This window comes from Thalassophryne amazonica, chromosome 7 (genome assembly GCF_902500255.1).
Source record: "Thalassophryne amazonica chromosome 7, fThaAma1.1, whole genome shotgun sequence".
NCBI classification, from domain to species: Eukaryota; Metazoa; Chordata; class Actinopteri; order Batrachoidiformes; family Batrachoididae; genus Thalassophryne; species Thalassophryne amazonica.
Genome location: NC_047109.1, coordinates 99,170,928 through 99,243,016, shown reverse-complemented (window position 1 = coordinate 99,243,016; position 72,089 = coordinate 99,170,928). Strand labels below are relative to the sequence as shown.

Sequence of the window (72,089 nt, the reverse complement as noted above, 5' to 3'; positions counted from 1 at the left end):
GACTGCCATGGTTCTTCGTACCGCTGGGTGCCAGGAGAATTTGGAACCGTGACAGAAGTCCAGAACTGCAGCCCTGGCTTCTGGTGGGACGTACATTTTGTTTTTCGGGCCAGTTCCCGGGTCCGGGTTCCGTGTCAGGGCCTCCCGGACAGTCTTCTCCACGTCCCAGGTGAGGGCGGCCACGGCAGTGGACTCGGGAATGATGGTTTCCGTCGGGTCTGACAGCTCCGTCCTGACCTCCTCTTCGTGCACCCGGGACAGGGCATCAGACCGTTGGTTCTTTGTCCCGGGGCAGTATGTGATCCGAAAGTCAAAACGCCCGAAGAACAGTGACCAGCAGGCTTGCCTGGGGTTCAGACGCTTGGCGGTCCGAATGTACTCCAGGTTCCGATGGTCTGTGAAAACCGTGAATGGCATCGAAGCTCCCTCCAACAGTTGTCTCCACTCCTCCAGAGCCTCCTTCACCGGAAGAAGTTCCCGGTTGCCAACGTCATAATTCCTTTCTGCCAGGGTCAACCTGCGGGAAAAATAGGCACAAGGATGGAGAACCTTATTGGACTCACTGCTCTGGGATAGCACGGCTCCTATCCCTGAGTCAGAGGCATCCACTTCAACTATAAATTGGCGTGTAGGATCGGGCTGCACCAGAACTGGTGCAGTCGAGAACCTACGTTTCAACTCCCTAAACACGGCTTCGCACCGATCTGACCAAGTGAAGGGGACTTTAGTGGAGGTCAGGGCTGTCAGGGGGCTAACTACCTGACTATAGCCCTTGATGAACCTCCGGTAAAAATGAGCAAAACCGAGGAACTGCTGCAATTTCCTACGGTTTGTAGGTTGGGGCCAATCTCTCACCGCCGCTACCTTGGCCGGATCAGGGGCGACGAAGTTGGAGGAGATGATAAACCCCAGGAAGGACAAAGAAGTGCGGTGGAACTCGCACTTCTCGCCCTTCACAAACAGCCGGTTCTCCAACAACTGCTGCAGGACCTGACGTACATGCGTAACATGAGTCTGAGGATCCGGAGAAAAGATGAGTATATCGTCCAGATATACGAAGACAAACCGATGCAGGAAGTCCCGCAAGACATCATTTACCAAAGCTTGGAACGTCGCGGGGGCGTTAGTGAGGCCGAACGGCATGACCAGGTACTCAAAGTGACCTAACGGGGTGTTAAACGTCGTCTTCCATTCGTCTGCCTTCCAGATCTGAACCAGGTGGTACGCATTCCTAAGATCCAGTTTTGTGAATATTTGGGCTCCATGCAAGGGCGTGAACACTGAATCTAACAGGGGCAGAGGGTATCGGTTGCGAACCGTGATCTCGTTCAGCCCCCTGTAATCAATGCATGGACGGAGTCCGCCGTCTTTCTTGCCCACAAAAAAGAAACCAGCACCCATCGGGGAGGTGGAGTTCCGGATCAGCCCGGCAGCTAATGAGTCCTGGATGTAGGTACTCAACGCCCGGGATCAAATCAACTGCACAATCGTACGGATGGTGCGGGGGAAGGGGGAGCGCCAGATCTTTGCTGAAAACGTCAGCAAGATCATGGTACTCACTTGGCACTGCCGTCAGATTGGGGGAGACTTTAACCTCCTCACTAGCTGTCACACCAGGCGGAACCGAGGATCCGAGACACTCCCGGTGGCAGGTTTCGCTCCACTGAGCCACAACCCCAGACGGCCAATCAATCCGGGGATTGTGTTTTATCATCCAAGGATAACCCAAAATCACCCGGGAGGTGGAAGGTGTTACATAGAACATGATCTCCTCCCTGTGATTACCAGACACCACCAATGTCACTGGCTGTGTCTGGTGTGTGATTAATGGAAGAAGGGTGCCATCTAGTGCCCATACCTTCAAAGGTGAAGGTAGAGCCACTAGAGGGAGCCCGACTTCCCTTGCCCATCTGCTGTCCAGCAGATTCCCTTCCGACCCCGTGTCTACCAGTGCTGGGGCGTGAAGGGTCAGATCCCCACTCAGGATCGTGACTGGGATGCGTGCAGATTTACGGGGCTTCCCCACGTGGGTATTATGACCCACCCTTAGCCCAGTCTCTAAGGACGAGTACTGCTGTTTTTACCATTTGGGGCAGTTTTTCTGCGTGTGCTCGGTTGAGCTGCAGTGAAAACACTCCCCACGGATCAGCCTCCTTTGTCTCTGATTTGATCGCCTTTTGGCCCTGCTCGTTTCCATAGCAATGTCAGCAGGGGGAGCTGTCGTCACGTGGAGTACCCTGGCTGTGGAGCGTGGGGAAGACGGCTCCCTTTTCGGACCCGGGAGGAAGAGGGACGGCTTGTGCCTCACCATGCCCTTCATCTCGCTCCCGTCGGTGTTCTGTTAATCGGTTGTCTAACCGTATAACTAGGTCAATAAGCCCGTCTAAATGTCGCGGCTCGTCCTTCGCCACCAGGTGCTCCTTAAGGACCAGAGACAGTCTGTTTATAAAGGCGGCACTGAGCGCAACAGCATTCCAGCCGGCTCGCGCTGCTGCGATGCGGAAGTCGACTGCATACTTCGCCGCGCTCCGACACCCCTGTCTTATCGACAGCAGCACACTTGAAGCGGTCTCGCCTCTATGACGGTGGTCGAACACCTGACTGAACTCCCTCACAAACCCAGCGTATGACGTTAGGAGCCGTGAATTCTGCTCCCAGAGCGCCGTAGCCCAGGCGCGTGCCTCTCCCCGAAGCAGATTTATTACGTAAGCCACCCGGCTAGCGTCTGACGCGTACATGACGGGACGCTGTGAAAAGACGAGCGAGCACTGCATTAAGAAGTCCGCGCACGTCTCGACACAACCTCCGTACGGCTCCGGAGGGCTTATGTATGCTTCAGGGGACGGTGGGGGGGTTCGTTGAACGACCAGCGGAATGTCTGTTTCAGGCCTCCGGTCAGCAGGGGGAGGTGCTGCAGCAGCGCCCTGGGCCTGCGCTTCCACCTTGGCGGTTGAGAGCCTCCATCCTCCGATTGAGGATCACACTCTGCTCAGTGACTAAGTCCAGCCAAGCATGTGAAAGCAGTTAAGATTTGCTGCAGCTCACCTAACACGCCTCCTGCTGACGCCTGTGCACCTCGCTCTTCCATTGGCTGTTCAAGCGATGGTTGACGCCCCTCGGGATCCAGGACGCTGGCCGAGAAATCCTGTTGTGACAGTGTAGGAACACGGACCCACAACAGGGGACGTTAAATGAACGGGCAATGGATAAGCCAACAGTAACAATTTAATGTTGTAGTGTACAACGAAACACAGACAATCACAGTTTAGGTACCACCGAATTACAGATTTGAGTGACGTGTGGGCAGGCTTGAGGATAGGAGATATCCGTCCTGAGCCGAGCGGGATCCCACACGGCCTTCACCGCCAATGGATCTGAAGAAGACCGGAGCCGCCAAGTCCTGGGTCCCCAGGTGGTCACCGTCTCCAGCTGTCAGACCTGGTACTGCTGGCAGAGAACAGAAAAACAGTATTGATGAGTGTGAGTTCGCACACTCAGTAATCCCACAATCTGTATTCTTTTGGGAGGGAGCACCTCCACCTCCAATCCACCACTCGTGCAGCTCCTGTCTAACCACTTATTGGTTGAAGTGTGAAGCGAAGCCGTCGCTGATCAAACTAAACGCCAATCCCTCAGATAAGGCAACACCACAGGAAAATGGCTGCAAATAAGTTCAGACTATAAGTCAGGGTTTAGTTCAGCAGAGAAAATTACCTCTTCTGATGGCTGATTTCTCAGCGGGGAGGTGGAGTTGCAGTCCGGCCTTTATGGTGGTGGTGATGTGATGTGGATGAGTGACAGCTGGTGCTGATAACGAGTGACAGCTGTCACTCCCGGTTGCTATGACGCTCTCATCATGCTTGAAGCCGCAGTTCAAGCAGGGCACCATCTGGTGGTGGTGGGCCAGCAGTACCTCCTCTTCAGTGGCCCACACAACAGCGAAGCTATGAATACCTATATACAGGAATCGCTTGCTGCCTGCTTGATTCATCCTTCATCTTCTCCCGCCGGGGCGGGGTTTTTCTTTGTAGAGAAAAAAGACAAATCACTCCATCCCTGTATTGATTACCGAGATCTTAACGACGTCACGGTAAAGAATCATTATCCTCTTCCGTTAATCTCGTCTGCATTTGAGCTATTAGAAGGAGCCAAGGTCTTTACCAAGCTGGATTTATGGAATGCTTATCATCTGGTTCGTATTCGTAAGGGGGATGAATGGAAGACAGCTTTTAATACACCTACCGGTCACTATGAGTATTTAGTGATGCCTTTTGGGACTCACCAATGCACCTGCAGTATTCAGAATCTCATAAATGACGCGGTTGTTCGAGTTCTTGAACAAGTGCATATTTGTTTATCTGGATGACATTCTTATTTTCTCCCCTGATCTAAGGGACACGAGCAGCATGTCTGCTCCGTTCTCCACAATTTGCTACAGAATAATCTTTATGTTAAAGCAGAAAATGTGAATTCCTCCGCTCCATCGTGTCATTTTTAGGCTTCGTAATTTCTGAAGGACAGATCCAGATGGATCCAGACAAAGTAGCGGCTGTCTGGGACTGGGTAGTTCCTAAGTTCAAAGATTCCTGGGGTTCGCCTATTTCTATCGCAAATTCATCCGCAACTTTAGTACGATTGCTGCTCCACTGCATAATGTAACCTCCTCACTTAAGTCTTTTGTATGGACACCAGAGTGTGATGAGGTGTTCAAGAACCTAAAGAATCATTTCACAATGGCCCCTGTGTTGCTCCTTCCTGACCCCGCCTGGCAGTTCGTGGTTGAAGTTGATGCATCTGATATTGGTATTGGGGCAGTTCTTTCTCAAACCAGGTCCGGGGATAACAAATTACATCCCTGCGCCTTTCTGTCAAAGAAACTCACTACACCTGAACAAAACTATGGCATTGGAGACCGCAAACTGCTGGTGGTCAAAGTGACCTTGGAGGAGTGGCGTCATTGGTTGGAGGGGGCACAGTTGCCATTTTTAGTCTGGACTGACCATAAAAATCTGGAATATCTACACACCGCTAAGAGATTTAATGCGCGTCAGGCTCAGTGGGCTATTTTCTTTAGCAGGTTCAATTTTGTCTTATCATATCATCCAGGGTCCAAGAATGGCAAGGCTGACGCGCTTTCACGTCTAGGAGAATCCTTGCTACCAATCACCTCAGCAGGTGATTTCATTAATGTTCAGGTGTTTCAGCAGGTGATTTCATTGACAACCAGGTGTTTATGTTCAAGGGAGAAGGCCCTCGTTGCCCACCCCTGCTCTAGGGACCAAACTGTGATCATGACTGTGGTTGACCGGTTATCAAAGATGGTCCATTTTGTGCCATTACCCAAACTTCCGTCTGACCACTGAAGCACTATTGTTACATGTCTTCAAATTGCATGGTTTGCCTCAGGATATTGTCTCTGACCGGGGTCCACAGTTTATTTTGCAATTCTGGAGGGAATTCTGCCGTCTACTCTGGGTCACATCAAGCCTTACTTCTGGTTATAATCCCCAAGCTAATGGGCAGACGGAACATCTGAATCAAGAATTAGAAAAAGGTTTAAGCATCCTATCCTTACAATTTCCTGCCTCCTGGTCCACTCAGTTACCTTGGATCGAATTAGCCTTTTCAACTGCCTGCCTATCTCCTCTTCCAGTTTTTCACCTTTCCACATTGTCTTTGGCCACCAACCTTCTTTGTTCTCCACCACAGATCTGCACTCTCCTGTACCTTCAGCTCTGGGGCTCATCATGCGGTGCCGACGGACCTGGGAGTGGGCCCGGAAGGCCCTACTACGGTCCTTCAAGAGCTAAAAAGAGGCAGCAGATCGCAAAATGGTCAGTGGCACCATCCTACGTGCCCGGACAATGAGTTTGGCTGTCTTCTCGTCATCTGCCGCTTCGTGGAGTGCCACGAAAGATGGCTCCCAGTTTCATTGGCCTGTTCCCTGTATCTAAGCTCATTAATCCTGTTTCTGTTCATCTCCATCTTACAAGGTCCATGAGGGTCCATCCTTCGTTACATGTTAGCCATCTGAAACCGTTCCGTATGAGTCCTTTGTGCCCTCCTGCCGGTCCCCCTCCCACCACCCGGTTCGTGGATGAGGTGCCTGTCTTCTCTGTGCGGCCCCTCCTGGCTTCCCGGTGGCGGGGGCATGGCTTCCAGTACTTAGTGGACTGGGAGGGTTATGGCCCCGAGGAGCGGTCTTGGATTTCCTCCCGGTTTATTTTGGACCCCGGTCTGGTTCGTGAGTTTCATACTTCTCACCCTTCTGCTCCTGGGCCATCGGGGGTCGGCCCTTGGGGGGTGGGGGAGGGGGGACTGTCAGGTTTTTGATCTTTTGGGTTGCTTTTGGGTTCTGTCTGTCTCTTGTTCTGTCTATTTGGTTGGTTGTCCTCTGTCCTGCTCTCCCTTGTCTTCTTCTCTGGGCTCTTGGTGGTGGGTGTTTTCTCTCTGTCTGGCCACACCCAGTTCTGGGAGCTTCTCCACACACCTGTTCTTGATTTGCAGTTAATCACCTGGGTGCTTTATAAGTCTCACAGTTTGCCTTTGTCCTTCGCCAGATCGATGTGCCTAGTGCCTCTTTCCAGCCTTGTTTGTATATTTTTGCCTTGCTCTGATTGCCTCTTTGTGTTTTTTGACTACCTGCTTATGTACCTCGACCACGCCTTTAGCCTGATGCTCTTGATCTTGTTGCTCTGTGTGGACTGCTTTTCCGTGTACCGACCTCAGCCTGAATATCAAGTAAATGATTTTACACCACAAAGCTGTGTTTCTGCATCCTGCATTTGCGTCCTGCCTATCCTGTCAACGAATCCTGATAAGTAGGATTTGGCACATATGAAGTCTTTGTCCAAAACTATCACAGAAGGTCAGTTTCATCAGGTCTGTGAAATATCAATTACAAACTAATGCAAAATCATCTCTCAAAAGCTCAATGGCCTGTCAAATAAACTTCAAGAGATCCAGTCTCAAGTATAAGAGATTTGGAACAGTTCGGTAGGGGATCAGCCCGATCACCCACACATGCACAGGATGAGAGCTCATGCTGACTCTCCATGGAATCCAACCTCCCAGCTGAAGTGCACCGTGTATCCTACCCATCTGAAGAGATCCATGCTTGATATTGCAACCACAGTCTTTTTCATGAAGAAAGCGTAGACATTCAGAGGTCACACACAACAAAGCAGTATGCAGGTATGGATATGAAAATCATATTTTATTTGATATCATACTTAATCACTGAACACTACTAAACTGCTCAATGCTTCAGAATGTTAGTGTGAACTACAAATTATTATAATAATATTCTTAGTATATAATCACTTATGTTTATTGTAATAATCTAAACATTTGCTAACTGTTCTTTCAGAGTTCTACAAAAGGTGCAGCTGATTTCAATGAAATCCTGACTAAAAGTGAAGAGCAGCAACAACTGCTGTACGAGGTGGTTGAGCACCACTGAAAACTAGTCCCAACAGATGCTACAAAGCAACAACTCATGTGAATTCAGTCTGTTACTGTTTGATTAGTCATGCATGTTTGAACTACAGACAATCCGAATCACCTCAGTTAACTGTTGTTCTCATATTATGACTGCACGCTAAGAGTAACTTTAAATTGTTTGATTCTTCAGCATTGAAACAGTTTTCCTATATTTTAGATATTAATGTACTACAAAATGGTTCTTTCATGTTATTTTTTCAATAATAGTCTGATTTGTTACATTATTAATGTTGTCACCTATACTGGTTCAATAAATAATAGGCCATTGGTTCTACAGTTTAATGTTAAATAAAAGTTTGTTTAAGTGGAAATAATGTTTAAGTTTGAATAAAAGTTTAAGTGGAACATATAATCGCTGTAATACTTGTGTAATAGTGTTAACAAAAATGGATCTATTTGTAGAAAGTGATATAATTAAATCAATAAATGTTCATCGTATTTTGGTTCTGATGCATTTTGTTCTTGATTATATTGACCAAAGGTTAAATTCAGTCAAATGGGAAAGGATAGAAATCTTTATGTAGTGTAACGACACTGGCGTTATTCTGGAGGAGACTCGCTGAAATTTCTAATTTGCAAAAAACAGTGGGGCCTTGGGAGACCACTTAGACATGATGGATTTTCATGAAATTTTAACAACATGTTTTCTTCACCATTTCTCCTAAAATGAAGGGGTGTGTGACTTGAAATTAAAAAAAAAAAAAAAAACTTTTTTTTCGGCCACCCTAATCGTGATACAGTGCTGTCACCATCCAAAAAGTGAAAAATACAGTGATAATAATTTTACATCATATTGTACACCCCTAAAACCCAGTAGTTTTGGATTTTTTTAAATCCTTTTGGTGGGGAGAGGATCCAAGTCTTAATTAGGGGGTCATACCACCTCTCCCCCAGTACCCCCTGTAATTCAAACCGTGCTGTCCACTTTCAGAGTAATTACAACCAAAATACAACCCCAATTCCAATGAAGTTGGGAAGTTGTGTAAAATGTAAATAAAAAAAGAATACAATGATTTGCAAATCCTCTTCAACATATAGTCAATTGAATACACCACAAAGACAAGATATTTAATGTTCACCTGATAAACTTGTTTTTGTGCAAATATTTGCTCATTTTGAAATGGATGCCTGCAACACATTTCAAAAATGTTGGCACAACACAGTGGTATGTTTACCACTGTGTTACATCACCTTTCCTTCTAGCAACACTCAATAAGCGTTTGGGAACTGAGGACACTAATTGTTGAAGCTTTATAGGTGGAATTCTTTCCGATTCTTGCTTGATGCACGACTTCAGTTGTTCAACAGTCCAGGGTCTCCGTTGTCATATTTTGCACTTCATAATGTCCCACACATTTTCAATGGGCGACAGATCTCTTTTACTATGAAGCCACGCTGTTGTAACACTTGCAGAATGTGGCTTGGCATTGTCTTGGTGAAATAAGCAGGGACGTCACCCTGAAAAAGACGTTGGTTGAATGGCAGCATGTGTTGCTCAGAAACCTGGATGTGCCTTTCAGCACTGATGGTGCCATCACAGATGTGTAAGTTGTCCATGCCAAGGGCACTAACATAGCCCCCATACCATCACAGATGCTGGCTTTTGAACTTTGTGCTGGTAACAATCTGGATGGTCTTTTTCCTCTTTTGCCTGGAGGACATGACATCCATGATTTCCAAAAATTTCAAATGTGGACTCATCAGACCACAGCACACTTTTCTACTTTGCGTCTGTCCATTTCAAATGAGCTTGGCCCCAGAGAAGGCGACGGGGTTTCTGGATGTTGTTGATGTATGGCTTTTGCTTTGCATGGTAGAATTTTAACTTGAGATGAGTTGCTAAGATGTAGCGACGAACTGTGTTAACTGACAATGGTTTTCTGAAGTGTTCCTGAGCCCACGCAGTAAGATCCTTTACACAATAATGTCAGTTTTAATGCAGTACCGCCTGAGGGATCGAAGGTCACGGGTATTCAATGTTGGTTTTCGGCCTTGCCGCTTACGTGAAGAAAGTTCTGCAGATTCTCTGAATCTTCTGATTATATTATGGACTGTAGATGATGGAATCCTTAAATTCCTTGAAACTGAACATTGAGAAACAATGACTACGTTTACATGCCCTTAATATTCGGGTTAAGGTCAATATTCTGGTTTCTGAATCATTAGGAATAACCCATTTACATGCTTAAGCAGACAGAGTTACTCTTGTATACATGGTCAGTGGTATCATTTAGAGTATCCCCATCTAAAACAGCGATGCATGTCTTCCACCGGTGCTTGATTTGGTCTGCTGTTCATGCAAATCTGGCTTCGTGTAATCCTGCTTCATATAAAACCCCTTGCTACACACTTTATACACTTTTCTCAAACAGGCATTAACATTTTCTCACTTTTCTCTCCTGTGTAAACACTTTATTTTTTCTTCTGGGCGAGAAGATTATAAATAGACACACGCAGAACACAATGTGCGTGCTGTCCCTTCGCTCACTGCCTCTGGGGGTACGGATGTGGGACCGCAAAGAATCCAAGTCATGGCCACAGAGCTCTGCGGCTGCAGTATACCGAGACCCTGCGGCGCTGTGGATTTTTTCCGCAAGAAATCTATCCTTGTGGGCTGCCTCCGCATCAAAACAGCGAGCGTAGTCTCTGGACCTGTTGCCACAGTTGGCGCAGCTCCACACAGCAGAGAGGGGGGCGGTGTGAGTGGCCCGCTGCGGCGTTTACCGAGCCCGCAGACTCAGTAAGCGCATCGGAGGCAGTGAGAGCAATCGCGGTGATGCCGACTGGCTCCGCGACCGGTGCTGCGACCGGGCCGCCTGATAAGGACGCAGAACACAATGCGCTGTTTACCTCTGCTTCTATGGTGTCCGGTGGGCTGTGCGCGCCGCATACAAGTAGTTGCCGTACTCAAAAGACCAAGATTCCTTACGGATAGGACATACGCAAAACACAAAATAATGTTTCTTTCTATGGAGATATCCCAATGCACGTTTATATGACCTGATATTCGGGTTAGAAAAGGGGTAACCCAGGGGTCTTATTCGGGTTTTTAAAAAACGGAATATGAGGATATTCTGGTTTTTGCGGGTGTCTACATGGCCGTGTCAACCGGGTATGGCTAATATTCCAGTTATGAAAGGGTTATGAAAGGGTTATTGGCTGCATGTAAACATAGTCACTGTTCTTAAACTGTTGGACTATTTTTTCAAGCAGTTGTTCACAAAGTGGTGATCCTCACCCCATCTTTGCTTGTGAACAGCTGAGCCTTTTGGGGATGCTCCTTTTATACCCAATCATGACACTCACCTGTTTCCAATTAACCTGTTCACCTGTGGAATGTTCCAAACAGGTGTTCTTTGAGCATTCATCAACTTTCCAAGTCTTTTGTTGCCCCTGTCCCAGCTTTTTTGAAATATGTTGCAGGCATCCATTTCAAAATGAGCAAATATTTGCACAAAAACGTCTATCAATTTGAACATTAAATATCTTGTCTTTGTGGTGTATTCAACTGAATATAGTTTGAAGAGGATTGTTGTGTGGGCCGCTGAAGAGGAGGTACTGCTGGCCCACCACCACAAGATGGCGCCCTGCTTGAAGTGTGGGCTTCAAGCACGAGAGGGCGTCGGAGCAACCAGGAGTGACAGCTGTCACTCATCATCCGTACCAGCTGTCACTCATCCACTACTCATCACCACCACCATAAAGGCCGGACTGCAACTCCACCTCCCCGCCGAGAAATCAGATACCATTCAGGTAATTTCTCTGCTGACTCAAACCGTTGAGTGATAATCTGAACTTCTTTTGCAGCCGTTATCCTGTGGTGTTCGTCCTTATCTGTGGGATTGGCGTTTGGTGTGAGAGCGACGGCTTTGCCTCACACCCCAAACCAGATAAGTGGTTTAAACAGTTGCTGCACGAGTGTGTGATTGGAGGTGGAGGTTCTCCCTCCTTTACTGAACACTGACTGGGGGATTACTGAGTGTGCGAACTCACACTCATCAGGACTGTCTCTGTTTTCTGCCAGCAGTACCGGGTCTGACTGCTGAAGACAGCGGCCACCTGGGGCGCAGGGCTTGGCGGCTCCGGTGTTCTTCAGCTCCGTTGGTGGTGGAAGCTGTGTGGGGATCCAGCTCTTCTCTCGCCAGGCGTCTTCTATCGTCAAGCCTGCCCACACGTCACCTGGTGTATGATTGACAGTCCACCATATTGTTATTGTCTGTACGTCGTTGTGCGATTCACAACATTAAATTGTTACTTTTGGCTTATCCATTGTCCGTTCATTACCGCCCCCTGTTGTGGGTCCGTGTCACGACACTTTCACAACAGGATTTCTCGGCCAGCGTCATGGATCCCGAGGGGCATCAACCATCACTTGAACAGCCAATGGAAGAGCGAGGTGCACAGGCGCCAGCAGGAGGCATGTTGGGTGAGCTGCAGCACATCTTAACCGCCTTTACCGCTCTGTTGGACTTAGTTACCGAGCAGAGCAGTGTTCTCAATCGTAGGATAGAGGCTCTCACCGCCCAGGTGGAAGCGCGTGCTCAGGGCGCTGCTGCAGCACCTCCTCCTGCTGACCGTGTGCCAGAAACAGACATTCCGCTGGTCGTTCAACGACCCCCCCCACCATCCCCTGAAGCATACATAAGCCCTCCGGAGCCGTACGGAGGCTGTGTGGAGATGTGCGCGGACTTCTTGATGCAGTGCTCGCTCGTCTTTTCACAGCGTCCCGTCATGTACGCGTCAGACGCTAGCTGGGTGGCTTACATTATAAATTTGCTTCGAGGAGAGGCACGCGCCTGGGCTACGGCGCTTTGGGAGCAGAATTCACGGCTCCTAACGGTTTATACTGAGTTTGTGAGGGAGTTCCGACAGGTGTTCGACCACCCTCATAGAGGCGAGACCGCTTCAAGTGTGCTGCTGTCGATACGGCAGGGGCGTCGGAGCGCAGCGAAGTATGCAGTCGACTTCCGCATCACGGCAGCGCAAGCCGGCTGGAATGCTGTTGCGCTCCGTGCCGCCTTTGTAAACGGACTGGTCTCTGGTCCTTAAGGAGCACCTGGTGGCGAAGGACGAGCCGCGGGATTTAGATGGGCTTATCGACCTGGTTATACGGTTAGACAACCGATTAATGGAACACCGACGGCAGCGAGACGAGGGGCGTGGTCAAGTACACGCCGTCCCTCTTCCTCCCGGGTCTGAAAGGGAGCCAACTTCCCCACGCTCCACTGCCAGGGCTCTCCACGTGACAACAGCTCCCCCTGCTGACGTTGCTATGGAGACGAGCAGGGCCAAAAAACGATCAGATCAGAGACAAAGGAGGCTGATCCGTGGAGAGTCTTTTCTCTGCAGCTCTACTGAGCACACACAGAGAGAATGCTCCAAACGGTCAAAACAGCAGCACTCGTCCTTAGAGACTGGGCTAAGGGTGGGTCACAACACCCACGTGGGGAAACCCAGACGATCTGCACGAATCCCAGTCATGATCCTGAGTGGGGATCTAACCCTTCACGCCCCAGCACTGGTGGACACGGGGTCGGAGGGGAATCTGCTGGATAGCAGATGGGCAAAGGAGGTTGGGCTCCCTCTAGTGGCCTTACCGTCACCATTGTCGGTGCGGGCACTAGATGGCACCCTTCTTCCACTAATCACACACCAGACTCAGCCAGTGACATTGGTGGTGTCTGGGAATCACAGGGAGGAGATTATGTTTTATGTAAGACCTTCTACCTCCAGAATGATTTTGGGTTTTCCATGGGTGTTAAAACACAATCCCTGGATTGATTGGCCGTCTGGGGTTGTGGTTCAGTGGAGCGAAACCTGCCACCGGGAGTGTTTAGGATCCTCGGTTCCACCCAGTGTGACAGCTAAGGAGGAGGTTTTAGTCCCCCCAATCTGGCGGCGGTGCCGGCTGAGTACCACGACCTTGCTGACGTCTTCAGCAAGGATCTGGCACTCATGCTGCCCCCGCACCGTCCGTACGATTGTGCCATTGATTTGATACCGGGCGCTGAGTACCCGTCCAGCAGGCTGTACAACCTCTCACGTCCGGAACGCGAATCAATGGAGACCTACATCCGGGACTCGTTAGCTGCCGGGTTGATCCGGAACTCCACCTCCCCGATGGGTGCTGGTTTCTTTTTTGTGGGCAAGAAGGACGGCGGACTCCGTCCATGCATTGATTACAGAGGGCTGAACGAGATCACGGTTCGCAACCGATACCCGTTACCTCTGTTGGATTCAGTGTTCACGCTCCTGCATGGAGCCCAAATTTTCACGAAATTGGATCTTAGGAATGCTTATCACCTGGTTCGGATCCGGGAGGGAGACGAGTGGAAGACGGCATTTAACACCCCGTTAGGTCACTTTGAGTACCTGGTCATGCCGTTCGGCCTCACCAATGCGCCCGCGACGTTCCAAGCATTGGTTAATGACGTCTTGCGGGACATCCTGCATCGGTTTGTCTTCATATATCTAGACGATATACTCATCTTTTCTCCGGATCCTGAGACCCATGTCAAGCATGTACGTCAGGTCCTACAGCGGTTGTTGGAGAACCGGCTGTTTGTGAAGGGCGAGAAGTGTGACTTCCACCGCACTTCTTTGTCCTTCTTGGGGTTCATCATCTCCTCCAACTCCGTCGCCCCTGATCCGGCCAAGGTTGCGCCGGTGAGAGATTGGCCCCAACCAACGAACCGTAGGAAACTACAACAGTTCCTCGGTTTTGCAAATTTCTACCGGAGGTTCATCAAGGGCTACAGTCAGGTAGTTAGCCCCCTGACAGCCCTGACCTCACAAAAGTCCCCTTCACCTGGTCGGATCGGTGCGAAGCCGCGTTTAGGGAGTTGAAATGCCGGTTCTCGACTGCACCGGTTCTGGTGCAGCCCGATCCCAAGCGCCAGTTTGTTGTTGAAGTGGATGCCTCTGACTCAGGGATAGGAGCCGTGCTATCCCAGAGCGGGGAGTCCGACAAGGTTCTCCATCCATGTGCCTACTTTTCCCGCAGGTTGACCCCAGCTGAACGGAACTATGACGTCGGCAATCGGGAACTTCTTGCGGTGAAGGAGGCTCTTGAGGAGTGGAGACACCTGTTGGAGGGAGCATCGGTACCATTTACGGTTTCACGGACCATCGGAACCTGGAGTACATCCGGACCGCGAAGCGTCTGAACCCCAGGCAAGCCCGCTGGCCTCAGTTCTCCTCCCAGGTCTGGCGGAGTTTCTGTAGGGAACTGGGGGCCACCGTCAGTCTCTCGTCTGGGTACCACCCCCAGACGAACGGGCAGGCAGAGCGGACTAACCAGGAACTGGAGCAGGCCCTCCGTTGCATGACCTCCGCGCACCCGACGGCCTGGAGTGACCATCTGGCCTGGATCGATTACGCTCATAACAGCCAAGTCTCGTCTGCCACCGGCCTCTCCCCATTTGAAGTGTGTTTGGGGTACCAGCCCCCATTGTTCCTGCTAGTGGAGGGAGAGGTCGGGGTGCCCTCGGTCCAGGCCCATCTGAGAAGGTGCCGTCGGGTGTGGCGTACCGTCCACTCTGCCCTGCTCAAAGCCCGGACGAGGGCCAAGAACCATGCAGACCGCCAGCGTGCCCCGGCCCCTGCGTATCAGCCTGGGCAGGAGGTTTGGCTTTCCACAAAGGACATTCCCCTGCAAGTGGAATCCCAAAAGTTGAAGGACAGATACATTGGACCTTTTCCCATCCTCAAAGTCCTCAGTCCAGCCGCAGTGATGCTGAAGCTGCCAGCTTCACTGCGGTTTTCCATGTGTCACACATCAAACCTCACCACGTTTCACCCCTCTGTACCCCCGGACCGGCGCCGCCTCCTGCCCGGATCATCGCCGCTGTTGTGCGCCGGCTCCTGGATGTCCGTCGGAAGGGCCGGGGGTTCCAGTATTTGGTGGACTGGGAGGGGTATGGACCCGAAGAACGCTCCTGGGTGAAGAGGAGCTTCATCCTGGACCCGGCCCTCCTGGCCAACTTCTACCGGCGGCACCCGGACAAGCCTGGTCGGGCGCCAGGAGGCGCCCGTTGAGGGGGGGGTCTTGTTGTGTGGGCCGCTGAAGAGGAGGTACTGCTGGCCCACCACCACAAGATGGCGCCCTGCTTGAAGTGCGGGCTTCAAGCACGAGAGGGCGTCGGAGCAACCAGGAGTGACAGCTGTCACTCATCATCCATACCAGCTGTCACTCATCCACTACTCATCACCACCACCATAAAGGCCGGACTGCAACTCCACCTCCCCGCCGAGAAATCAGATACCATTCAGGTAATTTCTCTGCTGACTCAAACCGTTGAGTGATGATCTGAACTTCTTTTGCAGCCGTTATCCTGTGGTGTTCGTCCTTATCTGTGGGATTGGCGTTTGGTGTGACAGCGACGGCTTCGCCTCACACCCCAAACCAGATAAGTGGTTTAAACAGGAGCTGCACGAGTGTGTGATTGGAGGTGGAGGTTCTCCCTCCTTTACTGAACACTGACTGTGGGATTATGTTATATGGCTGGGGGGGCCTGGCTGCCGGTTTGTTTCTGTCTTTTGGTTTTCCTCCCAGGTGGCGTGCGTTTGGGACTGAGTGGCTGTGTTGCTGAGGCTGTCAGGACCTCACCCTGATCACCTGCGACTCGTCAGGACTCACAGCTGTGGTGCATCTGGATGGATTGGAACATGTTGGCATTTAAGACTGGAGTGCACAGTGTGTATTGGCCAGAGACTCGACTTTGTGACCAGACGGGTGAGATCGTCGTCTTGGGAGCCATCTCATCAGCAGCGGATGCTGAGAACGTCCAGGTTTGATGCACAGTCTGTGAAAGAGGAGGGGGTGAGGTTTCACGCTCGTCAGCACACTTCCTGAGGTACGTTAGATTTTGTGACTAACAGTTATACAGTCAGTAAATGTGGTGTCCCTCACACCTTATCGTATTGAGCTGTTTGTTAGTCATGTATCAGCTTCCACTGCAGTGGAGTTTTGTGAACTGGATGTTCCATGCCTGCAGGTTGGGAAGCTGATCAGTAATCAAGCCAGGAAGTGTTTGCTGTTTGTACACCTTTAAGTGTTCTGTGTGTAGAGTGTGGACTCACATAATGGTTCCTTCTTTCACAGACTCGGTTGTTGCAGCCACCTGGGGGGTGTCGGCGGGGTCCTTGAGTCCGAAACAGCTTCTGGCTCCGGACCGTTAGCGCTGCTGGGAGCGCACCACGCCAGGCTGCACCTTTTTGTTATTATATTATCTTATATTATTAGCCTTTGTACCGTGCTCTGCTTATTTCATACTGGGTCCTTCAAACGCTGGTCGGTTCTCCGAGATGCGTCCGACACATAACAGATTACTGAGTGTGCGACCTCACACTCATCTGGACTGTCTCTGTTTTCTGCCAGCAGTACCGGGTCTGACTGCTGAAGACAGCGGCCACCTGGGGCGCAGGGCTTGGTGGCTCCGGTGTTCTTCAGCTCCGTTGGTGGTGTGGGGGGATCCAGCTCTTCTCTCGCCAGGCGTCTTCTATCGTCGAGCCTGCCCACACGTCACCTGGTGTATGATTGACAGTCCACCATATTGTTATTGTCTGTACGTTGTTGTGCGATTCACAACATTAAATTGTTACTTTTGGCTTATCCATTGTCCGTTCATTACCGCCCCCTGTTGTGGGTCCGTGTCACGACACTTTCACAACAAGGATTTGCAAATCATTGTATTCTGTTTTTATTTACGTGTCACACAACGTCCCAACTTCATTGGAATTGGGGTTGTTTGATAAATCTGTGCAGGAATTACATTTCTCTATATACAACCCCTGGCAATAATTATGGAATCACCGGCCTCGGAGGATGTTCATTCAGTTGTTTAATTTTGTAGAAAAAAAGCAGATCACAGACATGACACACAACTAAAGTCATTTCAAATGGCAACTTTCTGGCTTTAAGAAACACTATAAGAAATCAGGAAAAATAATTGTGGCAGTCAGTAACGGTTACTTTTTTAGACCAAGCAGAGGAAAAAAATATGGACTCACTCAATTCTGAGGAATAAATTATGGAATCACCCTGTAAATTTTCATACCCAAAACTAACACCTGCATCAAATCAGATCTGCTCGTTAGTCTGCATCTAAAAAGGAGTGATCACACCTTGGAGAGCTGTTGCACCAAGTGGACTGACATGAATCATGGCTCCAACACAAGAGATGTCAATTGAAACAAAGGAGAGGATTATCAAACTCTTAAAAGAGGGTAAATCATCATGCAATGTTGCAAAAGATGTTGGTTGTTCACAGTCAGCTGTGTCTAAACTCTGGACCAAATACAAACAACACGGGAAGGTTGTTAAAGGCAAACATACTGGTAGACCAAGGAAGACATCAAAGCGTCAAGACAGAAAACTTAAAGCAATATGTCTCAAAAATCGAAAATGCACAACAAAACAAATGAGGAACAAATGGGAAGAAACTGGAGTCAACGTCTGTGACCGAACTGTAAGAAACCGCCTAAAGGAAATGGGATTTACATACAGAAAAGCTAAACGAAAGCCATCATTAACACCTAAACAGAAAAAAACAAGGTTACAATGGGCTAAGGAAAAGCAATCGTGGACTGTGGATGACTGGATGAAAGTCATATTCAGTGATGAATCTCGAATCTTCATTGGGCAAGGTGATGATGCTGAAACTTTTGTTTTGTGCCATTTCAATGAGATTTATAAAGATGACTGCCTGAAGAGAACATGTAAATTTCCACAGTCATTGATGATATGGGGCTGCATGTCAGGTAAAGGCACTGGGGAGATGGCTGTCATTACATCATCAATAAATGCACAAGTTTACATTGATATTTTGGACACTTTTCTTATCCCATCAATTGAAAGGATGTTTGGGGATGATGAAATCATTTTTCAAGATGATAATGCATCTTGCCATAGAGCAAAAACTGTGAAAACATTCCTTGCAAAAAGACACATAGGGTCAATGTCATGGCCTGCAAATAGTCCGGATCTTAATCCAATTGAAAATCTTTGGTGGAAGTTGAAGAAAATGGTCCATGACAAAGCTCCAACCTGCAAAGCTGATCTGGCAACAGCAATCAGAGAAAGTTGGAGCCAGATTGATGAAGAGTACTGTTTGTCACTCATTAAGTCCATGCCTCAGAGACTGCAAGCTGTTATAAAAGCCAGAGGTGGTGCAACAAAATACTAGTGATGTGTTGGAGCGTTGTTTTTCATGATTCCATAATTTTTTCCTCAGAGTTGATTCCATATTTTTTCCCCTCTGCTTGGTCTAAAAAAGTAACCGTTACTGACTGCCAAAAATTTTTTTTTCCTGATTTCTTATAGTGTTTCTTAAAGCCAGAAAGTTGCCATTTGAAATGACTTTAGTTTTGTGTCATGTCTGTGATCTGCTTTTTTCCTACAAAATTAAACAACTGAATGAACATCCTCCGAGGCAGGTGATTCCATAATTTTTGTCAGGGGTTGTAATGTATGTGGTGCAGAACTGTATTTCCTAAACTGTGATGTGAATAATAAAATCTGCAGACCATCTGTATTATTATGCAATCCTGATTCCTGCAGCATGGTTACTTACTTCCGACTGATTCATTTGCCTATGTTCATTTTTAACATGCATAAACCACCATCAGAAACATTTTAATGCCAACACAGAGGACAGCAGTCTGACATAATGCACCAGTTATTACTATGGAGATACGCCATAAACTCTGGAAAGGAACAGTGATACTCCGGTTACACCTAAATGCCATGACGTGCTTTAAAAGTGTGCACTATAGTAGTTGTCCAAAATAAGATAATCTCGCACGATTTTACAGGTTCGAGGCTAATTGAGCTGATGTTGGAGGAGAAATGATGTACGAATTGCTGCCCCCTGGTGGGATGTAATTACTGTTTTTTCAGCTGTTGTGCTATTTAACAACGATAATGATGATGATGATTTATTTGTATAGCACCTTCAAAGAAAAACTGCTTCACATGATAAAATTAGAGAAACAAAAATACAATTAAAAACAAGTTTAAAAAATAAATGTAATAACTAAAAAACAGAAACATTACTTTGAAACAGACGATTAGGCTGATGGATTAAAACTAAATAAATAAATAATTCAGACATGAAAGACTGTAGGCAACTGAGAAAAAAAGCATAGATCTAAACTTAAAAAAAACCCCACAATTATTTGTGACTGCCTACTTTAATTTGAAAAAGTGTTCCTCAAAATCAAAAATGTTGCACAAAATCAAAAAGCCACCTGACATAACATTATAACAGAACTGCTTTCATGAGATCAAATAGCTGCTTTTGTGGATCCCCCCCGCCCCCCCAAAAAAGTCAGATTTTCTTAACACTCAACAACTTCCAATGAAAAGGAAGTTTGCTTAAAAGATTGCAAATGTCAACTTATTTTCTCATGAAAACATGAGAAGCAGAAGCAAACAACTTTATTTAATGACACTGCACTTTGTCTGAATGGATCCTAATTACAATGCTTCCTACATGTTTCATAAAATTGTAATACCCTTCTGTTAGTTATTATATTCAAGACTCAACAATATGTACATGTGGAAGTTTTGTCTGACCTTTAAGAGGTCTATGATTTGTGATCTAACCAACAAAGCCGCAGAACACCCACACAGAAAATACAGTTCCTTTGCACAGACTATAAAAAGGAAGTAAATCCATCTCAGAAAACCTTTTCTGCCCAGGTTCCAAACTACAGCAACATGGTAAGTTCGCTCTATAACATTATTAAACATATACTTTAAATGAAGCTCAGACTGATGTGACGATTAGTTAATTGCAGTAATGTGAGAATGCGCTTTAAAAAAAAAAAAAAACACCCATAATTTATAAGGGTTGTAACTCTAAAGTATTTTGTACCAATTTCTCTGGGAAGAAAGTATGGGGGAAAAACTTACATGAGGAATATAAATGAGAAGAAATGTAACTGAAAAACTTGTGTAACTTCTTTTCTTGAAAGTGCATGAATGTAACAGCAATCCATTTTGATTCCATTCAGGATGCTATTTAATAACTATATAATAAATTTGTAGATATTTAGTGCAGGTTTTCTGAGAGTGAATATTTAAAAGATCCCTGAAATCTAATAATATTAGATGTTTGCAGATCATTAAAAAAAAGAGTGGGACAGTGCAGACAGTGTGCATTGATAAAATAATGAATGAAGAATATTCTGATGTAGCTGGAGCACATTAATATGTAGCAGTAAAAAGGATACTGTCTGCTTCAGGTTTTTCACATAGTTCTGCACTCAGAATGATCAAAATAAAGCAAATTTCCAGTAAAATAGGCATTCATAAAGACTTCTCCACTTCAGGTATATCTATTTCATACTTGCATTTTCTAATTGATTGATTTTTGTAGTAGGTTTTACAGTGACATTGTTGAGATTCATTCAAAGAGGTATGAAATAATCTCTGTGTGGCACGATATGGGTAAAGCTGAAATAATTAATTCATCAATCTAACAGTTGATCAACAGTAAAACTTTTTGAATTCTATTGATGGATTCTGATAACAAAAAAAAAAAAAAAAAAAAAATCAGTAAGCCACTTCGGCTGCTCCCTTGTTTTCACTAGGGGTCACCACAGCACATGCAAAGTGGATCTGCATGTTGATTTGACACAAGTTTTACACTGGATGCAACTCTACATTACATGGAGAAAGGTGGCACGGGTGGGATTTGAACAGAGAACCTTTCGCACTGACACCAAGCACACTAACCACTTCGATTCTGATGATGCTGTTTATTTCATGTGTGCTGCATCAAATTATTTTACATTACTGAGCTTTATTGACTTCATTATTCTCAGTGGCACATCTGCAGTGACATTCTGTTAAAATAATTTAATCAAGGTACACTTTGATGTGTTCATTTCTGCTTAAACACTGTTTTTGTGATTTTGTTTCCTTTTTGTAAAGTGAAATAATGTATTTCCATTTCTTTGAAATGAAACCTTCACAGTGAAGCATATTCTGATAGGTAATATTGCAGCTATACTTAAAGTGAGTCAAGAATACATGCCTTGATCTCAAATTATATTAATTGAAATGCAAAGATTTCACAGCATAATAATATTGAGAGATGGAGATCAGAGTTTTCGAGGGTGAAGGTATCTCAGCAAAACTACACCCAGTTAAATCTTCAGTTCATGTGGTGAAGATGAAAGGCTCCATCATTTGATAGAAGGAAGACTGAGCACCTCAAGTTGAAAAAAGACAACATAAACATAACAAAATATTTATTTCTGTAACCCTCACTGGAAAAGTTGTGGAGTAAAATTTGTGGATTAAAGAAAACCTTTGTAACAATTTGCAAACAGAAATTCTAAAGTACATTTCCCTGGAGATACTCTCTAGATTTTGTCCGTAAATGTTACTTAGATATCATTAATGAATTCTACTTTGAAACTGTGTGATGACTAATAAAAACACATTTTTAAGTCTCCACCATCTTGCATCTACTGTATGAATGTAAATCAGATTTTTTTTTTAAAGTTGTTCATGAACTGGAGTTCGACATATAGAAATTAAAATTAGCTTCTCATTTATTTACCACCTGCAACATTAAAATGTTCACGTTAATGCATCAATAATTTTACAAGCAAAGGCGACCCCCAGTGGTCACCAGGATCCTGCAGTTAGCAAAAAGGCTTCACAAGCATCTTGATAGGCCTGTATATTTCTGTATTTTATTTTGCATGCTGAAAGACACCAACATAGCCCAAAATAAGATGTTCACCGGTCCTCACGTGCTTCTCTGAAGCCAAAATTTCAGATCTTTTCATTCTGTAAAACGTAGCCCATCATTAGCAATTGAGCTGTAATGACTCAGCATAAGCATTGCCGAATGGAAAGGAGGCGAATGCTGCAGAAAACTCATCACAGTGGTCGTTATAGCAGAATTCTTGTCATTTGCAGCAGCAGCAGACTGTAGGTACTGATGTGAGGCACTGTCATTTTTCAAAGGTAATGATGTAGACAATAATGTCCTTAATTTAAAGATACAACAGAGTTTTAGCATTTTGCACATCTTCATTATTAAAACAGATAACCTGGGCTCTGATGGCAGCTTAAAAAATTAACATTTTCTGAGGTTATAGATTAATTTCTCACTGTAATACCATACAAATCATTCACATTTTGCTGATTAATACCAGGAGACTCTCTGCACTTAAATCATCCATCTCTTGCTGTCTGCTTTCCCTCCTTGTTAAAGGAGACCTGCATTGAAAAAAATGCAGTCAGATTTTTTGAACAAAAAATGACATATTTACACATGAGATCCTTCTGAATGTAGTAAAGTAAATCTGCAAGCCCAGATCTGTCATTCAACGGAGAAATCTTCATTTGAAAATAACAAATTTACAGCTAAAATTTAGCCCTCCACAAATTGTCCCTCTCATCATGGACGCTGCCGAGACGTCATGGACAAGACCCTCTCTCAGCATGCATTGCGCCAATTGTAATTTGTGAATTTACGTCAGTTTGCATCTGCACCTTTTTCTTGTCTTATACGGAAGGATCTACTTTTTTAAAACTTCATATTGTCTTGCGGCACGTTTGGTGAGTACACATTTCTTTTATTTGTGCTTGAAAATTATTTTGGGGGACTTTTTCATACGCCCGTTTGACTGAGTGGTGTCGCATTGAAAATCTACTGTCTTTTGCCTGCGGTACCGTCACGGGGTACGGAGGCAGGACCCGCAAAGAATCCAAGTCATTAAAAAGTTATAAACCTCTCTCAGCGGCCACGGAGCTCTGCACCTCCGATTACCAAGACGTGCGGCGCTGCGGAAAGTCTGTCCTTGCAGCAACAGGTGTTACTGGCCGCTCGCATCAAAACAGCAAGCGTATTCTCTGGACTTGTGCCAAGTTGGCTGCACCTCCATTCAGTAGACAGGGACGTGGTGCCGGCTGCACAGCAGACACGGGGGCGATGTGAGTGGCCCGCTTCTGCGTTTACTAAGCACAACTCGGTAAGCACAGCGGAGGCAGAAAGCGAGGCGTCGGTGAAGAACGGCGCACGCTGTCGATGTCGTTGCTGATCTGAGCACACAGATCTGTATCTCACATTCATTGCAGTTTACTTTTGGATGTTGAAACCAGGACGTGTATAAGTAACATTACTAACATAAAATCAATTTCAATGCGGGATCAGACTGAAGGCGGGAGCGTGTCGTCTTGTCCCTGACATCATGGAAATGATACGGCTGTACAAACTGTTTTCACAGAGGGCTAAATTTTAGCTGCAAATTTGTCATTTTTAAATGAAGATTTCTCCGCTGAATTACAAATTTGGGCTTACAGATTTACTTTACTGCATTCACAAGGGTCTTATAAATACATAGCTATTTCTTTCTGAAATCTGACCACATTTATTTCAATGCAGGTCTGCTTTAAAGACAAAACAACATCTGGTTTGTCCTTGTCTCTGCGGTACAACGGCATTTTAGGGCCACACTGTTTTTTTTTGTTTGTTTGTTTGTTTTGTTTTTAGACTTCGAGAATAAAGTTGTAATATTACGAGAATAAAGTTGTAATATTGCGAGAAAAAAAACTCATAATCCGGAAAGAAAAAAGCGTGATTCCGGAAATGAAACCTTGACAGCGCACAAAACAGCCTACGTGACTCCTCTCTGTTGCGCCGCATCCACGTCAAACTTCTATAAAACGGTTTTGCTTGCTCATAAACCCAAGTTTGAGGCGCTGTTTAGTTAATTACTTATAAGGCTGTTTCCAAAAAAAAAGCCTTCTAAGGCTGCTTCCACATTATAGCGTTAGCCTACGTTAGCTGTGTTGATGTGTGTTGACAGGGAAACTTGTTTTTTCTCATAAAAATACGACTTTATTCTTATAAAATTCCGACTTTTTTCTCGTAATATTACGACTTTATTCTCGTAATATTATGATTTTTTTTCTCGTAAAATTATGACTTTATTCTTGAAATATTACATTTTATTCTCATAAAATTATGACTTTATTCTCAAAGCCATAAAATTCCGATTTTATTTTCGTAATATTATGACTTTATTCTCGAAGTCTAAAAAAAAATCAATTCAATGTGGCCCTAAAATGCCGTCGTACTGTGGTAAGGAACAAAAGTTTTTTTTTTTGTTTTGTTTGTATTTTGGGGGGGGGGTTTCTAAAGCAGGTGTGACCGATTGGTTTACAGTCTGCTACTCACAGCCAACATGAATGCAGCATAAGGCGAGATGCGCGTAATCGGTCATTTAAAAAAGTTTCTTATATACACACATTTACCTCCAGATACTTCTAGTGAAATTTTTGCCTGTTCAGTGGAGTTCACCAAAAATTGTGACAGTATTTGTGTTCTAAATGTTAGATAATATCTCCTTATTTTATGTTAGTTATCAAGTGTTTGTATTTGTTATCTGTATAAAAGTGTCTGGAACCTGGTTTAGTTTCAAAAAGAGTTAAGTTTCACTTCCATTATGCATGTGCAAGATTCAGTTACAGGGAGGGCTCCCCCTATTTGTGAGAGCCGTAACATATAGACTAAACCACACCCACTGTAACACCCACATGGTATAAAAGTGTTGCACGACTCATTTTCTGGGTCCCTTCACAAGATGGATGCTGTCTGTGGAGACCAAGGCCTGATTTTCAAAGTGACCTTCAGTAAATTCAAAATGAGGAATATATCGATGTGGTTCTTTGTAAGGGGCAGTAAAATACATAAAGAGCTGGGAGAAATTACATTAATCAGTACTCCACAGATTAAATTCGCTTATTGCCCCAAATGATTTACCCAAAAACATCTAAAAACAGAACCTGGTTTTAAAGTGTTGAACTTGCCCTTAAATGAGAGTTTTTGTGACAGTACTTTTGTGTGACAGTGATACATTCACGGCTCCTCTCCACAGCTCTTACTACCGGCGCTCCTCCTTGTGTTCCCCGCCGCCCCACTGATGGCTGGAGGAGCCACACCCACTTACAAACACCACAACCCGGAAACCGGTGAACTCCTCACGTGCGACAAATGTCCGCCTGGCACACATATGGCGGCACACTGCACTGCCACCACGTCCACAGTGTGCGTGCCATGTAGAAAGGACCACTTCACGGACCTGTGGAACTTCCTCCCTCGCTGTCTTTACTGCGACAACTTCTGCATCTACAACCTGGAGGTGGAAGCGGAGTGTTCGCCTGTTAGCAACCGGGTGTGTCGGTGCCAGGAGGGCTTCTACTGGACAGGGGACTTCTGTGTCCACCACACAGAGTGTGGACCTGGACACGGTGTCAGAACCAAAGGTATGAGAGGGGAATAAACTTGCATCACAACCTTGCAAGGTTGTACATTAAATTAATAGTTTTGCATAAAGTATGACAGATCACTCATTTAATTGCTCTTGTGATGTATTGTATGTACATTTTTATTTCACACTGATAAAGAAATTCATGAATTAAGAGCAAAACAATAACATAAATTTTAAATAATCGCTTAACCAGGGGGTCAACAAACCAGCTCCTGGAGGTCTTCCACCCTGTATGATTTACAGGTGTACCAGCTCTAACCACAGCTCTGATTAGTCCATTCTAGTGTTTCTGAGAGCTTAATTGGCTGAGCAGACCTGATAATTAGCGGTAGGTGGGGAAGGAAGCGTGAGAAAACATGCTGGACAGGTGATCTCCAAGAGCAGGATTGCTCACCCTGACGGTTCAGAAAGTGCATTACTGCCACTTAATAAGCTGAAGTGTGAAGAGCAGCTGGGAAGTAACAAAATATACATGTTTATATCATATTGATTTGTGCCATGGGATGGGAAAAAATGTACCTCAATTCAAAGAGAAAGTATACTGTTTTTCATATATATATATATATATATATATATATATATATATATATATATATATATATATATATATATATATATATATCTTGGTAAAATTCTGTTGTACCTGCATTAATGGCAAATGTCCACGAGGTGGAAATGTTGCTCCATTTCAAGAACCTTGAGTGCAGTTTGGCAGAGCATGTGAGACTCTTTAACCCACAATGCTTTTGTTGTTGTCTTTTAGGTACACCACAAATGAACACTGTGTGTGAAAAGTGTTCCAATGTCTCCTTTTCACACACATCTTCAGCCACAGAGCCGTGCATAAAACACACGGAATGCACAACTGGACAGACTGTGCTCTTTCCCGGCTCAGTTTTCCATGACACAGTGTGTGGTTCCTGTGAGGACCTTACAAATGGAGGTGTGTACTTTCCCCTATGCTCAGTTATCGGTTTTAGAATGAGATTCAAACTCAACAAGGTACTTGGATCCTTGTGTTCTGGGTGATTATGTAGCCTGTACAACATGGACAGCCATGTACAACCCCAATTCCATTGAAGTTGGAACATTGTGTAAAATCTAAATTAAAACAGAATACAATGATTTGCAAATCCTCTTCAACCTATATTCAATTGACTACACCACAAAGACAAGATATTTCATGTTCAAACTGATAAACTATTGTTTTTGTGCAAATATTTGCTCATTTTGAAATGGATGTCTGCAACATGTTTCAAAAAAGCTGGGACAGTGGTATATTTACCACTGTGTTACATCCCCTTTCCTTCTAACAACACTCAATAAGCATTTGGGAACTGAGGACACTAATTGTTGAAGCTTTGTAGGTGGAATTCTTTCCCATTCTTGCTTGATGTACAACTTCAGTTGTTCAATAGTCTGGGTCTCCATTGTCGTATTTTGCATTTCATAATGCACCACACATTTTCAATGGGCGACAGGTATGGACAGCAGGCAGGCCAGTCTGGTACCCCCACTCTTTTACTACGAAGCTACGCTGTTGTAACACGTGCAGAATGTGGCTTGGCATTGTCTTGCTGAAATAAGCAGGGACGTCACCCTGAAAAAGACATTGCTTGGATGGCAGCATGTGTTGCTCCAAAACCTGGATGTACCTTTCAGCATTGATGGTGCCATCATAGATGTGTAAGTTGCCCATGCCATGGGCACTAACACCCCCATACCATCACAGATGCTGGCTTTTGAACTTGTGCTGGTAACAATCTGGATGGTCTTTTTTCTCTTTTGTCTGGAGGACACGACATCCATGATTTCCAAAAAACAATTTGAAACGTGGACTCATCAGACCACAGCACACTTTTCCACTTTGCGTCTGTCCATTTCAAATGAGTTTGGGGCCAGAGAAAGTGGCGGGGTTTCTGGATGTTGTTGATGTATGGCTTTCGCTTTGCATGGTAGAGTTTTAACTTGAGATGAGTCGCTAAGATGTAGTGACGAACTGTGTTAACTGACAAAGTGTTCCTGAGCCCACGCAAGTAAGATCCTTTACACACGGTTTTTAATGCAGTACCGCCTGAGGGATCGAAGGTCACGGGTATTCAATGTTGGTTTTCGGCCTTGCCGCTTACGTGTAGAAAGTTTTCCAGATTCTCTGACTCTTCTGATTATATTATGGACTGTAGATGATGGAATCCCTAAATTCTTTGCAAGTGAACATTGATAAACATTGTTCTTAAACTGTTGGACTATTTTTTCTTGCAGTTCACAAAGTGGTGATCCTCGCCCCATCTTTGCTTGTGAATGGCTGAGACTTTTGGGGATGCTCCTTTGATACCCAATCATGACACTCACCTGTTTCCATTTAGGTGTTCTTTGAGCATTCATCAATTTCCCCGTCTTTTGTTGCCACGTCCCAACTTCTTTGAAATGTGTTGCAGGCATCCATTTCAAAAGTAGCAAATATTTGCACAAAAACAACAAAGTTTATCAGTTTGAACATTAAATATCTTGTCTTTGTTCTGTATTAAATTGAATATAGGTTGAAGAGGATGTGCAAATCATTGTATTCTGCTTTTATTTACATTCTACACAACGTCCCAACTTCATTGGAATTGGGGTTGCAGACCTGTGTGTATTAATTTATTTTTTAGTTAATAAGGAAGTGTGGGAGTATGGAGTGAGGGGGTCCCTTCTCAGGGCCATCCAATCTCTGTACTTGCAAAGCGAGAGCTGTGTTCGGGTGCTCGGCAGTAAGTCAGACTCGCTTCCGGTGGATATTGGCCTCCTTTGTCACCAATCCTGTTCATGGATAGGATATCGAGGCATAGTCGAGGGGACGAGGGTTTCCGGTTTGGTGGGCTCAGGGTCTCATCACTGCTTTTTGCAGATGATGTGTCCTGTTTGGCTTCAATCGGCCGACGACCTCCACCACTCACTGGATCAGTTCGCAGCCGAGTGTGAAGCAGCTGGGATGAGGATCAGCACCTCTAAATCTGAGGGCATGGTTCTCAGCAGGAAACCGATGAATTGACTACTACTGGTAGGGAATGTGGCCTTGCCCCAGTGAAAGAGTTCAAGTACCTTGGGGTCTTGTTCACGAGTGAGGGGGCGATGGAGCATGAGATTGGCCGGAGAATCGTGCGCAGCAGGGGCGGTATTGCATTCACTCTACCATACTGTTGTGACGAAAAGGGAGCTGACCCAAAAGGCGAAGCTCTCGTTCTACTGGTCAATCTTCGTTCCTACTCTACCTATGGTCATGAGTGTTGGGTCATGACCGAAAGAACTAGATCGTGGGTACGAGCGGCCGAAATAGGCTTCCTCAGGAGGGTGGCTGGTGTCTCCCTTAGAGATAGGGTGAGAAGTTCGGTCATCCATGGGGAGCTCGGAGTAGAGTCGCTGCTCCTTCACATTGAAAGGAGCCAGCTGAGGTGGTTCGGGCATCTGGTAAGGATGCCTCCTGGGCGCCGCCCAAGGGAGGTGTTCCAGGCACGTCCATCTGGGAGGAGACCCCGGGGAAGACCCAGGACTAGGTGGAGAGATTATATCTCCACACTGGCTTGGGAACGCCTCAGGATCCCCCAGTCAGAGGTGGTCAATGTGGCATGGGAAAGGGAAGTCTGGGGTCCCCTGCTGGAGCTGTTGCCCCTGCGACCTGAGCCCGGAAAAGCGATTGATGATGACAAGATGTTAATAAGGAAAAAACAACATAGTCTGTGTTAAAACTAAAGCTATTTCCAAATTTTGTTTTTTCAGGTGACTTTTTCAGGTCTTTCCTCTCTGGATTTTTTTCCACTCACAGTGTGCGTGTGAGGAAAATGAAGAAATTTGTTAGCAGGTGGGTGTGATCTTCTGTAGACCTCTCCAGATTGATCTTCCTCTTCTGTGGCTCATAAACCATCCTCTGTCGCCAACAGACACATCCAGGAAGCAGGCATACCGAGGCGCTCCAGGGGTACGGCTCTGCACAGACAGAGAGTGAAGCTCCTGGAACAAATCAAAGCGTGGCTGGCCCACGCTCCGGAGGAGCAGCTGAGGCAAGTGCCTCAGATGTTGAGGACTTCACGGCTCACCTCCTTGGCAGACAAACTGGAGAAAAGGCTCAGTGATATTCAGCGACATGGCTCAAATTGTGGCTTAGCAACATGAGAAAGCAACACACTTGTAAGAATATGAAGTTAAAAGCCTACCTCTGTCTGGAGTCTTAATTATACACATGAAGACCTTTCTGAGTAGAATTATGTTAAATTTCCAATCATCCTAATCTTAATTAATCCATAGAAAATTATTATGAGAAAGATGCTCATCGACGGCTGCTTGAAGTGAATCTTTTTTTAATTTTCAAAGTGCAAGTCTTATTTGTCTTCAGCGGTTTTCTGTGTATATTGGACTCAGACTATTATTTTAGTCCAGATTTATGATAAGAAAAAAGTGACTGACGTATAAAATGTAAAATAAACCATTTTGTTTGTGTAACTGTTTTAATACAAAATGAGCTATACTAAAATAAATGTTGTTGTAGAAGTGTCAAAAGTTGTGTGATGCTTTTACTTTCATGTACAGCTGCTGGATAAACTTTACAAAAAAAAAAACAAATCCCTGCAGCCTTGACCTGCAATTTAAGTACACTACCACAAGGGAACCATCACCTTATCGTGGTGTAGAGAGGTTTGTGTGCCAGCCATTATTAACCTGAGAGCTGTGTTGTCTGGAGCCTTTGTGCTCCTGGTAGGGTCTCCCATGGCAAATAGTCTCAGGTGAGATGCCAGGACTAAGAATGGTCCACAAGACACCATGACAGAACCAGGCAGAGGAAATGTGAGCCAGCCCGGAGGAAGCCCAGGGCCACCATCTGAAGCCAAGCCTGGATGTAGGGCTCGTCAGTGAGCACCTGGTAGCTAGGGTCGCCATGGGGCCCAGTCGGGCACAGCCCGAAAAGGCAACGTGGACCTTCCATCTCCACCTTGTGGGCTCACCACCCGCAGGGAGAACCGCAGGTGTCGAGTGCGCTATTTCCATGGGTGGCAGTGAAAGTCCAGGGCCTCAGCGGACCAGACCCAGGTTCCAGGGGCTAACTCTGGGAGTGTGGAATGTCACCTCGCTGTGGGGTAAGGAGCCAGAGCTTGTGCAGGAGGTGAAGCAATACCAGTTAGATCTGGTGGCCTCACCTCCACGCACAGCCTCGGCTCTGGAACCACTCTCCTTGATAGGGGCTGGACCTTATTCTCTGGAGTGTGCCCAGGGTGTGAGGCACCAGGGGGTGTGGGGATACTCATGAGTCCCCGGCTGAGCACTGCTACATTGGAGTTTACCCCCGTTAGATGAAAGGGTCACCTCCCTGCACCTTCGGGTGGCGGGGGGGAAAACTCTGACCTGTTGTTTGTGCGTATGCACTGAACAGCATTTTGGAGTATTCGGCCTTCTTGGAGTCCCTGAATGGAGTCCTGTGTGGGGGCTTCTGGTGGACCGTGAGGCACCTCAGGAGGGGAAAATGGGGAACCTTCCAAGCATCTACAGTAAGGATGGGACTCTGTTGACCTCAACTGAGGATGTAATCCACCGCTGGAAACACTTTGAGGAACTCCTGCATTAGACAGTAGGGGCAGAGCTGGAAGCTGATGGAGGATTTTCATCAATTTCCCTGGTGGCAGTCACTGAGGTAGTCAAACAACTCCACAGTAGCAAGGCCCCTGGGGTTGATGAGATCCATCCAGAAATGCTGAATGCTCTGGGTTGGTGGGATTGTCTTGGATAAGACGTCTCTTCAACACTGCATTGACGTCTGGGACAGTGACTAAGGAGTGGCAAACTGGGGTGGTGGTCCCCATATTTAAAAAAGGGGACCAGAGAGTGTGTGCCAACTACAGGGGTATCACTCTACTCAGCCTCCCTGGTAAAGTCTACTCCAGGGTGCTGGAAAGGAGGGTTCGGCCGATAGTCAAACTTTGAAGAGGAACAATGCAGGTTCTGTCCTGGTCCTGGAACAACTGGCCAGCTTTTCACTCTCACAAGGATCCTGGAGGGTGCCTGGGAGTATGCCTATCCATTCTACATGCGTTTTGTGGACTTGGAAAAGGCGTATGATGGGATACCCCGGGAGATACTGTGAGAGGTGCTGCTGGAGTATGGAGTGGGGGGTCCCTTCTCAGGGCCATCCAATCTCTGTACTCACAAAATGAGAGCTGTGTTTGGGTGCTCGTCAGTAAGTCGGACTCGTTTCCGGTGGAGGTTGGCCTCCGCCAGGGCTGCGCCTTGTCACCAATCCTGTTTGTGATATTCATGGACAGGATATCAAGGCATAGTCAAGGGGCGGAGGGTTTTCAGTTTGGTGGGCTCAGGGTCTCATCACTGCTTTTTGCAGAAGATGTGGTCCTGTTGGCATCATCAGCTGGTGACCTTCCACACTCACTGGATTGGTTCGCAGCCAAGTGTGAAGTGGCTGGGATGAGGAACATCACCTCTAAATCTGACGCCATGGTTCTCAGCAAGAAACTGATGGCTTGCCTACTACAGGTAGGGAATACGGTGCCCCAAATGAAGGAGTTCAAGTATGTCGTGGTCTTGTTCACAATTGATGGGACAATGGAGTGATTTGCTGGAGAATTGGCGCAGCAGGGGCGGTATTTAATTCGCTCTACCATACTGTTGTGACAAAAGGGAGCTGACCCAAAAGGCAAAGCTCTCGTTCTACTGGTCAGTCTTCATTCCTACTCTCACCTATGGTCATGAAGGTTGGGTCATGACTGAAAGAACTAGATCATGGGTACAAGTTGCCGAAATGGGCTTCCTTAGCAGGGTGGCTGGTGTCTCCCTTAGATATAGGGTGAGAAGTTCGGTCAACTGTGAGGAGCTCGGAGTAGGGTCGCTGCTCCTTTGTGTTGAAAGGAGCCAGCTGAGGTGGTTTGGGCATCTGGTAAGGATGCCTCCTGGGTGCCTCCTTAGGGAGGTGTTCCAGGCACATCCATCTAGGAAGAGACAACGGGGAAGACCCAGGACTAGATGGAGAGATTATATCTCCACACTGACCTGGGAACGCCTCATGATCCCCCAGTCAGCGGTGGTCAATGTGGCACAGGAAAGGGAGGTCTGGGGTCCCCTGCTAGAGCTGTTGCCCCTGTGACCCAATCCCGGATAAGCGGTTGAAGAGTGAGGAGTGAGTGTCCACAAGGTGTCACCGTTTTCCCTCTTTAATCCTTAAGTCATAACTTCTATTGTGTGTCAAGCCTGTGGATTTATTATTGGCGTTATTTCTTTACTTATTCAATTAACTCACATGATGACACTAAAGTTAGAAATCTCTTGGGTGCTTTACTGCTGGTTCACACGTTAGTTATCGTGTGTATAAAAAAAAAACAAATCGTCAACATTAAGGTGCACCAAATAACGTTAAAATAGTCTGCAGTAACCTTTTTAGCATTATTTCGCTGCTATTTTGAGCATACAGTGGATTTTTGGTGTTTACGGGACAACAGTCAATCAATCAATCAATTCAATCAATTTTATTTATATAGCGCCAAATCACAACAAACAGTTGCCCCAAGGCGCTTTATATTGCAAGGCAAGGCCATACAATAATTACGTAAAAACCCCAACGGTCAAAACAACCCCCTGTGAGCAAACACTTGGCGACAGTGGGAAGGAAAAACTCCCTTTTAACAGGAAGAAACCTCCAGCAGAACCAGGCTCAGGGAGGGGCAGTCTTCTGCTGGGACTGGTTGGGGCTAAAGGAGAGAACCAGGAAAAAGACATGCTGTGGAGGGGAGCAGAGATCAATCACTAATGATTAAATGCAGAGTGGTGCATACAGAGCAAAAAGAGAAAGAAACACTCAGTGCATCATGGGAACCCCCCAGCAGTCTACGTCTATAGCAGCATAACTAAGGGATGGTTCAGGGTCACCTGATCCAGCCCTAACTATAAGCTTTAGCAAAAGGAAAGTTTTAAGCCTAATCTTAAAAGTAGAGAGGGTGTCTGTCTCCCTGATCTGAATTGGGAGCTGGTTCCACAGGAGAGGAGCCTGAAAGCTGAAGGCTCTGCCTCCCATTCTACTCTTACAAACCCTAGGAACTACAAGTAAGCCTGCAGTCTGAGAGCAAAGCGCTCTATTGGGGTGATATGGTACTATGAGGTCCCTCAGATAAGATGGGACCTGATTATTCAAAACCTTATAAGTAAGAAGAAGAATTTTAAATTCTATTCTAGAATTAACAGGAAGCCAATGAAGAGAGGCCAATATGGGTGAGATATGCTCTCTCCTTCTAGTCCCCGTTAGTACTCTAGCTGCAGCATTTTGAATTAATGAAGGCTTTTCAGGGAACTTTAGGACAACCTGATAATAATGAATTACAATAGTCCAGCCTATAGGAAATAAATGCATGAATTAGTTTTTCAGCATCACTCTGAGACAAGACCTTTCTAATTTTAGAGATATTGCGTAAATGCAAAAAAGCAGTCCTACATATTTGTTTAATATGCGCTTTGAATGACATATCCTGATCAAAAATGACTCCAAGATTTCTCACAGTATTACTAGAGGTCAGGGTAATGCCATCCAGAGTAAGGATCTGGTTAGACACCATGTTTCTAAGATTTGTGGGGCCAAGTACAATAACTTCAGTTTTATCTGAGTTTAAAAGCAGGAAATCAGAGGTCATCCATGTCTTTATGTCTGTAAGACAATCTGCAGTTTAGCTAATTGGTGTGTGTCCTCTGGCTTCATGGATAGATAAAGCTGGGTATCATCTGTGTAACAATGAAAATTTAAGCAATGCCGTCTAATAATATTGCCTAAGGGAAGCATGTATAAAGTGAATAAAATTGGTCCTAGCACAGAACCTTGTGGAACTCCATAATTAACCTTAGTCTGTGAAGAAGATTCCCCATTTACATGAACAAATTGTAATCTATTAGATAAATATGATTCAAACCACCGCAGCGCAGTGCCTTTAATACCTATGGCATGCTCTAATCTCTGTAATAAAATTTTATAGTCACAAAGTTAGTTGTGTTAATTCATTACTTACGCAAGTGTGCACACACACACACAAACACACAATAAATAAATAAAAATAGCCTGATCTCGTAATTATAAGATCTTTTCTCGTAATTACGAGATCAGAGGTCTGATTTGTTTTTAACCAGTGATTGCAATACGCTTCCGTAATTACTACTTTGAGTATACAATAGATTTTTGTAACTTCCAGCACAATAATTACAAAGTTAAGTTCATTCCTTCCACAACTATACTCAACAAAAATATAAACGCAACACTTTTGGTTTTGCTCCCATTTTGTATGAGATGAACTCAAAGATCTAAAACTTTTTCCACATACACAATATCACCATTTCCCTCAAATATTGTTCACAACCAGTTGAAATCTGTGATAGTGAGCACTTCTCCTTTGCTGAGATAATCCATCCCACCTCACAGGTGTGCCATATCAAGATGCTGATTAGACACCATGATTAGTGCACAGGTGTGCCTTAGACTGCCCACAATAAAAGGCCACTCTGAAAGGTGCAGTTTTATCACACAGCACAATGCCACAGATGTCGCAAGATTTGAGGGAGCGTGCAGTTGGCATGCTGACAGCAGGAATGTCAACCAGAGCTGTTGCTCGTGTATTGAATGTTCATTTCTCTACCATAAGCCGTTTCCAAAGTCGTTTCAGAGAATTTGGCAGTACATCCAACCAGCCTCACAACCGCAGACCACGTGTAACCACACCAGCCCAGGACCTCCACATCCAGCATGTTCACCTCCAAGATCGTCTGAGACCAGCCACTCGGACAGCTGCTGAAACAATCGGTTTGCATAACCAAAGAATTTCTGTACAAACTGTCAGAAACCGTCTCAGGGAAGCTCATCTGCATGCTCGTCGTCCTCATCGGGGTCTCCACCTGACTCCAGTTCGTCGTCGTAACCGACTTGAGTGGGCAAATGCTCACATTCGCTGGTGTTTGGCACGTTGGAGAGGTGTTCTCTTCACAGATGATGCAAAGGAGATGTGTTGCACTGCATGAGGCAAATGGTGGTCACACCAGATACTGACTGGTATCCCCCCCCAATAAAACAAAACTGCACCTTTCAGAGTGGCCTTTTATTGTGGGCAGTCTAAGGCACACCTGTGCACTAATCATGGTGTATAATCAGCATCTTGATATGGCACACCTGTGAGGTGGGATGGATTATCTCAGCAAAGGAGAAGTGCTCACTATCACAGATTTCAACTGGTTTGTGAACAATATTTGAAGGAAATGGTGATATTGTGTATGTGGAAAAAGTTTTAGATCTTTGAGTTCATCTCATACAAAATGGGAGCAAAACCAAAAGTGTTGCGTTTATAAAACAATCAGACAAACAACAGCAAAGGCTGAAGATTTATGATCAAGCTCACAAAATAGCACCAATCGGCCATAGTAGTTGTTTGCATGCATTACATTTTTGTAGGGATTCTTTGCCATAAAATCCACAGATTAACAAACTATCAGGCTGGATTGTCAGGAATTGCTGGACACAAATGCACGGCTCAAACAAACAGCTCTGGTTATTAAAAGGCTTTACAGCTGAGGATTGCAGAGGTCGGTACACGAGTAGGCAGTCAAGGAAAACCAGCAGTACAAAATTCATCAGACAAAAAGGCGTGGTTGTTACAACGGGCTGGAGGTCATGAACACACAAGCAGGCAGACAGGACTATGGAACGCAGGTACAGAGCTGGAATGAAGGCACAAGACACAACAAACTGGTGAAGAGCTAACACACCCAGTGAGCTTATATAACCCCAGGTGATAATCAGCAAATCAGAAACAGGTGTGCATGGAAAGCACCAGAACAAGGGTGTGGCCAGAGAGAGGTAAACACCCACCACCAAGAACCAAGAGACAGACAAGTTGAGACAGACAAGAGAAGTAGAGAAAACTGTCAGTAAAACGATAGTGTAAAGGTTCTTATTTAATCTTTGAACCTGCTGTTTCAATTCTTGACATGTTTTGTGTTTTGGGTCTTTCTTTTCCAACTTGCGTCATCTTTACTTGATTGATGGTTTAACCTGACAGATAACAAAGTCAGTCAGTCCCCCCCAAACACTGTGTATATGAACACATCGTTTTTATTTAGAATTGCAGAATTTCAGCCTACATTTCTCACTCTGAAATAATCTGTTCCCGCTTGTATCAAGTTCAAACAATTCCTGATGATATTGTGTTTTAGATATTTTATTCCTCTCATGATGGACAGTCACTACTGTGAGTTTGAATGTATTTACTCTTTCCTTACCAAAGTTACCTGGAGGAACAAAATATTTCAGCCACCTGAAAGACTGTACTCACTGTATGACATATAGCTTAATTTGGGTCTTGCTTCTATTGTTGCTTATAGATTCCTTGGAAGAAGTGGAAGCCTAAATGAGTTTTTTGATATGTAGCTGTCATAATTAAAGAAATATACACTTTATGTATAGATTTATCATAATAGAACACAAACACAATCAAGATTTTTGTTATTGAGATTTCTTCTAAATGTAATTTTGTTCATTCTTTGTTGGAAATATTATTATTGTTGTTGTTGTTGTTGTTGTTGTTGTTGTTATTATCATTATTATTATTATTATTATTAACATTACCATTTTCTCCTCCTGTGGTGTTGCTGTCTTTCCACAGTAGCTGATGTGAAGACATTGTTGTGAAAGTGTAGTGACACGGACCCACACCAGGGGGCGCAAATGAACGGTCAATAGATGAGCCAAAAATTAACAATTTAATGTTGTGAAGGAGCACAACGAACATACAGACAATCTCAGAATATGATTACAGTCAATCCACAAAGGTGACGTGTGGGCAGGCTCGAGGATAGAAGACGTCTGTCCTGAGAAGAGCCGGAACCACACGATTTCCGCCACCACCGAACCTGGTGAATACTGGAGCCGCCAAGTCCCGAATTCCCAGGTGATCACCGTCCCCGACTGTCGGATCTGGTACTGCTGGTGAGAACAAAGACAGTCAAGTGTGGGTGTGTGTACACCCCGTAACAACAACGGTGGGAATGCCACCTCCACCTCTCACTCAATATGTAGCAGAGTACCGCAGTGATTCCTCAGGGGAAAAGAGTGCAGTCCAGCACTCAATCAGCTCCCGCAGACAGAGGATAACAGGTACTCCTGCAAAGACTCACAATATACAGATTGATGTGTAAAACACAAACGGCTGAGTATATTACCTCCAATGAAGTACAATATCTCGGCAACGAGGTGGAGATGACGTCTGGTCTTTATGGAGTGAGATGATGTTGAGTAGATGGGTGACAGCTGTCAAGAGATAATGAGTGACAGCTGTCACCCCCGGCTGTGTCCGTGGCGGCAGCGCCCTCTCGTGCCTGAAGCCCGCACTTCAGGCAGGGCGCCCACTGGTGGTGGGCCAGCAGTACCTCCTCTTCTGGCGGCCCACACACAACAGACATTCAGTGACGTATTCAGAAAGAAAACAAACAAAACAAAACAAAAAACAAATTTTTGATGCAAAATAAATAAATTGCCCATAAGGGCAAGGACACAACTGTCAGTTGTTTTTTTGTTTTTTTGTTTTGTTTTTTTTTTGTTTTTTTTGCTGTCAGTCCATATTTTTTTCCAAAATGAATAAACAGTCAAGATCTTGCTGAGCATTTGAGCAGCTTTTGTCGCCATCTAGCAGGTGAAGTTAGACGCGGTTTTTGGCACAGGCGAGGCGGGCAGTCGCCCGGGGCGCCTTTTTTCATGACATACGAGGTCTGTCAATAAAGTATAGGTCCTTTTTATTTTTTTCAAAAACTATATGGATTTCATTCATATGTTTTTACGTCAGACATGCTTGAACCCTCGTGCGCATGCGTGAGTTTTTCCACGCCTGTCGGTGACGTCATTCGCCTGTGAGCACTCCTTGTGGGAGGAGTCGTCCAGCCCCTCGTTGGAATTCCCTTGTCTGAGAAGTTGCTGAGAGACTGGCGCTTTGTTTGATCAAAATTTTTTCTAAACCTGTGAGGCACATCGAAGTGGACACGGTTCGAAAAAATAAGCTGGTTTTCGATGAAAATTTTAACGGCTGATGAGAGATTTTGAGGTGATACTGTCGCTTTAAGGACTTCCCACGGTGCGAGATGTCGCGCAGTGCTGCCAGGCGCCGTCGTCAGCCTGTTTCAAGCTGAAAACCTCCACATTTCAGGCTCTATTGATCCAGGACGTCGTGAGAGAACAGAGAAGTTGCCAGGAGGGCTTCTACTGGACAGGGGACTTCTGTGTCCACCACACAGAGTGTGGACCTGGACACGGTGTCAGAACCAAAGGTATGAGAGGGGAATAAACTTGCATCACAACCTTGCAAGGTTGTACATTAAATTAATAGTTTTGCATAAAGTATGACAGATCACTCATTTAATTGCTCTTGTGATGTATTGTATGTACATTTTTATTTCACTCTGATAAAGAAATTCATGAATTAAGAGCAAAACAATAACATAAATTTTAAATAATCGCTTAACCAGGGGGTCAACAAACCAGCTCCTGGAGGTCTTCCACCCTGTATGATTTACAGGTGTACCAGCTCTAACCACAGCTCTGATTAGTCCATTCTAGTGTTTCTGAGAGCTTAATTGGCTGAGCAGACCTGATAATTAGCGGTAGGTGGGGAAGGAAGCGTGAGAAAACATGCTGGACAGGTGATCTCCAAGAGCAGGATTGCTCACCCTGACGGTTCAGAAAGTGCATTACTGCCACTTAATAAGCTGAAGTGTGGAACAGCAGCTGGGAAGTAACAAAATATACATGTTTATATCATATTGATTTGTGCCATGGGATGGGAAAAAATGTACCTCAATTCAAAGAGAAAGTATACTGTTTTTCATATATACGAGGGCTGTCAATAAAGTTACGGTCCTTTTTATTTTTTTCAAAAACTATATGGATTTCATTCATATGTTTTTACGTCAGACATGCTTGAACCCTCGTGCGCGTGCGTGAGTTTTTCCACGCCTGTCGGTGACGTCATTCGCCTGTGAGCACTCCTTGTGGGAGGAGTCGTCCAGCCCTTCGTCGGAATTCCTTTGTCTGAGAAGTTGCTGAGAGACTGGCGCATTGTTTGATCAAAATTTTTTCTAAACCTGTGAGACACATCGAAGTGGACACGGTTCGAAAAATTAAGCTGGTTTTCAGTGAAAATTTTAACGGCTGATGAGAGATTTTGAGGTGATTCTGTCGCTTTAAGGACTTCCCACGGTGCGAGACGTCGCTCAGCGCTCTCAGGCGCCGTCGTCAGCCTGTTCAAGCTGAAAACATCCACATTTCAGGCTCTATTGATCCAGGACGTCGTGAGAGAACAGAGAAGTTTCAGAAGAAGTCGGTTTCAGCATTTTATCCGGATATTCCACTGTTAAAGGAGATTTTTTTAATGAAAGACGTGCGGACGGGTCCGCGCGTCGGGACGCAGCCGCCGCGACGCTCCGCCACAGGAAAAACACCTCTGTTGAAAGCCTTAAGGACAAGTTGGAACATGTCCTGCCTGTTAAACAATTTCTCATATACTCACTCCACTGAAAGCCATCAAAAGCCGCCTGGATTTTACAAATGGTTATCAACACGGAGGTGTTTTTCCTGTGCCGCCGCACCGCCTCGGCTGCGTCCCGACGCGCGGACCCGTCCGCACGTCTTTCATTAAAAAAATCTCCTTTAACAGTGGAATATCCGGATAAAATGCTGAAACCGACTTCTTCTGAAACTTCTCTGTTCTCTCACGACGTCCTGGATCAATAGAGCCTGAAATGTGGAGGTTTTCAGCTTGAACAGGCTGATGACGCCGCCTGAGAGCGCTGAGCGACGTCTCACACCGTGAAAAGTCCTTAAAGCGACAGAATCACCTCAAAATCTCTCATCAGCTGTTAAAATTTTCACTGAAAACCAGCTTAATTTTTCGAACTGTGTCCACTTCGATGTGTCTCACAGGTTTAGAAAAAATTCTGATCAAACAACGCGCCAGTCTCTCAGCAACTTCTCAGACAAAGGAATTCCGACGAGGGGCTGGACGACTCCTCCCACAAGGAGTGCTCACAGGCGAATGACGTCACCGACAGGCGTGGAAAAACTCACGCATGCGCACGAGGGTTCAAGCATGTCTGACGTAAAAACATATGAATGAAATCCATATAGTTTTTGAAAAAAATAAAAAGGACCGTAACTTTATTGACAGCCCTCGTATATATATATATCTTGGTAAAATTCTGTTGTACCTGCATTAATGGCAAATGTCCACGAGGTGGAAATGTTGCTCCATTTCAAGAACCTTGAGTGCAGTTTGGCAGAGCATGTGAGACTCTTTAACCCACAATGCTTTTGTTGTTGTCTTTTAGGTACACCACAAATGAACACTGTGTGTGAAAAGTGTTCCAATGTCTCCTTTTCACACACATCTTCAGCCACAGAGCCGTGCATAAAACACACGGAATGCACAACTGAACAGACTGTGCTCTTTCCCGGCTCAGTTTTCCATGACACAGTGTGTGGTTCCTGTGAGGACCTTACAAATGGAGGTGTGTACTTTCCCCTATGCTCAGTTATCGGTTTTAGAATGAGATTCAAACTCAACAAGGTACTTGGATCCTTGTGTTCTGGGTGATTATGTAGCCTGTACAACATGGACAGCCATGTACAACCCCAATTCCATTGAAGTTGGAACATTGTGTAAAATCTAAATTAAACAGAATACAATGATTTGCAAATCCTCTTCAACCTATATTCAATTGACTACACCACAAAGACAAGATATTTCATGTTCAAACTGATAAACTATTGTTTTTGTGCAATATTTGCTCATTTTGAAATGGATGTCTGCAACATGTTTCAAAAAAGCTGGGACAGTGGTATATTTACCACTGTGTTACATCCCCTTTCCTTCTAACAACACTCAATAAGCATTTGGGAACTGAGGACACTAATTGTTGAAGCTTTGTAGGTGGAATTCTTTCCCATTCTTGCTTGATGTACAACTTCAGTTGTTCAATAGTCTGGGGTCTCCATTGTCGTATTTTGCATTTCATAATGCACCACACATTTTCAATGGGCGACAGGTATGGACAGCAGGCAGGCCAGTCTGGTACCCCCACTCTTTTACTACGAAGCTACGCTGTTGTAACACGTGCAGAATGTGGCTTGGCATTGTCTTGCTGAAATAAGCAGGGACGTCACCCTGAAAAAGACGTTGCTTGGATGGCAGCATGTGTTGCTCCAAAACCTGGATGTACCTTTCAGCATTGATGGTGCCATCATAGATGTGTAAGTTGCCCATGCCATGGGCACTAACACCCCCATACCATCACAGATGCTGGCTTTTGAACTTGTGCTGGTAACAATCTGGATGGTCTTTTTTCTCTTTTGTCTGGAGGACACGACATCCATGATTTCCAAAAACAATTTGAAACGTGGACTCATCAGACCACAGCACACTTTTCCACTTTGCGTCTGTCCATTTCAAATGAGTTTGGGGCCAGAGAAAGTGGCGGGGTTTCTGGATGTTGTTGATGTATGGCTTTCGCTTTGCATGGTAGAGTTTTAACTTGAGATGAGTCGCTAAGATGTAGTGACGAACTGTGTTAACTGACAAAGTGTTCCTGAGCCCACGCAGTAAGATCCTTTACACACGGTTTTTAATGCAGTACCGCCTGAGGGATCGAAGGTCACGGGTATTCAATGTTGGTTTTCGGCCTTGCCGCTTACGTGTAGAAAGTTTTCCAGATTCTCTGACTCTTCTGATTATATTATGGACTGTAGATGATGGAATCCCTAAATTCTTTGCAAGTGAACATTGATAAACATTGTTCTTAAACTGTTGGACTATTTTTTCTTGCAGTTCACAAAGTGGTGATCCTCGCCCCATCTTTGCTTGTGAATGGCTGAGACTTTTGGGGATGCTCCTTTGATACCCAATCATGACACTCACCTGTTTCCATTTAGGTGTTCTTTGAGCATTCATCAACTTTCCCAGTCTTTTGTTGCCACGTCCCAGCTTCTTTGAAATGTGTTGCAGGCATCCATTTCAAAAGTAGCAAATATTTGCACAAAAACAACAAAGTTTATCAGTTTGAACATTAAATATCTTGTCTTTGTTCTGTATTAAATTGAATATAGGTTGAAGAGGATGTGCAAATCATTGTATTGTGCTTTTATTTACATTCTACACAACGTCCCAACTTCATTGGAATTGGGGTTGCAGACCTGTGTGTATTAATTTATTTTTTAGTTAATAAGGAAGTGTGGGAGTATGGAGTGAGGGGGTCCCTTCTCAGGGCCATCCAATCTCTGTACTTGCAAAGCGAGAGCTGTGTTCGGGTGCTCGGCAGTAAGTCAGACTCGCTTCCGGTGGATATTGGCCTCCACCAGGGCTGCGCTTTGTCACCAATCCTGTTCATGGATAGGATATCGAGGCATAGTCGAGGGGACGAGGGTTTCCGGTTTGGTGGGCTCAGGGTCTCATCACTGCTTTTTGCAGATGATGTGGTCCTGTTGGCTTCATCGGCCGACGACCTCCACCACTCACTGGATCAGTTCGCAGCCGAGTGTGAAGCAGCTGGGATGAGGATCAGCACCTCTAAATCTGAGGGCATGGTTCTCAGCAGGAAACCGATGAATTGACTACTACTGGTAGGGAATGTGGCCTTGCCCCAAGTGAAAGAGTTCAAGTACCTTGGGGTCTTGTTCACGAGTGAGGGGGCGATGGAGCATGAGATTGGCCGGAGAATCGGCGCAGCAGGGGCGGTATTGCATTCACTCTACCATACTGTTGTGACGAAAAGGGAGCTGACCCAAAAGGCGAAGCTCTCGTTCTACTGGTCAATCTTCGTTCCTACTCTTACCTATGGTCATGAGTGTTGGGTCATGACCGAAAGAACTAGATCGTGGGTACGAGCGGCCGAAATGGGCTTCCTCAGGAGGGTGGCTGGTGTCTCCCTTAGAGATAGGGTGAGAAGTTCGGTCATCCATGGGGAGCTCGGAGTAGAGTCGCTGCTCCTTCACATTGAAAGGAGCCAGCTGAGGTGGTTCGGGCATCTGGTAAGGATGCCTCCTGGGTGCCGCCCAAGGGAGGTGTTCCAGGCACGTCCATCTGGGAGGAGACCCCGGGGAAGACCCAGGACTAGGTGGAGAGATTATATCTCCACACTGGCTTGGGAACGCCTCAGGATCCCCCAGTCAGAGGTGGTCAATGTGGCATGGGAAAGGGAAGTCTGGGGTCCCCTGCTGGAGCTGTTGCCCCTGCGACCTGAGCCCGGAAAAGCGATTGATGATGACAAGATGTTAATAAGGAAAAAACAACATAGTCTGTGTTAAAAACTAAAGCTATTTCCAAATTTTGTTTTTCAGGTGACTTTTTCAGGTCTTTCCTCTCTGGATTTTTTTCCACTCACAGTGTGCGTGTGAGGAAAATGAAGAAATTTGTTAGCAGGTGGGTGTGATCTTCTGTAGACTCTCCAGATTGATCTTCCTCTTCTGTGGCTCATAAACCATCCTCTGTCGCCAACAGACACATCCAGGAGGCAGGCATACCGAGGCGCTCCAGGGGTACGGCTCTGCACAGACAGAGAGTGAAGCTCCTGGAACAAATCAAAGCGTGGCTGGCCCACGCTCCGGAGGAGCAGCTGAGGCAAGTGCCTCAGATGTTGACGACTTCACGGCTCACCTCCTTGGCAGACAAACTGGAGAAAAGGCTCAGTGATATTCAGCGACATGGCTCAAATTGTGGCTTAGCAACATGAGAAAGCAACACACTTGTAAGAATATGAAGTTAAAAGCCTACCTCTGTCTGGAGTCTTAATTATACACATGAAGACCTTTCTGAGTAGAATTATGTTAAATTTCCAATCATCCTAATCTTAATTAATCCATAGAAAATTATTATGAGAAAGATGCTCATCGACGGCTGCTTTGAAGTGAATCTTTTTTTAATTTTCAAAGTGCAAGTCTTATTTGTCTTCAGCGGTTTTCTGTGTATATTGGACTCAGACTATTATTTTAGTCCAGATTTATGATAAGAAAAAAGTGACTGACGTATAAAATGTAAAATAAACCATTTTGTTTGTGTAACTGTTTTAATACAAAATGAGCTATACTAAAATAAATGTTGTTGTAGAAGTGTCAAAAGTTGTGTGATGCTTTTACTTTTCATGTACAGCTGCTGGATAAACTTTACAAAAAAAAAAACAAATCCCTGCAGCCTTGACCTGCAATTAAGTACACTACCACAAGGGAACCATCACCTTATCGTGGTAGAGAGGTTTGTGTGCCAGCCATTATTAACCTGAGAGCTGTGTTGTCTGGAGCCTTTGTGCTCCTGGTAGGGTCTCCCATGGCAAATAGTCTCAGGTGAGATGCCAGACTAAGAATGGTCCACAAGACACCATGACAGAACCAGGCAGAGGAAATGTGAGCCAGCCCGGAGGAAGCCCAGGGCCACCATCTGAAGCCAAGCCTGGATGTAGGGCTCGTCAGTGAGCACCTGGTAGCTAGGGTCGCCATGGGGCCCAGTCGGGCACAGCCCGAAAAGGCAACGTGGACCTTCCATCTCCACCTTGTGGGCTCACCACCCGCAGGGAGAACCGCAGGTGTCGAGTGCGCTATTCCATGGGTGGCAGTGAAAGTCCAGGGCCTCAGCGGACCAGACCCAGGTTCCAGGGGCTAACTCTGGGAGTGTGGAATGTCACCTCGCTGTGGGGTAAGGAGCCAGAGCTTGTGCAGGAGGTGAAGCAATACCAGTTAGATCTGGTGGGCCTCACCTCCACGCACAGCCTCGGCTCTGGAACCACTCTCCTTGATAGGGGCTGGACCTTATTCTCTGGAGTTGCCCAGGGTGTGAGGCACCAGGGGGTGTGGGGATACTCATGAGTCCCCGGCTGAGCACTGCTACATTGGAGTTTACCCCGTTAGATGAAAGGGTCACCTCCCTGCACCTTCGGGTGGCGGGGGGGGAAAACTCTGACTGTTGTTTGTGCGTATGCACTGAACAGCATTTTGGAGTATTCGGCCTTCTTGGAGTCCCTGAATGGAGTCCTGTGTGGGGCTTCTGGTGGACCGTGAGGCACCTCAGGAGGGGAAAATGGGGAACCTTCCAAGCATCTACAGTAAGGATGGGACTCTGTTGACCTCAACTGAGGATGTAATCCACCGCTGGAACACTTTGAGGAACTCCTGCATTAGACAGTAGGGGCAGAGCTGGAAGCTGATGGAGGATTTTCATCAATTTCCCTGGTGGGAGTCACTGAGGTAGTCAAACAACTCCACAGTAGCAAGGCCCCTGGGGTTGATGAGATCCATCCAGAAATGCTGAATGCTCTGGGTGTGGTGGGATTGTCTTGGATAAGACGTCTCTTCAACACTGCATTGACGTCTGGGACAGTGACTAAGGAGTGGCAAACTGGGGTGGTGGTCCCCATATTTAACAAAGGGGACCAGAGAGTGTGTGCCAACTACAGGGGTATCACTCTACTCAGCCTCCCTGGTAAAGTCTACTCCAGGGTGCTGGAAAGGAGGGTTCAGCCGATAGTCAAACTTTGAAGAGGAACAATGCAGGTTCTGTCCTGGTCCTGGAACAACTGGCCAGCTTTTCACTCTCACAAGGATCCTGGAGGGTGCCTGGGAGTATGCCTATCCATTCTACATGCGTTTTGTGGACTTGGAAAAGGCGTATGATGGGATACTCCGGGAGATACTGTGAGAGGTGCTGCTGGAGTATGGAGTGGGGGGTCCCTTCTCAGGGCCATCCAATCTCTGTACTCACAAAATGAGAGCTGTGTTTGGGTGCTCGTCAGTAAGTCGGACTCGTTTCCAGTGGAGGTTGGCCTCCGCCAGGGCTGCGCCTTGTCACCAATCCTGTTTGTGATATTCATGGACAGGATATCAAGGCATAGTCAAGGGGCGGAGGGTTTTCAGTTTGGTGGGCTCAGGGTCTCATCACTGCTTTTTGCAGAAGATGTGGTCCTGTTGGCATCATCAGCTGGTGACCTTCCACACTCACTGGATTGGTTCGCAGCCAAGTGTGAAGCGGCTGGGATGAGGAACATCACCTCTAAATCTGACGCCATGGTTCTCAGCAAGAAACTGATGGCTTGCCTACTACAGGTAGGGAATACGGTGCCCCAAATGAAGGAGTTCAAGTATGTCGTGGTCTTGTTCACAATTGATGGGACAATGGAGCGATTTGCTGGAGAATTGGCGCAGCAGGGGCGGTATTTAATTCGCTCTATCATACTGTTGTGACAAAAAGGGAGCTGACCCAAAAGGCAAAGCTCTCGTTCTACTGGTCAGTCTTCATTCCTACTCTCACCTATGGTCATGAAGGTTGGGTCATGACTGAAAGAACTAGATCATGGGTACAAGTTGCCGAAATGGGCTTCCTTAGCAGGGTGGCTGGTGTCTCCCTTAGATATAGGGTGAGAAGTTCGGTCAACTGTGAGGAGCTCGGAGTAGGGTCGCTGCTCCTTTGTGTTGAAAGGAGCCAGCTGAGGTGGTTTGGGCATCTGGTAAGGATGCCTCCTGGGTGCCTCCTTAGGGAGGTGTTCCAGGCACATCCATCTAGGAAGAGACAACGGGGAAGACCCAGGACTAGATGGAGAGATTATATCTCCACACTGACCTGGGAACGCCTCATGATCCCCCAGTCAGCGGTGGTCAATGTGGCACAGGAAAGGGAGGTCTGGGGTCCCCTGCTAGAGCTGTTGCCCCTGTGACCCAATCCCGGATAAGCGGTTGAAGAGTGAGGAGTGAGTGTCCACAAGGTGTCACCGTTTTCCCTCTTTAATCCTTAAGTCATAACTTCTATTGTGTGTCAAGCCTGTGGATTTATTATTGGCTTTATTTCTTTACTTATTCAATTAACTCACATGATGACACTAAAGTTAGAAATCTCTTGGGTGCTTTACTGCTGGTTCACACGTTAGTTATCGTGTGTATAAAAAAAAAACAAATCGTCAACATTAAGGTGCACCAAATAACGTTAAAATAGTCTGCAGTAACCTTTTTAGCATTATTTCGCTGCTATTTTGAGCATACAGTGGATTTTTGGTGTTTACGGGACAACAGTCAATCAATCAATCAATTCAATCAATTTTATTTATATAGCGCCAAATCACAACAAACAGTTGCCCCAAGGCGCTTTATATTGCAAGGCAAGGCCATACAATAATTACGTAAAACCCCAACGGTCAAAACAACCCCCTGTGAGCAAACACTTGGCGACAGTGGGAAGGAAAAACTCCCTTTTAACAGGAAGAAACCTCCAGCAGAACCAGGCTCAGGGAGGGGCAGTCTTCTGCTGGGACTGGTTGGGGCTAAAGGAGAGAACCAGGAAAAAGACATGCTGTGGAGGGGAGCAGAGATCAATCACTAATGATTAAATGCAGAGTGGTGCATACAGAGCAAAAAGAGAAAGAAACACTCAGTGCATCATGGGAACCCCCCAGCAGTCTACGTCTATAGCAGCATAACTAAGGGATGGTTCAGGGTCACCTGATCCAGCCCTAACTATAAGCTTTAGCAAAAAGGAAAGTTTTAAGCCTAATCTTAAAAGTAGAGAGGGTGTCTGTCTCCCTGATCTGAATTGGGAGCTGGTTCCACAGGAGAGGAGCCTGAAAGCTGAAGGCTCTGCCTCCCATTCTACTCTTACAAACCCTAGGAACTACAAGTAAGCCTGCAGTCTGAGAGCGAAGCGCTCTATTGGGGTGATATGGTACTATGAGGTCCCTCAGATAAGATGGGACCTGATTATTCAAAACCTTATAAGTAAGAAGAAGAATTTTAAATTCTATTCTAGAATTAACAGGAAGCCAATGAAGAGAGGCCAATATGGGTGAGATATGCTCTCTCCTTCTAGTCCCCGTTAGTACTCTAGCTGCAGCATTTGAATTAACTGAAGGCTTTTCAGGGAACTTTTAGGACAACCTGATAATAATGAATTACAATAGTCCAGCCTATAGGAAATAAATGCATGAATTAGTTTTTCAGCATCACTCTGAGACAAGACCTTTCTAATTTTAGAGATATTGCGTAAATGCAAAAAAGCAGTCCTACATATTTGTTTAATATGCGCTTTGAATGACATATCCTGATCAAAAATGACTCCAAGATTTCTCACAGTATTACTAGAGGTCAGGGTAATGCCATCCAGAGTAAGGATCTGGTTAGACACCATGTTTCTAAGATTTGTGGGGCCAAGTACAATAACTTCAGTTTTATCTGAGTTTAAAAGCAGGAAATCAGAGGTCATCCATGTCTTTATGTCTGTAAGACAATCCTGCAGTTTAGCTAATTGGTGTGTGTCCTCTGGCTTCATGGATAGATAAAGCTGGGTATCATCTGTGTAACAATGAAAATTTAAGCAATGCCGTCTAATAATACTGCCTAAGGGAAGCATGTATAAAGTGAATAAAATTGGTCCTAGCACAGAACCTTGTGGAACTCCATAATTAACCTTAGTCTGTGAAGAAGATTCCCCATTTACATGAACAAATTGTAATCTATTAGATAAATATGATTCAAACCACCGCAGCGCAGTGCCTTTAATACCTATGGCATGCTCTAATCTCTGTAATAAAATTTTATAGTCACAAAGTTAGTTGTGTTAATTCATTACTTACGCAAGTGTGCACACACACACACACAAACACACAATAAATAAATAAAAATAGCCTGATCTCGTAATTATAAGATCTTTTCTCGTAATTACGAGATCAGAGGTCTGATTTGTTTTTAACCAGTGATTGCAATACGCTTCCGTAATTACTACTTTGAGTATACAATAGATTTTTGTAACTTCCAGCACAATAATTACAAAGTTAAGTTCATTCCTTCCACAACTAATTAAAAAACAATCAGACAAACAACAGCAAAGGCTGAAGATTTATGATCAAGCTCACAAAATAGCACCAATCGGCCATAGTAGTTGTTTGCATGCATTACATTTTTGTAGGGATTCTTTGCCATAAAATCCACAGATTAACAAACTATCAGGCTGGATTGTCAGGAATTGCTGGACACAAATGCACGGCTCAAACAAACAGCTCTGGTTATTAAAAGGCTTTACAGCTGAGGATTGCAGAGGTCGGTACACGAGTAGGCAGTCAAGGAAAACCAGCAGTACAAAATTCATCAGACAAAAAGGCGTGGTTGTTACAACGGGCTGGAGGTCATGAACACACAAGCAGGCAGGCAGACAGGACTATGGAACGCAGGTACAGAGCTGGAATGAAGGCACAAGACACAACAAACTGGTAAAGAGCTAACACACCCAGTGAGCTTATACAACCCCAGGTGATAATCAGCAAATCAGAAACAGGTGTGCATGGAAAGCACCAGAACAAGGGTGTGGCCAGAGAGAGGTAAACACCCACCACCAAGAACCAAGAGACAGACAAGTTGAGACAGACAAGAGAAGTAGAGAAAACTGTCAGTAAAACGATAGTGTAAAGGTTCTTATTTAATCTTTGAACCTGCTGTTTCAATTCTTGACATGTTTTGTGTTTGGGGTCTTTCTTTTCCAACTTGCGTTATCGTTACTTGATTGATGGTTTAACCTGACAGATAACAAAGTCAGTCAGTCCCCCCCAAACACTGTGTATATGAACACATCGTTTTTATTTAGAATTGCAGAATTTCAGCCTACATTTCTCACTCTGAAATAATCTGTTCCCGCTTGTATCAAGTTCAAACAATTCCTGATGATATTGTGTTTTAGATATTTTATTCCTCTCATGATGGACAGTCACTACTGTGAGTTTGAATGTATTTACTCTTTCCTTACCAAAGTTACCTGGAGGAACAAAATATTTCAGCCACCTGAAAGACTGTACTCACTGTATGACATATAGCTTAATTTGGGTCTTGCTTCTATTGTTGCTTATAGATTCCTTGGAAGAAGTGGAAGCCTCAATGAGTTTTTTGATATGTAGCTGTCATAATTAAAGAAATATACACTTTATGTATAGATTTATCATAATAGAACACAAACACAATCAAGATTTTTGTTATTGAGATTTCTTCTAAATGTAATTTTGTTCATTCTTTGTTGGAAATATTATTATTATTGTTGTTGTTGTTGTTATCATTATTATTATTATTAACATTACCATTTTCTCCTCCTGTGGTGTTGCTGTCTTTCCACAGTAGCTGATGTGAAGACATTGTTGTGAAAGTGTAGTGACACGGACCCACAACAGGGGGCGCAAATGAACGGTCAATAGATGAGCCAAAAATTAACAATTTAATGTTGTGAAGGAGCACAACGAACATACAGACAATCTCAGAATATGATTACAGTCAATCCACAAAGGTGACGTGTGGGCAGGCTCGAGGATAGAAGACGTCTGTCCTGAGAAGAGCCGGAACCACACGATTTCCGCCACCACCGAACCTGGTGAATACTGGAGCCGCCAAGTCCCGAATTCCCAGGTGATCACCGTCCCCGACTGTCGGATCTGGTACTGCTGGTGAGAACAAAGACAGTCAAGTGTGGGTGTGTGTACACCCCGTAACAACAACGGTGGGAATGCCACCTCCACCTCTCACTCAATATGTAGCAGAGTACCGCAGTGATTCCTTAGGGGAAAAGAGTGCAGTCCAGCACTCAATCAGCTCCCGCAGACAGAGGATAACAGGTACTCCTGCAAAGACTCACAATATACAGATTGATGTGTAAAACACAAACGGCTGAGTATATTACCTCCAATGAAGTACGATATCTCGGCAACGAGGTGGAGATGACGTCTGGTCTTTATGGAGTGAGATGATGTTGAGTAGATGGGTGACAGCTGTCAAGAGATAATGAGTGACAGCTGTCACCCCCGGCTGTGTCCGTGGCGGCAGCGCCCTCTCGTGCCTGAAGCCCGCACTTCAGGCAGGGCGCCCACTGGTGGTGGGCCAGCAGTACCTCCTCTTCTGGCGGCCCACACACAACAGACATTCAGTGACGTATTCAGAAAGAAAACAAACAAAACAAAACAAAAAACTAATTTTTGATGCAAAATAAATAAATTGCCCATAAGGGCAAGGACACAACTGTCAGTTGTTTTTTTGTTTTTTTTGTTTTGTTTTTTTTTGGTTTTTTTTGCTGTCAGTCCATATTTTTTTCCAAAATGAATAAACAGTCAAGATCTTGCTGAGCATTTGAGCAGCTTTTGTCGCCATCTAGCAGGTGAAGTTAGACGCGGTTTTTGGCACAGGCGAGGCGGGCAGTCGCCCGGGGCGCCTTTTTTCATGACATACGAGGTCTGTCAATAAAGTATAGGTCCTTTTTATTTTTTTCAAAAACTATATGGATTTCATTCATATGTTTTTACGTCAGACATGCTTGAACCCTCGTGCGCATGCGTGAGTTTTTCCACGCCTGTCGGTGACGTCATTCGCCTGTGAGCACTCCTTGTGGGAGGAGTCGTCCAGCCCCTCGTTGGAATTCCTTTGTCTGAGAAGTTGCTGAGAGACTGGCGCTTTGTTTGATCAAAATTTTTTCTAAACCTGTGAGGCACATCGAAGTGGACACGGTTCGAAAAAATAAGCTGGTTTTCGATGAAAATTTTAACGGCTGATGAGAGATTTTGAGGTGATACTGTCGCTTTAAGGACTTCCCATGGTGCGAGATGTCGCGCAGTGCTGCCAGGCGCCGTCGTCAGCCTGTTTCAAGCTGAAAACCTCCACATTTCAGGCTCTATTGATCCAGGACGTCGTGAGAGAACAGAGAAGTTTCAGAAGAAGTCGGTTTCAGCATTTTATCCGGATACTCCACTGTTAAAGGAGATTTTTTTAATGAAAGACGTGCGGACGGATTGCAGCGTTGGCTCGCAGCCGCTGCGACGCTCAGCCACAGGAAAAACACCTCCGTTGGAAGCCTTAAGGACAAGTTGGAACATGTCCAGCTGTTAAACAATTTCTCATATACTCACTCCACTGAAAGCCATCAAAAGCCACCTGGATTTTACAAATGGTTATCAACACGGAGGTGTTTTTCCTGTGCCGCCGCACCGCGCCGGCTGCGTCCCGACGCGCGGACCCGTCCGCACGTCTTTCATTAAAAAAATCTCCTTTAACAGTGGAATATCCGGATAAAATGCTGAAACCGACTTCTTCTGAAACTTCTCTGTTCTCTCACGACGTCCTGGATCAATTAGAGCCTGAAATGTGGAGGTTTTCAGCTTGAAGCAGGTTGACGACGGCGCCTGAGAGCGCTGCGCGACGTCTCGCACCGTGGGAAGTCCTTAAAGCGACAGTATCACCTCAAAATCTCTCATCAGCTGTTAAAATTTTCACCGAAAACCAGCTTAATTTTTCGAACCGTGTCCACTTCGATGTGCCTCACAGGTTTAAAAAAAAATTTTGATCAAACAAAGCGCCAGTCTCTCAGCAACTTCTCAGACAAAGGAATTCCGACGAGGGGCTGGACGACTCCTCCCACAAGGAGTGCTCACAGGCGAATGACGTCACCAACAGGCGTGGAAAAACTCACGCATGCGCACGAGGGTTCAAGCATGTCTGACGTAAAAACATATGAATGAAATCCATATAGTTTTTGAAACTAGTTTTGTGATCAAGCTCACAAAATAGAAACTTAGTTTAGACCTATACTTTATTGACAGCCCTCGTATATAGGGGCAGCACAAGCAGTGATGGAGGTAACCACGTTTTTTTAGTAACGAGTAATCTAACAAGTTAATCTTTCCAAATCAGTAATCAGATTAAAGTAACTTCTCCAAGACACTGTGCGTTACTATTATTTTTGCATTGTGGGTCGATAGCAGCATTAAACTTAGTCCGTAGGCAGGGGGTCGGGGTTCGACTGAACTGCCCACTTTAAGTGAGCTTTTCATCTGCGGTTTTCTGCAGCAGCTTGTCCTCACCTCTTAAAGCGCGGTGATCAGCACACCTGCACTGAGCTTTACAAAGACATTTTTATGCTTTTTGCTCCTTTATTTAGAATTCTGAGCTGAGCCACTCAGTATCTGCTGCTAAAAACAGCTGATCCTCCGCGACGCGTCAACAACTAACACTATTTTCCACTCAAATGCACCTAAACTCTCTTTCTGAGGACCACATGATGTGAAAACGCAATAAAACCTTCTTACCTGTAAATCTGGTCATGTTTTCTGCATAAATAAATGTTATACATTCTTTGTGTTCAAACACCAAAGCAGGGGCGAATCCAGATGGAATGGGTCGTGGGCCAAAACACCCCTAGATTAAAGGTCCAGTTTTTAAGCCTTTTTTTTTACTACAACTACTAATACTACTTATAATAATAATAATTTCGACAAGTAAAATGTTTAGAGAGAATTTAAATGTTAGAAAAATGTTTAAAAAATGTAATAGTTACATTTATAAACAATGTAGGTTAGAAATTGCAAGTTTTACTGTTACAGTGCTGTCAAAAGTTAAATATGAGGTCAAGAAAGAGGTCTTTATTTTACTTTTTATAAAACAAGTATTTATTTTCATTGAAGTCAAGAAAGGGTGACTATAAAGTGAGTTTTGGCAAAACAAGTATTGTCATGTTGAGGTGGCAGAGGGTTGTTGTCGGCAGCTGGGGAAAGTAACTAAAAAAGTAACTAGTAATCTAACTTAGTTACTTTTACAATTGAGTAATCAGTAAAGTAACTAGGTTACTTTTTCAAGGAGTAATCAGTAATCAGTAATTGGATTACTTTTTCAAAGTAACTGTGGCAACACTGAGCACAAGTATACTTAAAAAAAAACAGTTATCATATCACTTGTTTGAGCAATTGGCAATTTGACATCCCGCAGCTGCAAGCTGGTGCCCCTGCTTGCTGACGTGTGCAGAACAGAACTTGTGACAGAGGTTTGGCGGTTGTCTCCTGCGTCAACGGGGACAGGCGTGCTCTTCCACGGGCCATGGAATCAGGTATGGCTCATCTCCGCTCTGGCAGAGCGATGCCCATAAGGATGCAGCAGAACAGAAAGCGGACAGACAGGCTGGAGGAACGGGTTTGAATCTCACTGGAGTGGACGGAGCTCCGTTCACATTACTAGCTGAAGTAACTTCCATCTGACCTTCTTTTGTGTGCCTGCAAGAGTGTGTGTTATTCAGTTTTTACAAAAATTTTCCAGCAGCTGGAAACTCTCTTTTTATTGTCATGTACATTGACAAAATATAATAATAATAATAATAATAATAATAATAATAATAATAATAATAATAATAATAATAATAAGGCTTATATTTATAATTAACTGGTTTATTTGCTGGAGAAAAAGAATCACATTTGATTTCATTGGCATGAGTTTCTTTTACCCACAAATGAAGACCAAAAATTAGGGAGAAAAAAAAACAAACAAATACTGCATTATCAAATTTCTGTCAAACCTAAAACTATTCCAGATTAATTAATTCTAAATATTTACACATTTAGCCTAATATTTACAAACATCAAGCTAAATATTAAGACAAATATGCACCTTAATAAAAGAGCTAATTATTCCTCCCTGAAAGACAGATTAAAAAAGAATCTAATAACAGACATTTAGCATAGAAAGACATGTTTATTCAGATGTGCAATTCATGGATATTTTGTATAAGAATTATATTGTAGCCTGCAGCAAATGTAGGGGCACTTGTTAAAAAAACAAAAATAACAAAGAACATATATATATATATATATAATTAAAAAATAGCTGTGCAAAAAAAGAAAAAAAATACAAAAATGCGTGTGTGTTGTGTGTGTGTGTGTGTGTGGGAGGGGGGGGCTCGGAGAGGGTCTCACCTGGGGAGTAATTCAGTGTAGAATCGCCACTGGGTGAAGTGAACAATTCATGGCTTCTGTCACGTTTCCTGTTTGAAACCCAAAATTCAATTCAGAAAAAGGCATTTATTAATGCCAGAAATGCATGGGCTGTTTTTTGTTTGTTTGTTTTTGTTTTTTGTTTATTTTTTGGCAAGCGGAGCTTTGACCTCTCAGTATTAAAGCTTCAAAATTTTGATATATATATATATATATATATATATATATATATATATATATATATATATATATATATATATATAATGTAAAAATTTAAAAAAATATTGTAAATATACAAAAAAAAAAGTTTGTATTCATGGATGACTCGTATAGTATTGCTATTAGTTCGTTTCCAACTTTTGCCCCTGAACTTCTTCATATGATGTGCTACTACTGTGTGAAGTTTTGTTCAAACTAGTTGCAGAGGAGTTGCACTTACAATACTCATGGAAAGTCGACCAGAAGAACTACTATATATATATATATATATATATATATATATATATATATATATATATATATATATATATATATATATATATATATATATATATCCTCTCAAGTGTTTGTTTGTAGTGGGTATGAAAACATCTCACAAACTAGAAGCACTCGGAGGGTGCAAACCTCCGCCAAGGCCATGGGGTCACTGACGCCATAACATCTACATGCTGTGGAATCATTGAACCTAAAAAGTCTAATGATGATTGCTAGTAAAAAAGTTTCATCTGCTGTGACTGGATAGTATGTATCCTTAGCGCTTGGCATCACAATTTATTGCAACTTGCACCTTTCCCAGAAGCTACTGTCATCTGAGCACTGATGTTGATATTGCATGTGCTTATAGACAAAAACAAATAAGAGACAAAATTCAATTTATTATTCAACTAAACTGTAAATATGTAATTTTTTTAACATTTATGAAACACTTCTCTAAATAAATAACAGTAAATTCTGAAATAGAACTATTTTTTAAGTGTTGCATGTGCTCCACAGGCCATAGGGTCACTGACCCTAAAGAGATTCCCTCCTTGGCACAGTGATCTATTCAACAATTCAGTGTTACAACCAAAACTATGATACATACACTTTTCTTTCCTTTATATTTGACATCCTTGACCATGAAAACATACCACTAAAACTTGGAATCACTTTTATGTCTTAGTTCAAAAGTTATTGTATAAAAATGATTTTTCGGTAATGGCGGTTTTCTTCTGGATCTAGCTCCATAACATTTGACGTTACATCAAATCTGATGACACCTTACTGAATCAGTACAGATTCAGCTACAGTTTGGTGTTAGTTGTGCATCTCTAGCTTCATTTGTCACCTCACACTGACACATTTTCTATTTTCCCTATATTTTTGCATATTATGGATCACCATATCCGGAATCCGGATCCAATCATCACCAAACTTTGTTGTTTGATAGAACATTTGATAGAACTATGTTACACCCTAATTTTTTCAAGCCTTTCTGCCTTGTTTTTGTGGAGTTAGAAACTAGAATGTCAAAATTCCCCCTATCCCGCAATGGTGAAGAATCCTTTAAAAAATTCCTGGATCCGGATCGTGATCCGGATCACCACTAAAATTTAATCACTTCCTCTTGTCATTTCCAACCACTCCACAAAATTTCTTCAAAATCCGTTCAAAACTTTTTGAGTTATCCTGCTGACAAACAGACAGACAAACAAACAAACAAACAAACTCGACAGAAAACATAACCTCCTTGGCAGAGGTAACAAAGCACTTATTGAAGGTCAGGGCTCTCAGAATCTTGCTGACTCTAAGTCCCTGAGTTGTTCGTTTGCAGTCTCGTTACCGACCACTAGATGTCGGTGTTTCCCAGCTCTGATTCCCCTCTCGTCGCTTGCTCAGCGGGCTGAGGGCTGACGACACCGTGACCACGCCCCCTCCCGACACGCCACACTGCCGCGGCGTCACAGCGGCTCTCCGGCTGTCGCATCACGGAGCGGGGCGGGGCTCCGGTGTCTCCCACTGGCTGGTACCGTACTATTACCGACAGCTTTACGGTGCGAGTCGTTTGCTTTTTTCTTTTAAATCTCTCTGAAATGCAGGATGCACCGTTTTTCAACATGATCCTGAGACGATTCTAGTGATGATTTTCTTCTCCCCCCCCTTTTATTGATCACATCACCCGCGCTGTTTAAACAGAAAAGAGATGCGCCCGACACACCGAGAGGAGTGGAGCATGTAACCGGCAGAAAGGCTGCGCCGAGCGGCTGCACCATTTCACATTTCTCGCTCTTCCTTCCCTCGTTCCTGGAGGTCGGTTGGTGTGTTCGGCTGGACTCTTGTCGTTTGTTTGGACTTTTTATCTCGGCAGAATGAGCGAGGAAGTGTCAGAGGTCCCCAAGGAGCTCGTGGGTAAGAACACGACACTAGTTTTATTTTTTATTTTTAGCCCATTCTGTCTGATAAATGTTATCAAATAAATGCTCTAATACAGCCACACTTCATGTGACTGAGTCATGCTCTCAATCTGCTCCTCCCATTTTTTTTAAAACTTATTTTTATTCCGCTAAATGGCCGAATTACTACGTTTTTCATAAAATACATTTTGTTGTCCACACAAATTCCCCGTAGCATCGAAACAAGAAAGAAATAGTTCGATTAAAATGAATCAGTTTAGTAATTTATAAAGAAAATGTTACGTTTAGAATCTCGAATGTGTGGCAGTCCCATTTTATTTGACATAATGATTTTGTTTTTGTCATTGATCCAGATGTGCAAACAGAATCTCCTTTCAAACTGCTTCAAACATTTTAAATAGCTTGAAACAACCAGGTCTTGTTATGAATTTAGTTTCATATCACTCTTAACCCAAATTGTTTAAACAACAATTTGTGAACTGAAAAATTCCCTAATCAGGTCTAGACAATAGTGGAATTATGGTTCTGTGCAAGACTCCCAGAAGTGTGCAAATCCTGGTCTTGGTGTGAAACTGTTACTTAAATTTCCAAACTTTTTATGTATTTCCCAAAAGTAACCCCTAATCCTTATACTAACAGGTGTCAAACTGATTCCAGAAAGGGCCACGAGGGTGCACATTTTCTTTCTAATCAACTCCACCTGGTGATATCATTGATGAACTCATCCCATTTGCTCAAAGTGTTGTTAATCAATGAAATCACCTGGTGGTGAAGTTGGTGGTTACAAAGAAAAAACTGCACCCTTTTGGCCCTTTGTGGAATCAGGTCGATGTCTATGTAACTAATCCAAACCCTAGTCTAAACCATTTGAGTACTCATCCAAACCCTAATCCAAACCATTTGAGGACCACATTGGAAATAAGTGCTTTTATGCTTTGTGTTGTCCTTTTTTTTTTTTTTTTTAATTGTACCTGTATTTTTACTGGTATGATTTCTACCAAATTAATCCAAATCCGATGTTGCTAGGCAGCTGCGGCTTCAGGGTTTTTTTTTTTTTTGCCTCATTCTGACACCAGAGACTGCAGCACCCTTCCAAAAATTGTGGTCAGATCTGGAAGTACAAAAAAAAAAAAAAAAAATCATTGTTCCGGGCAGAACAAATAAAAGTAAGTGGTCTGGAGCAGTGAATACTATGTGTCCCTACCATTTCCAGTTTCTGTGTCTTCTGCATAGAATTGGAAAGAGAACCAAATCAGAATTGCTTTGTGCTTTGAAATTGGCCACCAATTTGCAAGGGTGTCAGACACTTCTGGAATCAGCAGGAGACCCTATAAGTTATTTCTGATGTGGTCCAACTTGAAAGATTTCACATGGACAATTTCTGGATTTGGTGTTTCCGGAAATAGGGCTGCAAATGATTATTTTAATAATGAAATCAAGAAAATAAGACTTATTAGTTGTTACATTCAGAAAATTCACAGGTCACCTTAGACAAATGTACTTTGGTTTTTAATTGCACTCCTCCCACTGCACTGTTTTTCTGTTGCACACAGCCTTTCATATTTCATCTTATATTTTATCTTATTTTAGCACATATTTTATATTTTATCTTAGCATTTTATATGGCTTTCTGCTTAATGTTGCACCATTATATCAAAGCAAATTCCTAGTCTGTGAATCCTGTTCATTGGCAATGGCAATAAACTTCTTCTGATTCTTCTGAAAATGGAGAAAATGTTGATCAGTGATTTCTAGAGACCAAGCTGATGCGTTTAAAGGGACTAATAAAATTAACCAGAAAATATTCACATTTAAGCAGCTGAAATCTAATAATTTGTTTTAGTGAGTCAAAGCAATTACCAATTATCAAAATAGATGTTGATAAATTCCGTAGTCTGTTATTCATTGATTAATCGTTGCAGCCCTATCAGGAAGGTACATGTAGTAACGGAATTCTCATGTGGTCTACTTTGCAAAGTGGACCAATTCCAGTTATTATGGGGAACATAAAATTGTAGTGTCTGTCTGTGTGGCAGGTACAAACGGTTGCCCAGTTCCGGATCACCTTTTTTAAAGTCCCACTTTACGGAGCCATAAAGCAACTGAATGTCCTTTAATTGTGTATTGTTGTATTGGGTATTTGGGTGTTATTTAGCTGAAAACGTCTGGGTGGACTAACGCTTCTACTTAAAGTGTGAAGCAACATTATGTGTGGTGCAAACATTTGCCAGAAATGGAACACTTTGCCCGGTTCTGGACAGTCTCTGTCACTTTGGCGTCATTCCTGGTATCTGGCTGGAGCCCTTCTAATGCAGAATGATACACACTGTGCCCGAGAATGTGTTTTGGACACAAAATGATATAAATTATACTTATTAAATGAGAATTTACTTAGTTTCGAAAGGCGCCATTATACGTTTTTACGAGCAAAAAATGAAGTGTGGAGGTGAGATTTCTCCCGAATTAAAAAGTAAAAGCCCCCACATTCATGCCCATTCATGATGTTGAGATGACCCCCAAAGTCCACATGACTCACAACTACAGACATGAGGCTGCTGCTTCAGTGATCCACAACCGGCAAATTTTCACGTTGGAGATAAATACGTGCAGCAATTAAACAGCTAGACATAACACACTGACATTTTCTACCCAAGTAAGTAAGTATTTTCCCACTCTAGAACCAAAAACACAGAATGTCTAACTCACCTTTGCTACGTCTTAGAGATCGTTACTTTCAAACTTGCAGGAATGAGTGAGAAAATGTGCGCACACCGCTGACACCGGGATGTTTAGATTCCTCTGCTGATCACAAGGATGGCTGCATCCAGTCCAGCTTGTGGTCGTTTGTAGACAAAACATCAGTCTTTCCATTGGTACCAAGTATTAACTTATTCATGCTGATTACGAGAAACGACGGCGCAAAAACTACAGCAGTGATCCGGAACTGGCAATGATCCGGAACTGGGCAAGTGACTGTAGCTGTATACTTGTATGTCTCAGTTATGGTGCTGGGAGTCAGGATAGGCCTGATTGCACTACCATGGGATACAAACTCATCATCTCAGTCACTCAGTGCCAGAACAATAATTGTGTGTAATGAATCAGGCCATAAATGCTGAAAGATGGCATATAATGTTTGGACCTATATTGTGGATGCGTACCCAGAAGTGCCGGAATAATAATTGGAATGCAATACAGGTATGTCCTGATTCAGAACTTTAGCAACAGTCTGAGTGGGGAATATAGTTTTAAACCATTCTTCACCAAAGATAGTATGGATTAAATTGTTTTAAAAGCCATTTTTAAATGCGATTTCAACTTGTTAGGTGTTGTCTAGATTACAACATCTAAACTATTGTAATGCAGTGAATGGTTCAAAGTGGAGTAACCTTGATTTTTATCCAATTTGAAAGATTTTCCACCAAGGATAGTTTCATGTGATGCACTTTATACCTGCTTTAAAAGGAATGTAACCATTTCAAACCAGATAATGCTTTATGTTGAACTTGTTTTGTTCATTGTTTTAAATGAATTTAATGTGGATGAATCTGTTTTTAACTGATAATTGATGGACCAATTAAGAGATGGATTGAAACTTTTCAAAATAAATTTAACAAGACGTTAACACACTTTAAATCAGTTATGTTCTTATTTCTATGTTCTTATTTATGTTTCTCATTTCTGGGTTTTGAACAATTCTAAAGCGATCTCAAACGGTATATTTTGCATACATTTTACACAGCTATGACTGATGGTATAATCAATCAATCAACTTTTTTCTTATATAGCGCCAAATCACAACAAACAGTTGCTCCAAGGCGCTCCACATTGTAAGGCAAGGCCATACAATAATTATGAAAAACCCCAACGGTCAAAACGACCCCCTATGAGCAAGCACTTGGCCACAGTGGGAAGGAAAAACTCCCTTTTAACAGGAAGAAACCTCCAGCAGAACCGGGCTCAGGGAGGGGCAGTCTTCTGCTGAGACTGGTTGGGGCTGAGGGAAAGAACCAGGAAAAAGACATGCCGAGAAGGGGGGCAGAGATCGATCACTAATGATTAAATGCAGAGTGATGCATACGGAGCAAAAAGAGAAAGAAACAGTGCATCATGGGAACCCCCCCACAGTCTACGTCTAAAGCAACATAACCAAGGGATGGTCCAGGGTCAGCCGATCCAGCCCTAACTATAAGCCTTAGCGAAAAGGAAAGTTTTAAGCCTAATCTTAAAAGTAGAGAGGGTATCTGTCTCCCTGATCTGAATTAGGAGCTGGTTCCACAGGAGAGGAGCCTGAAAGCTGAAGGCTCTGCCTCCCATTCTACTCTTACAAACCCTAGGAACCACAAGTAAGCCCGCAGTCTGAGAGCGAAGCGCTCTAATGGGGTAATATGGTACTACGAGGTCCCTAAGATAAGATGGGACCTGATTATTCAAAACCTTATAAGTAAGAAGAAGAATTTTAAATTCTATTCTAGAATTAACAGGAAGCCAATGAAGAGAGGCCAACACGGGTGAGATATGCTCTCTCCTGCTAGTCCCCGTCAGTACTCTAGCTGCAGCATTCTGAACCAACTGAAGGCTTTTTAGGGAACTTTTAGGACAACCTGATAATAATGAATTACAATAGTCCAGCCTAGAGGAAATAAATGCATGAATTAGTTTTTCAGCATCACTCTGAGACAAGACCTTTCTGATTTTAGAGATATTGCGTAAATGCAAAAAGGCAGTCCTACATATTTGTTTAATATGCGCTTTGAATGACATATCCTGATCAAAAATGACTCCAAGATTTCTCACAGTATTACTAGAGATCAGGGAAATGCCATCTAGAGTAACGATCTGGTTAGACACCATGCTTCTAAGATTTGTGGGGCCAAGTACAATAACTTCAGTTTTATCTGAGTTTAAAAGCAGGAAATTAGAGGTCATCCATGTCTTTATGTCTGTAAGACAATCCTGCAGTTTAGCTAATTGGTGTGTATCCTCTGGCTTCATGGATAGATAAAGCTGGGTATCATCTGCGTAACAATGAAAATTTAAGCAATACCGTCTAATAATACTGCCCAAGGGAAGCATGTACAAAGTGAACAAAATTGGTCCTAGCACAGAACCTTGTGGAACTCCATAATTAACTTCAGTCTGTGAAGAAGATTCCCCATTTACATGAACAAACTGTAATCTATTAGACAAAAATGATTCAAACCACCGCAGCGCAGTGCCCTTAATACCTATGACATGCTCTAATCTCTGTAATAAAATTTTATGGTCAACAGTATCAAAAGCAGCACTGAGGTCCAACAGAACAAGCACAGAGATAAGTCCACTGTCCGAAGCCATAAGAAAATCATTTGTAACCTTCACTAATGCTGTTTCTGTACTATGATGAATTCTAAAACCTGACTGAAACTCTTCAAATAGACCATTTCTCTGCAGGTGATCAGTTAGCTGTTTTACAACTACCCTCTCAAGAATCTTTGAGAGAAAAGGAAGGTTGGAGATTGGCCTATAATTAGCTAAGATAGCTGGGTCAAGTGATGGCTTTTTAAGTAATGGTTTAATTACTGCCACCTTAAAGGCCTGTGGTACATAACCAACTAACAAAGATAGATTGATCATATTTAAGATTGAAGCATTAAATAATGGTAGGACTTCCTTGAGCAGCCTGGCAGGAATGGGGTCTAATAAACATGTTGATGGTTTGGATGAAGTAACTAATGAAAATAACTCAGACAGAACAATCGGAGAGAAAGAGTCTAACCAAATACCGGCATCACTGAAAGCAGTCAAAGATAACGATACATCTTTGGGATGGTTATGAGTAATTTTTTCTCTAATAGTCAAAATTTTGTTAGCAAAGAAAGTCATGAAGTCATTACTAGTTAAAGTTAATGGAATAGTCAGCTCAATAGAGCTCTGACTCTTTGTCAGCCTGGCTACAGTGCTGAAAAGAAACCTGGGGTTGTTCTTATTTTCTTCAATTAGTGATGAGTAGAAAGATGTCCTAGCTTTACGGAGGGCTTTTTTATAGAGCAACAAACTCTTTTTCCAGGCTAAGTGAAGATCTTCTAAATTAGTGAGACGCCATTTCCTCTCCAACTTACGGGTTATCTGCTTTAAGCTACGAGTTTGTGAGTTATACCACGGAGTCAGACACTTCTGATTTAAAGCTCTCTTTTTCAGAGGAGCTACAGCATCCAAAGTTGTCTTCAATGAGGATGTAAAACTATTGACGAGATACTCTAACTCCCTTACAGAGTTTAGGTAGCTACTCTGCTCTGTGTTGGTATATGACATTAGAGAACATAAAGAAGGAATCATATCCTTAAACCTAGTTACAGCGCTTTCTGAAAGACTTCTAGTGTAATGAAACTTATTCCCCACTGCAGGGTAGTCCAACAGGGTAAATGTAAATGTTATTAAAAAATGATCAGACAGAAGGGAGTTTTCAGGGAATACTGTTAAGTCTTCTATTTCCATACCATAAGTCAGAACAAGATCTAAAATATGATTAAAGTGGTGGGTGGACTCATTTACTTTTTGAGCAAAGCCGATAGAGTCTAATAATAGATTAAATGCAGTGTTGAGGCTGTCATTCTCAGCATCTGTGTGGATGTTAAAATCGCCCACTATAATTATCTTATCTGAGCTAAGCACTAAGTCAGACAAAAGGTCTGAAAATTCACAGAGAAACTCACAGTAACGACCAGGTGGACGATAGATAATAACAAATAAAACTGGTTTTTGGGACTTCCAATTTGGATGGACAAGACTAAGAGACAAGCTTTCAAATGAATTAAAGCTCTGTCTAGGTTTTTGATTAATTAATAGGCTGGAATGGAAGATTGCTGCTAATCCTCCACCCCGGCCCGTGCTACGAGCATTCTGACAGTTAGTGTGACTCGGGGGTGTTGACTCATTTAAACTAACATATTCATCCTGCTGTAACCAGGTTTCTGTTAGGCAGAATAAATCAATACGTTGATCAATTATTATATCATTTACCAACAGGGACTTAGAAGAGAGAGACCTAATGTTTAATAGACCACATTTAACTGTTTTAGTCTGTGGTGCAATTGAAGGTGCTATATTATTTTTTTCTTTTTGAATTTTTATGCTTAAATAGATTTTTGCTGGTTATTGGTGGTCTGGGAGCAGGCACCGTCTCTACGGGGATGGGGTAATGAGGGGATGGCAGGGGGAGAGAAGCTGCAGAGAGGTGTATAAGACCACAGCTCTGCCTCCTGGTCCCAACGCTAGACAGTCACAGTTTGGAGGATCCAAAAAAATTGGCCAGATTTCTAGAAATGAGAGCTGCTCCCTCTAAAGTGGGATGGATGCCGTCTCTCCTAACAAGACCAGGTTTTCCCCAGAAGCTTTGCCAATTATCAATGAAGCCCACCTCATTTTTTGGACACCACTCAGACAGCCAGCAATTCAAGGAGAACATGCAGCTAAACATGTCACTCCCGGTCTGATTGGGGAGGGACCCAGAGAAAACAACAGAGTCCGACATTGTTTTTGCAAAGTTACACACCGATTTAATGTTAATTTTAGTGACCTCCGATTGGCGTAACCGAGTGTCATTACTGCCGACGTGAATTACAATCTTACCAAATTTACGCTTAGCCTTAGCCAGCAATTTCAAATGTCCTTCGATGTCGCCTGCTCTGGCCCCCGGAAGACAATTGACAATGGTTGCTGGTGTCGCTAACTTCACATTTCTCAAAACAGAGTCGCCAATAACCAGAGTTTGATCCTCGGCGAGTGTATCGTCGAGTGGGGAAAAACGGTTAGAGATGTGAACGGGTTGACGGTGTACACAGGGCTTCTGTTTAGGGCTACGCTTCCTCGTCACAGTCACCCAGTCGGCCTGCTTTCCCGACTGCCCGGGATCTGCCAGGGGGGAACTAACTGCGGCTAAGCTACCTTGGTCCGCACCGACTACAGGGGCCTGGCTAGCTGTAGAATTTTCCACGGTGCGGAGCCGAGTCTCCAATTCGCCCAGCCTGGCCTCCAAAGCTACAAATAAGCTGCACTTATTACAAGTACCGTTACTGCTAAAGGAGGCCGAGGAATAACTAAACATTTCACACCCAGAGCAGAAAAGTACGGGAGAGACAGGAGAAGCCGCCATGCTAAACCGGCTAAGAGCTAGTAGCTGCACTAAGCTAGCGGATTCCCAAAAACACACAAAGTGAATAATGTGCAAATAATCCAGAGGTGATTCAGCAGAAGGAGTGCCCCAATCAAGGCACCAAACAGGCCATGAAGCAGCACAGGGAACGCACAACAACGGTGCTAAAATAAAATAAAAATAAAAAAATAAAAAAATAAAAACGAAAGCGTTACCAAGCTAGTTAGCTTGCCAATGCTAATGAAAGTTAGCTGATAAAAGTGCTCCGTCGCGATGTTTCGACCGTTAGAGGTCTTCCTTAGGCGTTGGAGCACAGTAAAAAAGTTTAAAAAAAATAAAAGGTAAAAAAAATCTTGAAAAAGACTGTTAGTTCAAGTCCAAAGCAGCAGGTAGCAGTCTCTGTGTAAACAGTCCCAACAGAGAGCCAAAAATTGGCTGCCTTTTCAGGGTTGGTATAATGTTTATACCAACCCTGTGGAAAACTGGATTAAACTGCTTTATAGTAGTTTCTGAATAAATTTCTCAAAGTTTATGGACTATTGTCACACCACTGAATATCATTGGATTTTAGACAAGTGTGAAGTTTTGCTTCCCCTCTCAAGCACTGTGGTGACCATTTAAAAATGAATTTGATTTTGCTTAATGAATATTTTGTCCATTGCTATAAATAAAACAACTGATTAATCCAAATCGATGTTGAAACTAGAAGCACTCAGAGAGGGCACTGACATCACATGGAATACCCTTTGGCAAAGAGACTTATTCCACGTCGTTTCACGCATCTACAGTCATGTTTCAGATTCAGTGGTTAAACCCTTAGATCTTCAGCAAATGTATTTATAAAGAGAAACTGCTTGAACTACACAAGTTTTTTTGAAAGTGCATGAACTACACAAATTTTCTAATAAGTTTATTCAATGAGGAGAAACGAATGCTGAATTATTGTTGTGTCGTAACTTAACTTTTGTTCAGCCTTTGTGACTCGCCTTCATGAAGTTAGATGCAAAAATGTTGAAATTAGCCCTACCCTGCACTGATGAATCCTTAAAAAAAATTACTCGATCCAGATCGTGTTCCGGATTATTACCAAAATTTAATGACTTCTAAGTCAGGCCAAGATATACCCCTGGTAAAAATTCTATTGAAATCCATTGAGGATTTTTTGAGTAATCCTGCTAACAAACCAACCAACCAACAAACAAACGGACACGACCTAAAACATAACCTCCTTGGTGACGGTAACTAATGGGTCCTAGGTGACTGCATAAAGCTTGAAATTGTTTATTCAAAGTCGTTTACTGGTGTTGGTGAAGGATTCTGTATATTTTGTGGAACAGAGTCTATATTAGGAAGGAAAGCCAAACTGTTTGGATGAGCGAGGTCGGTCTGTCACCCCAGCTTTGGATTTTTCACATACTGCATAGTACATCAAAATTCTGCAGTTGAAATGGTTCAGATTTAAGGGTCTCATTCTGGCAAAGCAGTTCAATTTAATGGAACAAACAAACTTCGTGTCCCTATATTTCACAAACTATAAAAAAAAATGTTCACTCACTTACTGAGTCATGTAGTTGTGATCATGCTTTCATTCATTAATTCAGAGACACAGTACAAGTCAAAAGTTCACTTTCCCCCCCAGCTGAATGGGGGAAAAAAGGCCCATCTGTGACATTATCAGGAGACAAATGTGGAACTCAAAGGTCAATAAATTGTAAAATGACTTGATAAGCTTGTGAGCTGTTAGTGTTTACAAGGCCATAGGTCTCCTGTTTCTACACCTACTACATTAATCTTCATTCAAAATCAAACTAATGCGTCTTTGTAATTTTGCCTAAACCACATGGTAGCAGATGTGTGCAATTTTAACTTTTGCTAGAGTTTTTCAGCAGTATAATATCCAACCATCAATTTTCTATAACTGCTTACTCCAGTTAAGGGTCACGGGGTGCTAGAGCCTATCCCAACAGGCATAGGACATGCGGAGGGGTACACCCTGGATAGGACGCCAGTCTATCACCGGGCCACATATAGATGGACAAAAACATTCATACACCTACAGTCAATTTAGAGTTTCTAATAGGGAACCCGCGCGAGCACATGGAGAACATACAAACTCCACACAGAAAGGAGCCCGCGACCTTCTAACCACTAAGCCATTGCGCTGCCGCAGAATAATATAACAATTTTAATAAACAGCTTACCTTCAATTCCAGTGGTGGAAATTAGCTACATGTATTACTCATGTAGCAGGGATGGTGGCCAAGTGGTTACGTGCTCTTGTTTCTGGTGCAGAAGGTTCCTGGAGTAAAACTTGTGCCAGTTCAACATGCAGATCCACCTCAGATCTGCTGTGACGACCACGAGTGAAAACAAGAGAGCAGCCGAAGGGACTTATTTACTCTTGAAAATTTGATGTACCCTTTGAGAATCTCTATTTTGTGGGTCCTTCTACTGTCCTGCATTTGTGTGACAGCTTCATTTTCTTATTAATTTGTAGATTAAAATTAACAACACCATATAACTAATAAATTAATTGCATTATTACAGTATACCAATATGGTGTATTTAGTCAAAAAGGCAGACAGTCTCAAGTTACCCGTTATTATGCAAAGTGATATATGAATAAATTAACCATTATTTATTTATTTAATGAAGTATCCAAACTGTCCTGGCTCCTTTAAACATATTAATCCTCACAGTGGGTGGGATTCCTTCAGACTGAACACTGTCAGTTGTTGGTGTCTGACCCAGTGGCGGCTGGTGAAAAACAGTCTTGGTGGGGCTGCTGTGCCAATAGATTCCCTTGCCTTGTCCAGTACAGGCATTCAAGTGAACAGTCGGAAAATTACTACAATTCCACAATAATCATTTCATGTCCTTCTCAAAATCAGCAGTTTTACAGATAAAGTTAACCATTTACAGCTATATTAGGCCCCATTTCTACTTTGGAAAGGAACAGTATCAAATACAACACTCAAGTTCTTGAGCAAAAAACATTTCACCATTTGACACCAATTGCACACATAGTACACCAAACTGTACTGAACTGCCATCATCTTCAGACAAACAGATCCTGGGGTTCACAATGACACCCCCTTAACAAAATCGAAAATATCACCAAATTTACACTCTTTCAAAATATGGAAAAATTCTTCAATTGACAAAAGAACATTATGTACATACTACAATGTTCACACCACCTTCCAAGAGAGAGAGAGAAAATGTGTGTGTGTGTGTGTGTGTGTGTGTGTGTGTGTGAGCGAGAGAAAATTAAGGTAATATTGTGCATGAACATTACTGAGTGGAATGGAGGCAAACTAAAGAAGCTTGAAAAACTTAAATTAAATAACTTGACTAACTAATAACACCAAAACCTTTAAATTGGTTAAAATTAACAGTGTAGAGGACAAAGCAAAATTTACAAAACCACTTAATTAAATGCATTGCTAAACTTGGGTTTGTCTTACTATAAGTGTGTTGTGTGTGCTCAGTGGCTGAGTTAGAATTTCTTTAAAAAACATGCAAATTGCTATTTTAGGGTTTTGTTTTGTTTTTAAACTGAGCAAATAATTTGTTTTAGAGTGTGGAATACTCCAAAGAATATTTCACTTCTGTGAACTGATCCTCAGAACGTGTAAAGTGAAATCAAAATACCAGCATGGCTGCAGCTTTGAACACTGTTACAAACAGCCCCGGCCTCCCATATTACCATTATAACTGGTCCGCTGTCCCAATAAAGATCACAGCTTTGACCCCCTAAAACAAACAAAAAAACATCACTCATTTGTTTTATCTTAAATTTTCATCCTTGTTTCCACACCAGGAGCAACATTCTGATATAAATCTGAGCAGCTCGTCAGCTCACCTGAGCTGAAGTGGATCCAGAGGAGTCAGTCTGCAGCTGGCAGAGGTGGATGCGCTCCTTTCCACCCCGCAGTAAAGAGCGCAGATCAGCAGCCTCCGTGACGTGTGCGCGCTGAAATTGTGAATGAAGCCTGACACGGTTTATCACGAGTCAGACAAACGTCTCTCCTCCAACCGGGATGTGCAATTTTCATTAAACCACGAGAAAGATCTGATGTGCGCACCTCCATGCGCCTCCAAAAGGATCCCCGCCAAACTTTGGTGTCATTGATTTGATTAAACCTCCGAAGAGTTTTTCAACTTACTCCAGCAAAAACACACGGAGACGAAATAAAAATAATTATCAAACGTCGTCGTCACCATCATCTCTTCCTGCCTGACTGACTGACAGCAGCAGCTGCAGCGTCACATATATCACTGACTGTAACTGTCTAACGTTCCCGCATTTTTGTAGCAAGGGCTAAAATTCCAGCGCCCCAAAGCCATTAATTTTGGCAATGTTGATTTGCCAAATATTTATTAATTTTCCCTAGCAACTACATACAATTGGTTATTTTGCTGCACTTCAAGGGCGCTTTGAATGATCGCCCAAGACGAGGAATGATACGTTCTCTGCTTCTGTCGGTGGAAATGCACTGTTGAATGAGAGTCAGTTGGAGGAAGTGTTGTTTTAATCATTCATATTACATGTAGGCACATACTATTAAGTAAAACTGACATGGATAGTACTTTTTAAATATATATATATTTACTTTTCCCCTCCACATCTATAGGAGGGCAGCGCCCGAGCGCCCCCTATGGGCCAGCCGCCACTCTGACCTATATTTTTAATGTAGGAAATTAACGTTTTCAGTGCATTTTATAAGCTCCAGGCTCACAGATAAAAGTATTTTCCCCCACTTGTTTAGTTTTGATACTGGTTTTTCGAAGCCCGTAGGCTGTGGTAGACTGACATGCTGTCAGATACGCACACAGAAATGCTGTCTTTCTGTCACATGGGTACAGACTGTATCTGCCATGGTGTGGTGGGTCTCTGAGCAGCGTGAAAAGGCGGCTGACCCAGTTCTGCTCTCTGAACCAGTTCTCTGGGGTGTCAGCATTGAGTCTGAACATCAGAATGCACATGCCCGTGTGTCTGAGTTTGTCTGTTCTGAGAGAGTATATGGGCTTATGCCGTAGTGAAAGCAGAAATATTATTTACAGTATTGAAATGAAAAGGAAAAACTACTGCAGAGTCTCAAGTCTGCAGTAATTTAAATAGAATAAAATACCTGAATGTGACCCAGGTACAGGTTTCCATGCATATAAGATGTCCCTCCATAGGGACAAACAACGGTGTATAATGAGAAGAATATGAAGCTGAACATGGATTGCTTTTTTTGGGGGGGGGGGGGGGGGGGGGGATCATGTTACCGTATTTTCCATAGTATCAATCACACTTGTGGAAAAATGCCTCTTAAAGACAAAAAACCCATATACAACTCACACCCGAGTATAAGTTGTACCTTTTTTTTCTGAAATACCAGCCTTTTAATTCAGGATTTTTGTTCATTGTCAGGGGTCAAAATACATGGAAATATAGACCTGGAATGGACGTGCGCACCTCAGTCTATTAGCGTCGCTCAGGACAGGAAGGCGCCATTACTAAGGGTGGAGATGTGCCGATCATCAATAATAAACTGACCGTTTTTTTTGCACTAGCGTCGCTATTTCTTAACGGATGTTAATAAATGTAGGCTTGTTTTAAAGCCCTTTGAAAGCTCTTTCCAATGAACCTATGAATGTGTGGGTGGAAAAAAAAACTTATGTAAAATGCAGAAATTTGGGGAAATTATGACAAATTGTGCTGCTTTTCTTGCTCTGTTGTCGCTATTTGTTAGCAGATTTTAATAAATGTAGGCTTGTTTCAAATTCCTTTAATTGAGCTTTCTAATGAACCCATACATGCCTGGGTAGAAAAAAATGTTTTATGTAAAGTGTGGAAATATGGGGAAAAATATGCCATTCTGTTCATTTACTGTGATGTTTTTTTTTCCCCTGTGATCATAATTCTCGATGGATTTTTATAAATGAGGCCTTGTAAGTTGTATTCAAGCTGATTAAAAGCTCTAATGAAC

General features: G+C 43.7%; 2 protein-coding genes across 2 annotated transcripts; both read left to right on the top strand.

Annotated features, from left to right (window-relative positions):
- The first annotated feature begins 20,166 nt into the window (after positions 1–20,166).
- Positions 20,167–30,108, top strand: LOC117513357 (tumor necrosis factor receptor superfamily member 11B-like). The gene is made up of 5 exons (XM_034173574.1): positions 20,167–20,227; positions 25,408–25,795; positions 26,564–26,743; positions 29,557–29,638; positions 29,718–30,108. Exons 1-5 carry the CDS (start codon positions 20,225–20,227, stop codon positions 29,947–29,949), a joined length of 885 nt encoding a protein of 294 aa, XP_034029465.1. The 5' UTR covers positions 20,167–20,224; the 3' UTR covers positions 29,950–30,108.
- Positions 30,109–32,274: 2,166 nt separating this feature from the next.
- LOC117513508 (tumor necrosis factor receptor superfamily member 11B-like) lies at positions 32,275–44,894 on the top strand. Its single transcript, XM_034173679.1, has 5 exons — positions 32,275–32,313; positions 39,027–39,114; positions 41,170–41,349; positions 44,174–44,255; positions 44,334–44,894. Exons 1-5 carry the CDS (start codon positions 32,275–32,277, stop codon positions 44,563–44,565), a joined length of 621 nt encoding a protein of 206 aa, XP_034029570.1. The 3' UTR covers positions 44,566–44,894.
- The last annotated feature ends 27,195 nt before the right edge of the window (positions 44,895–72,089 follow it).

What these genes read in the sequence shown, in the direction of transcription:
- LOC117513357 (XM_034173574.1), top strand. An exon ending in ACACGGTGTCAGAACCAAAG is followed by an intron (nt 25,796 to 26,563) that starts GTATGAGAGGGG and finishes GTTGTCTTTTAG; the next exon opens with GTACACCACAAATGAACACT. An exon ending in ATGAAGAAATTTGTTAGCAG is followed by an intron (nt 29,639 to 29,717) that starts GTGGGTGTGATC and finishes TGTCGCCAACAG; the next exon opens with ACACATCCAGGAAGCAGGCA.
- LOC117513508 (XM_034173679.1), top strand. Translation starts at nt 32,275, where the DNA reads ATGGTTCTCAGCAAGAAACTGATGGCTTGCCTACTACAG. An exon ending in ACACGGTGTCAGAACCAAAG is followed by an intron (nt 39,115 to 41,169) that starts GTATGAGAGGGG and finishes GTTGTCTTTTAG; the next exon opens with GTACACCACAAATGAACACT. An exon ending in TGAGGACCTTACAAATGGAG is followed by an intron (nt 41,350 to 44,173) that starts GTGTGTACTTTC and finishes TTTGTTTTTCAG; the next exon opens with GTGACTTTTTCAGGTCTTTC.